Source organism: Salvelinus fontinalis, chromosome 11 (assembly GCF_029448725.1).
Source record: "Salvelinus fontinalis isolate EN_2023a chromosome 11, ASM2944872v1, whole genome shotgun sequence".
NCBI classification, from domain to species: Eukaryota; Metazoa; Chordata; class Actinopteri; order Salmoniformes; family Salmonidae; genus Salvelinus; species Salvelinus fontinalis.
This window is the reverse complement of record NC_074675.1, coordinates 22,822,313-22,882,312: the sequence shown is the minus strand read 5'-3', so window position 1 is coordinate 22,882,312 and position 60,000 is coordinate 22,822,313. Positions and strand designations below refer to the sequence as shown.

Below are 60,000 nucleotides of genomic sequence, written 5' to 3'. Positions count from 1 at the left end.
CCCTGATTGAGAATCATATATAGGTGGCTTGTTTTGTGTTGGGGTTTGTGGGTGGTTGTTTTCTGTGTCAGTGTTTGTGCCACACGGGACTGGGACTGGGACGGTTAGTTTGTTCTGTTATTTTGTATTTTGTTTTCATGTTATTAAATCATGGAAACTTACCACGCTGTACATTGGTCCTCCGATCCTTCTCGCCTCTCCTCGTCCGATGAGGAGGACGAAATAGACTGCCGTTACAACACCCTCCAGTTTCACCAGAAGTTGTCCTGCTGGCGGGACGCCTATCCTTAATTAATTTTAAATGTATGTTTATTCAAGTTACGCCGCTTTTTTTCTCCATCAACAAGCGTAACGATTTCGGATGTGCCGCGGTTTATTCCCAATGAGCTATCGGAGCGCGAGTTATTGCGGTTCAATTAAGATTGTCCCGTTGGATTGCAAACACCCGACTTTGAAACAGGTTATGTTGTTTTGGCGACAGGTGTTTATGTTTTTGGACTCACCGGAACAGACTTGAGGTATCGTTTAAAGTCAAGTATGACAACAGACTATATGGCTTATGCTAGTATGGATAGTCAACATTGTTTTGAGTGTGGGGATGTTGGCCATAAGCGACATGCCGAAAAGGAAGAAGGCGGGGCGGAGCTAGCATGTTGGAGTGAACGGCTGCGTGTGAGAGGCTCCTGCAACTTTTTTGCAAAATAATCTAACTTAACCTACTTTATGATACTTTTTACAACAAACGTTTCTTTCTAATACAACATCGTAACTTTCTGTGTAAAAATGCCGATGAATAAGCGACCAAAGGACAATAAATCCACATCGGAGGCCTACTCCACACCAAACAACGAGACAGACATGGCGGAAGGCACAGGCAACAACGTGACACTTAAAGAACTTACCCAGGCTTTGGGAGAACTACGTGTTGCTTTAGCTGAGGATCTTAAGGCTACTATTGCTGAACTGGACACCAAAATCGAGGGAACCATTCGAGCGGTCGCTTCGCAGGGCCAGAGTATTGTGGACCTTGAGAGGGCTTCTGAATTCAGCGCTGGTAGGATCGACGAGTTAGAGAAGCTGTGCTCGTCAGTACAGGGTACTGTGCAGAGGCTTTCTGTGAAAGTGGTCGACCTGGAGGGCCGTTCCAGACGTAATAACCTTCGCGTTGTTGGTCTGGCAGAGGGGGTAGAGGCGGGCTCTCGCCCCACCGACTTCTTCGCCAAGCTATTGAAGGATGCAATGGGATCGGACGTTTTGGCTTCGGACACCCAGCTGGACCGTGCACATCGCGCCCCTGTCCCAGTGCCTGGACCGGGTCAACGCCCTCGCCCAGTAATCATCTGTTGTCACAGTTTCAAGACCAAGGATCTTATCCTGCGCGAGGCCCGAATGAGGGGCAACCTGTTACATAAAGGGCACCCCTTCCGTGTCTATGATGATTATGCGCCCGATGTGGCAAAGGACCGTGGCGGCTACAGAGATGTCATGGCCAAACTCTACAAACTCCATCTTCGCCCAGCCTTGCTCTTCCCTGCAAGACTAAGAATTACCCCGCCCTCTGGTGAGAAGATGTGGCTCTCCTCGGTTTTGGACGCAGAGAAGTTTATCCGGGAACATACGCCAATCCCCCGTACAGGTTAGAGTGCCTTGTCATTGTGTGTTAGGGTCTGCTCATGGAATCGAATCCATACTAAACCATAACGGGTGAAACCGTATTGAACGGTCTCAACAAGGGCTACCGAACATGTAAGATGCTGTGGAGGGCGGTCTTGGCTCTCAATTAAAGTCACGTTCATTCTGGCTGTGTTCAGAGCGATGCCTATTTAGGATGCCTTCCAGGTTTGATCATTGACACTTTCGGATGAATATACTTATATTCCCCCCATTTTTTTTTGTTTCGTTATTTATTTTTTAATTCTTACATTTATTGTTATTACAATACCATTTATTTAAAGCTTGCAGGGGACTGGGGGTGATGGTGGGGAAGGGGCAGACACAGACACCTGGATAGCAAGTGGATGTTTTGTGCCGTTCTGCCTTTGATATAGCCGAGGGCCGCTCTCCCGATTAGATCCCTACCAGCCCTCTGCAGTGTCTAGGTAGGTGTGCGTACATATAATTATTATTTGTACTTTATAATTATTTTCTCTTAGCATGTTACTATTATGTATGTGTATATTTTAAATTAGTGTATGTATGGGTATGTATGTGTATATGCGCATATGTAGATATGTATGGGTGTGTGTGTGTGTATATTTTTAAATATATACCTTTATATGTATTTTTTGGGGATGTGTGTGTGTGTTTGTATGTATGTATGTGTGTGTGTGTATGTGTATGTATGTATATATATGTATATATATATATGTGTGTATATGTATGTATGTGTATATATGTATGTATATGTGTATATATATATATATATATATATGTATATGGGTAAGTATGTGTATGTGTGTGTATGTATACATGTATATAACCTTTTTATTTATTTATTTTCTGACTGGGGATACGTTTAATTTAGAAAAATTCTTGTTTCCGATCTAACCCACAATATGTAAATGTACGGCTGTCTAAGTTGGTTGCTGATGGTTCATGTTTAGACCGGCAGTGCTTAGCAAAATAATCTTGTGATGCTATATCTTGCTTATCTCAGGGATAGATAGACCCAAGATGACGCTTAAGTGCGCAATATGTTTAGGTTGCAACTTATTCTCTTTAGGTTTATTAGATGCTAATTGGACACTTTATTCGCGGGAGCCTCCTCAGTTCATATGTTAGTAGAAGTTCTAGGATAGTGAGAGGTGAACGTACAGTTGGGATTTTATTTTTGTTTCACCTCTTGTTCGAGGTCGCGCCGTGCTTTTTTGGCATCGGCCAGACAATGTGTTTATTATTTTTATTTTTATTTTATTTTCTCTCCTATTTGTGTATGCCTGTTAAAGGTGGGTTGGGCGGGGGGGTAAATAGTGGGGAAAGTAGGGGAACAGGGTGGGAAGTAAAGGGGCTTGCAGGGGGGGGAGGGGCTGGTTGGATACTGCTCGGGTGTAGCTGCTACATATGCTGATCGTGATGGTTTGGTGCGCTTTCTTACCTTTTTATTGAGTTACAAGTTATGCAGGCCACCATAGGAACTACAAATGAGAGGGGGGCGGGGCTCACATTCACTTCCTGGAATGTCAAGGGCTTAAACGAACCAATTAAGAGAGGCAAGGTCCTAGCCCACTTGAAAGCACTCTCGTCTGATATCATATTTTTGCAAGAAACCCATCTGAAAAATAATGCTCACAGCAGACTTAAATGTAGGTGGGTGGGGCAAGTGTATCACTCTAACTTCTCTGCCAAAACGAGAGGCACAGCGATTCTGGTACGGAAAGGAATTCCCTTTCTACATAAAACCACTATTGTGGATAAAGAGGGTCGTTATGTGATTGTAATAGGAGAGATCCACTCTACTTCTGTAACTCTACTAAATATCTATGGGCCAAACATTGATAACCCCTCTTTTTTCAAAAGAGTCCTTGCCCTGATTCCAGATATCTCCCATACTAACCTGATCATTGGAGGGGACCTTAACTGCGTGCTAGACCAATATTTGGACAGATCCTCTACCCGGCGAACCCCCACCTCCTATTCAAGTGAATTCTTGAATACCTACATAAAGAATTCTAACTTATTTGATATATGGAGGATCACTAACCCTACGGGCAGGGAATACTCCTTTCACTCTCATGTTCACAATGTTTATACTCGAATTGACTACTTTTTGGTTGATGCTAAACTACTCCCCTATACCTGTAATGTGAAGTATCATGATATTATAATCTCGGACCACAGTCCACTCACCTTCTCCCTGAGATTGGGTGACATGGTACCAAACGAGAGGGTCTGGAGGTTAAATCCTCAGCTCCTCACAGAACCAACATTCTGTGAACATCTTAAAGACCAAATAACATTTTTCTTTGATACCAACGACAACACAGAGACTTCCCCAGCATTACTGTGGGAAACACTTAAGGCTTATTTGAGAGGCTGTATCATCTCCTATCAGACTGCCAGGAGTAGGCAAAACAAGGGAAAATTGGTAGAACTGGAGGGACAAATTCACTTACTGGATAGGGAGAATGCTAGACATCCATCTATGGATAAACATAAAAAAATTACCTCTTTAAAATTTGAATATAATCAGACTCTCTCAGCTAAAATTGCTAAATCTTTTCTCTACGCCAAGCAAAAATATTTTGAGTTTGGTGACAAACCACACAAATTACTCGCCAGACAACTTCGAAAAATTGTGAGTGACCGAATGATTCACAAAGTTAAGTCTGCATCTGGGGAATTACTCTCTTCCCCCAAAGACATCAATGACAGATTCCGTCAGTTTTATGAGACTCTATATACATCTAAAGCCGATTCTAACCCCTTAATTATGCAAAACTTTTTGGATGACTGTAATCTTCCTGCCCTGAACCAGGAAGATTCTAACTTCCTGAATAAGGAAATATCTCTTGAAGAAATTCGAGAAACAATCAAAACTCTAAAGAGTGGCAAGACCCCGGGCCCAGATGGATACCCGGGTGAATTCTATAAAACGTTCAGCAACATGCTCTCTCCCTACCTGCACAAAATGTTGGTTCAGTCCAGAGAGGATGGAGCTCTCCCATCTACTTTGGATGAAGCATTCATTACAGTTATACATAAGAAGGGTAAAGATCCGGAAGAGGTAGGGTCGTACAGACCAATATCCCTCCTCAATACAGACCAAAAGATTTTAGCAAAAACCCTGGCTAACAGGCTTAGCCCTTTAATTGGCAAACTGGTCCATTCGGACCAGACCGGCTTTATCCCGAACAGAAACTCATTCTTCAATCTCAGGCGCCTCTTCAACATTATGTATTCTCAGAGGTTACCAAACATGGACCTTGCCGTTATATCTCTTGACGCCGAGAAGGCTTTTGACCAAGTTGAGTGGTCCTATCTATTCAAAGTCCTACAGAAATTTAATATTGGAGATGGGTTCATAAATTGGATCCAGCTTTTATATAGGAACCCCTGTGCGAGAATACTCACTAACCAATCATTGTCGCCCCGATTTAACCTCTACAGAGGGACAAGGCAGGGTTGTGCGCTGTCGCCTATGCTCTTCGCCCTAATCATTGAACCTCTCGCTCAGACGATTAGATCTGATGCAGCAATACACGGCTATAATACTAAAGATACTCTAAATAAGATTTCCCTATACGTAGATGACATTCTCCTCTATGTAACAGAACCCCAAGCTAGTATTCCAGCTATTCTTGATGTGATTAATTTGTTTGGTACCTTCTCGGGATACAGAATAAATTGGAACAAGAGTGAATTAATGCCCATACGGTTACAAAACACCTCCTGGCTAGAACATCTTCCACTTAAGTTATCTTCAGAAAAATTTACCTATCTAGGAATTGTAGTTACCAAACAATATTCCTTACTATTTAAAGAGAATTTCCCCTCGCTGATGCAAAAACTAAAAACAAACATACAATTTTGGAGAACTCTCCCAATTTCTCTGCTCGGAAGAATTAATGCCATTAAAATGGTCTTCCTCCCACAACTGCTCTACCTATACCAGAACATCCCAGTATTCATACCTAAATCCTTTCATAAACAACTGGACTCAATTATCAATCCTTTCATCTGGGATTATAAAACACACAGGATAGGTAAAAAACACCTCTGCAAATCCAAGATGGAAGGAGGATTGTCTCTCCCAAATTTTATATTTTATTATTGGGCCGCTAACCTCCGTGCGGTTACGTTTTTGCTGGATGACGCACGTCCGTCACCCACCTGGTTTAGTATGGAGCGTGAGGAGTGTCACCCCTTCTCTATTGGTGCTGTGATTTTGTCGCCTGTCAATCTGGAGAGGTCACTTTATCGTAACAATCCTATTATACATAGCACAGTCCGAATCTGGAAGCAAATTAAAACCCACTTTGAGCTTAGACCAATGTCATTCATGCTCCCTGTTGCCAGGAACCCCTCCTTTGCCCCCTCCAACCTTGATAACACCTTTGAGCAATGGGGAGAGTTGGGGATAAGTACCATAGGGGATTTATATATAGAAGGGACCTTTGCTTCCTTTGAGTTGCTGAGGGAAACTTATAATCTTCCCAGAAATTACTTTTTCAGATACCTACAAATCAGAGACTATGTTAGGAAACACCTCCCAACATTTGGGAACGCTAAGCCTTCCATGTTTGACGGATGCATAAAAACATCCCCCACCTCAGACAAACTGATATCTCGTTTATATGACTCTTTTCAATCGGTTAGCACACCCTCTACAGAGGCCATTAAGGCAAAATGGGAGGAAGAACTAGGGACTGACATTTCGATGGCAGACTGGGAAGATAGCTTGGAGTATATCCACACCTGCTCCATTAACTCCAGACATCGGCTCATACAATTCAAGGTATTACACAGATTACACTATTCCAAAACCAAACTGCATAGGATATTTCCTGATACATCCCCTTTGTGTGATAAATGTCAGGCTGCACAGGGTACACTTCTCCACTGCTTTGCCCTATGCTCTAGCTTGCATGGTTACTGGTGTGGAATTTTTAGGATCCTCTCTGAAGTTCTGGAGACTTCAATTGACCCAGACCCGCTTCTGATAATCCTGGGAGTGTCTGATTCCCTAATCGGACTAACCAACCCCCAAAAACAACTCATCTCTTACAGTCTCATTTCGGCAAAAAAACGAATCTTGTTGTTCTGGAAAAAGAGGGAAGCGCCCACTACCAAATTTTGGCTCAGCGAATTGGCAAACACTGTACACTTAGAAAGGATTAGATATATTCTGAACAATAAATTATTAACATTTGATCAGATCTGGCAGCCTTTCCTCTCTTACTTGGACCATTCGGCGCTGTGAATTTGTACTTTTTAACGCACTCTCCATTGTAATATTTTAATCCACCTCTGGGCAGCACGTGCTGGCACCGCCACCCGAGCAGCGGGGAGGGGTATAAGGGGAAGGGATAAAGGGGGGGAGGGATAAAGGGGGGGAATAAGGGGGGGGGTGACACCCACCCTCTTTCTTTCTACCTGTCCTTGTTTTGTATGTCTTGTTTTGTAATAATTGTTTTGTACCCAGAACTCTGGATCTTTTTATTTCTGTCTGCTCTTTTATGTTTAGTTAAAAATTGTATACCTGCCTTTCATACCTATACACCATTCCTGTGTGTGTTCAATAAAAAATATTTGAACGAGAAAAGGAAGGCGGCGGAGGAAGGGGCGCAGGTGGTCCTCGTAACGCCTGGGCCCACTGACGTAGGAAGAGGTGGGTCGACAGTGGTAGAGCGGCCACAAGCACCTGTTGCTGAGTAACAAGCTGTCTGTGTTGAGGGTACGGAGTTGCAGCTTGTACCAGAGGGAAATATAGCGTCTGATGTGCAGCAGAAAAATATTGTTGTAGGAGGTAAGAATGGATCTGGGGAGCCAATTCCCCAGACTGGAGAGGAGATGCCCGGTACGAGTGGGGAGTTTTGCAAGTGGGGAGTTTTGAGAGTGATGTGGCAGAGGGGAGTCAGGGGTCTGTGGCCTCAGTTGAGGAGGATCAGTAGAAGGATATGGACGTCTCTGTTGATATGGTATCATCTGGTGACGACTCAATTTACAATCTAGAGGAGGTAAACTGGTTCCTGGATCAGACTTTTGGGAAATGTGTCAAATTGGCAGATTTTTTTTAATGTTGATACGTTTGTGAGGTCAGCTGTGGGGTTATAGAAGACGGTGGGGTTAGATCAGTTGAGTGTGAAGAAGCGTTTCCGCTTGAGGACATTTTTTACTGCTGTCACGGCAGCAAAAGGTAGTGAGAAACGTGGTACGGTTAAGAGAAAATGAAAACAATATGATGATCATGCCTCATAGAGTATTTTCCCTCTGTCTGGGTTCTCTGTGATTTTAGACAAGTTTCCTTTCTCTTTTCTATATGGCAATCATTTGCAAGGATCCTCAATCAACGTAGACAAACTGAGCGTGATATATAATCGTATAGTACAGAACAAACTCACTTGGGTTATCATGGCTTTGAGGTGAGCCTTGCAGTTCGTTTTCAAAGTGAGTGACAGAAGCAAAACAGCCACCTTTTACCGAGATGTTCTCGGCATGAAGATTTTGTGTCACAAAGAGTTTGAAGAGGGATGTAAGCAACATGTAATGGCCCTTATGATGAAAACTGGAGCAAGACAATGGTCAGCTTTGGGCCAGAGGATGGTAACTTTGTGGCTGAACTGATCTACGATTATGGAGTGGGAGAATATTGCCTAGGCAACTACTTCCTGGGTCTGACTCTACAGTCTAGCCAGGCTGTCAGCAATGCTAAGTAGCTTTGTTGGACCCTCACTGAGGTTGGAAAGGCCCTCTATCTGGCTGAGGCACCAGGAGGTTATCGCTTCTACCTGGTGGACAAAGAACAGCATCCCAATGATCCTGTACAGAAGGTGTGTCTGACAGGGTCTGACATGCCGGAATCAATAAACTACTGGTCCTCCCTTCTGGGGATGAAGGAGAAAGAGAGACATGAAGAGAATACTACTGTGCTGACGGGATTCGCATACACTCAGTGTAAACTAGAGCTTCAGAACATTGTTGGGACAGTAGATCATGGGACAGCCTTTGGACGTATAGCATTCTCCTGATGACAAAAGGAAACCAAAAAGATGAATTAGCCTAGACCTCCCCTGGGAAGGTTACAGTAGAAGTGGTCATCTGGGCTGATCCTGATCTTACAAAGGAGTTGTTTAATCTAACTGCTTAACTATTTATCTGTACATGGAATTGTATTTGTTTTTTTTTTACAAATTTCTTTCTAATCTTTACAGGAAAATGCCACAGGCACTAACTGATGTGTGGAGACGGCTATCATCGGCTATGTTTTAAAAAACAAAAGTATTTAATGTAGGGATTATAAAATGTATGGCTCATCAGGCTCAGACTTGAATTTTCACGTCGATCAAAGCTCTTATCAAATCCAGGCATATGCTTTAGAATGACACATCCGGTTTGGTTGGGAAATACCGGGTTACCCAGGAGAAAAGTAATTATTCTTGGGATGGAACATTTGTAAAATACAGGGACAATATTCAACCCTAATATGTAGCTTATTCTTTAGATGTTTGGGGCTGCTGGTGAACCATGATGTGCAGGCATAATCAAAGTGACACTGGACTAGCACACTTGCCACAGTCTTTAGGGTGTCTTAAGCTATAGGTTTCGATCCATTGGTGACAGATTTTCATGCAAATATTCTAAAATCAGCATTTCAGGGTTTCCTTTAGGAAAATTTGGCGCCTGTCAACATAACTGAAGAAATTTACCGAACATCCATATGCATTCAGATCCGACTTGGCGCAGCCACCGGGCAAATAACCAAGGGATATTGGCCAAATGACAAAAGCTGAAGAACATACGCACATCCAGGTGCTGGAGTTGTAGGCAAACTCCTGGAAAACAGAAAGGAAAACGCAGCACACTGCTGTTCATACTCCCAGGTTATTTTATTTATAACGTTTCAACCCTTAGGTCTTCATCAGGCATCCATATCCCAGATGGGGATGGAAAGTCTTATACACAGGGAGAGTACTCAGTGACATCACTTCCTGAAACTGGAAGTTAAAAAAAAAATATATAACATAAGTTCACAATATTAACATTCATTGTATCAAAATATATGATCATACACAAGGAATTGTGAGGGCTGCCATCATGTCACAAGAATAAGACATTTATTGAAAGGAGCATCAAACTCATCACTGTGCACGTTCACCACTGTGAAGTTCATCGTAACTTATTTCATCTGTAGCCTAATAAACTGCGTGCTTTCCCATGATGTCAATGACATTTTTTATCCGCCATGTAGGCTACTTACCTGCATAAAAAGGGTAGATGGAAACCTGGTTAATGTCAAGCCATTTTGAGGATACTGGAATTCTATTTTGGATGAAGGTGTGCATGCCTACAGGAGACTTTTGTAGTAGCCTAATCAGACTAAAACATTGTGACTGGTTGTGTTTATGCCACATATAAAAGGTAATACGTTTTAAATGTTAAATAAAAAAATATTTAGGCTATATTGAAGCGTTAGGTTCTAGGTTCGCAAGGATTAGCCGCTTGGATTGGAGAGGAGGCCAAGTGCGTGTTAAGCATTCCTGAATAACTGGGCCTGCTGGAAGGGAGCTTATGTGGCCACAGTATTATAGAACTACTTGGAAGAATGATGATCTGAAACAGACAGTGCATTGGTGCAAAAATACAGGCAGACTGGCATGGTACTGTGGCTTTCTAGACCTTATAGGATCCAAATCGAATGAAACATTCAAATCACAGGGCTTTTGCACCGTTATTGAAATTACATTTTTAATTACTTGCTTCAGAAGCAAGCCAGTAGTGGTATGCAGGGTGGTATGCTACTATAGTCTAGGTAGGATAATTGTATCGTCCCTAAACAAGTTCAATGATGCATCTGGCTTGTCCACTGCCTATCACGTATTCCTATTTGTTCTTGTCGATTCATATTGAAAATTGATGCGGCTTTGAATACTTTTATATGTGGTATGATTGCTAGTTAGCCTATTGGAGATCTGAACAAACAATCCACCTACCACTATTGTCACTACGAATGGTGGATAGAGGGAAGGATAGACCGTTCGACTGGTAGACTACTGACCTGCAGTAAAAGTTAGCACAGGCTAAAGCGTAGCGCATAAGGGAAATACCAAAACACCTTGATATAGGGGAGGCGCATGCAAGCAGATGAGGAAATATGGCTAGGATGGAAGAAATTATATAGTAAAATCTACAAAAGAGCGATTGTTAACCAGAAGAAAAAACAATACCTTCCCCAAAGCAAAAAAGGTTTGACAACCCTCCTCTATCTTGGACCACTCCTCCCCCCAGTAAATTGCAATCTGTCCCCTAGTTAGCTGTACAATTGTCTAAACAAATTGCATGATCAATTTAGGAGTCTCATTCACGAGTTCAACTTGCAGTTGGTCTCTGCTACTGAGCTGTAAACAGGGTCTCTGCCCAGAGTGCTGTATCACATTTGTGGAAACCAAGCACCAAGAGCGAGAGCAGAGATGCTTTGCCACAGATACACAGGCTGCATTGCAAGATGGCACTTGAAGGATAAACTGAGTTGAATAATTTGGTACACTTTTTAGATTGAGCACATCAAAGCAAAATATATATTTTGTCATGACGATATAAATGGATGGATGTGTTCTAGTCAAGTATCTCCATACCAGCCTCCCGGGTGGCGCAGTGGTCTAGGGCACTGCATCGCAGTGCTAACTGTGCCACCAGAGTCTCTGGGTTCGCGCCCAGGCTCTGTCGCAGCCGGCCGCGACCGGGAGGTCCGTGGGGCTACGCACAATTGGGCTAGCGTCGTCCGGGTTAGGGTGGGTTTGGCCGGTAGGGATATCCTTGTCTCATCGCGCTCCAGCGACTCCTGTGGCGGGCCGGGCGCAGTGCGCGCTAACCAAGGGGGACAGGTACACAGTGTTTCCTCCGACACATTGGTGCGGCTGGCTTCCGGGTTGGAGGCGCGCTGTGTTAAGGAAGCAGTGCGGCTAGGTTGGGTTGTGCTTCGGAGGACGCATGGCTTTCGACCTTCGTCTCTCCCGAGCCCGTACGGGAGTTGTAGCGATGAGACAAGATAGTAATTACTAGCGATTGGATACCACGAAAAATTGGGGATAAAAAATTTTAAAAAATTTAAAAAAGTCTCTCCATACCATTTCTTGGCTGATTTGGCGATCTTGGGTGCAGGTAATTGACAGGAGTTTCATGATTTTTATTTCTGGGGGTAGATGCTCTCACCTGGATTGTGTTTCTCCTGCATTCTGTGGTGGGAGACATCTGCACAGAGGTAAAGCATGACTGAAGACAGGTTATTGTTGAATCAGTGAATATATAATTTTTATATTGGGACACAATTGGAGATAATACTACAGTGCATTCAGAAAGTATTCAGAACCCTTGACTTCTTCCACATTCTGTTATGTTACAGCCTTATTCTAAAATTGATCAAATTGTTTTTCCCTCATCAGTCTATACACACAAGCCCATAATGACAAAGCGAGAACAGTTTTTAAGAAATGTATAACAAAATTTCCTTTAATATCACTTACATAAGTTCAGACCCTTTACTCAGTACTTTGTTGAAGCACCTTTGGCAGTGATTACAGCCTCGAGTCTTCTTGGGTATGACGCTACAAGCTCGGCACACCTGTATTTGGGGAGTTTCTTCCATTATTCTCTGCAGATCCTCTCAAGCTCCGTCGGGTTGGATGGGAAGCATCACAGCACAGCTATTTTCAGGTCTCTCCAGAGATGTTCGATCAGGTTCAAGTCCGGGCTCCAGCTGGGCCACTCAAGGACATTCAGAGACTTGTCCCGAAGCCAATCTTGCGTTGTCTTGGCTGTGTGCTTAGGGTCGTTGTCCTGTTGGAAGGTGAACCTTCGCCCCAGTCTGAGGACCTGAGCGCTCTGGAGCAGGTTTTCATCAAGGATCTCTGTGTACTTTGCTCTGTTCATCTTTCCCTCAATCCTGACTAGTCTCCCAGTCCCTGTTGCTGAAAAACATCCCCACAGCATGATGCTGCCACCACCATGCTTCACCGTAGGGATAGAGTGAGGTTCCCACCAGATGTGAAGCTTGGCATTTAGGCCAAAGAGTTCAATCTTGGTTTCATTAGACAATCTTGTTTCTCATGTTCTGAGTTAAGGTGCAAACTCCAAGTGGGCTGTCATGTGCCTTTTACTGAGGAGTGGCTTCCGTCTGGCCATGGAGTGCTGCAGAGATGGTTGTCTTCTGTAAGGTCCTCCCATCTCCACAGAGGAACTCTAGAGCTCTGTCAGTGACCATTGGGTTCTTGGTCACCTCCCTGACCGACCAAGACCCCTTTCCCCAGATTGCTTAGTTTGGCCGGGTGGCCAGCTCTAGGAAGAGTCTTGGTGGTTCTAAACTTATTCCATTTAAGAATGATGAAGGCCACTGTGTTCTTGGGGACCTTCAATGCTGCAGAAATGTGGTACCCTTCCCCAGATCTGTGCCTCGACACAATCCCGTCTTGGAGTTCTATGGACAATTCCTTCGACCTCGTGGCTTGGTTTTTGCTCTGACATGCACTGTCATCTGTGGGACCTTATATAGACAGGTGTGTGCCTTTCCAAATCTTGTCCAATCAATTTAATTTACCACAGGTGGATTCCAATCAAGTTGCAGAAACATCTCAAGTATGATCAATGGAAACAGGATGCACCTTAGCTGAATTTCGAGTCGCATAGCAAAGGGTCTTAATACTTATGAGATATTTTTGTTTTTTATTTTGAATAAATTTGCAAAAAATGTCTAAACCCGTTTTCGCTTTGTCATTATGGGGTATTGTGTGTTGATAGCTGATTATTTTCGTTTAAGGCTGTAACGTAACTAAATGTGGAAAAGGTCAAGTGGTCTGAATACTTTCGAAGGCACTGTATATTAACCTAGCACACATACACACGTGTTTTACCTGTCCTAGGTGGTCCAAACACCAGGTAAGGAGCCGGACGGGAGGATCCATCTACGATGTTCTGGACTGCTGTGTACTGTTCTAGGTTCTGCTCTAGACCCCTGTGATAGAACCTAGGGAGAGGGGGATGGTAGAGAGAGAAAGGGAGACAAAGAGAGAGGAACGGGGGTTATGTATTGGGGATTTTGGATAAGGGTTAACATGTAAGGCTCAGTGGTCAAAGGTCAAAAAGGAAGTGTGGATCAGGCAGATGGGTGGTGTGCACTCATGTGAGAGGTTGTTTTTTTGGGTGGTTTGATAGTTTGGTCTCCAGAGGGGAACAGTACGTTCCCCAGGCTGTGTCTGTCAGCCAGCTCTGTTGCTCTCTGCTGAAGCCTAGTGGTCAGACTGTGAACTCCACATCAAACCTCAGACCATCCCCGAAGGAGGACAGCAACCTGGAGGGGGGAGGTAGGGGGGATAGAGGGAGAGGCTGAATTCCGATTCTCGACACTTCTCCCCAAAGTGTACTTGCCTGGCTACTCAGCAGTGGTAGTAAAAGTAAAGATACCGTAAAAATGAGTCACAGTACAGTCGTGGCCAAAAGTTTTGAGAATGACACAAATATTAATTTCCACAGTTTGCTGCTTCAGTGTCTTTATATATTTTTGTCAGATGTTACTATGGAATACTGAAGTATAATTACAAGCATTTCATTAGTGTCAAAGGCTTTTATTAACAATTACATGAAGTTGATGCAAAGAGTCAATATTTGCAGTGTTGACCCTTCTTTTTTCAAGATCTCTGCAATCCGCCCTGGCATGCTGTGCCCTGAAGCCTTCTTCACAACAATTGAACCGCTCTCCTTGAAGTTCTTGATGATCCGATAAATGGTTGATTTAGGTGCAATCTTACTAGCAGCAATATCCTTGCCTGTGAAGCCCTTGTTGTGCAAAGTAATGATGACAGCATGTGTGTCCTTGCAGGTAACCATGGTTAACAGAGGAAGAACAATGATTCCAAGCACCACCCTCCTTCTGAAGCTTCCAGTCTGTTATTCAAACTCAATCAGCATGACAAAGTGATCTCCAGCCTTGTCCTCGTCAACACTCACACCTGTGTTAACAAGAGAGTCACTGACATGATGTCAGCTGGTCCTTTTGTGGCAGGGCTGAAATGCAGTGGAAATGTTTTTTGGGGGATTCAGTTAATTTGCATGGCAAAGAGGGATTTTGCAATTAATTGCAATTCATCTGATCACTCTTCATAACATTCTGGAGTATATGCAAATTGCCATCATACAAACTGAGGCAGCAGACTTTGAAAATGTATATTTGTATCATTCTCAAAAGTTTTGGCCACGACTGTACATTACTGCACAAGATTTTGTATCAAGTTTGCCAGGAGTTTACCCAAATGTGCCAAATTGGTCAACCGATACATTTTCAAGTACATAACTATAGAGAACATACAAAAATGCTATGGTAATAAAAATGTAAGTTAACACACTTCCAGGAATGTCATACATGATGGATCATTAGCTTATACACAAACTTTCACACATCTAGATGGCAGGGCGGGGTGGGTGTGAAGCCAGAGACAGCTGCGGGGTCAAACTGTTTACCCCAGTTCCTACATTTGAACATAAAATTGGATTTTATCAAACAAACTATGCTACATTTTATCTCTGGGACCCTCAGGATTACAAATCCGAGCAAGATTACTGAATGTAAGTACATTATATACCTTCAGAGGTGAATGTATCAAACCAGTTGCCGTGATACATTTTTTGTTGTTTCACTCTCAAACAATAGCATGGTATTTTTTCACTGTAATAGCTACTGTTAATTGGACACTGCTGTTAGATTAACAAGAATTGAAGCTTTCTGCCCATATAAGACATGTCTATGTCCCATAAAGTTGGCTGTTGTATGCAACGTTATTCTAGTCACATTAGCGCACGTTAGCAACAACCGTCCCGGTTTAGGGACACCCATCCCGTAGAGGTTATTAACCCCTTCAGAGAGGAAAGAGGGTACAACACAGTCTGCCTCTTCACTTCCTACACACACACGCACACACACACACGGGTTAGAGCCTTCAGATACATACACTCTAACAGTTCCCATCAGGAAACACTCACTCTACCACACCACACAAACACAGGCGCACACAAACACACATCTCATAAGATTCTCAGTATAGACTTTAAGCCTTTCTATGTGGAAATGATTACCATGTGTATGTCTGTGTGTGTTCATCCATTCCTGTGTGTGTGTGTGTGTGTTATCTATAGGAAGTGGACTGGCTGGTATGTCTATGGATGTTCGTCTCCACTGAACATGTGTAGGATATGAGGGATTGTAAGGGAGAATGAAGATTCTACACACAGCGAGTCAAATACAAAGTCAGTTTAGTTAATCTCATATTACACAGTGTCCCTGTCCCTCTCGAAAAACCGAGGGAAATATGTCATACAGGTGTATTCAACTCTTAACCTATGAGGTCTAGAGCCTGCTGTTTTTCTGTTCTTCCTGATAATTCATTGCACCCACCTGGTGTCCCAGGTCTAAATCAGTCCCTGATTAGAGGGGAACAATGAAAAAATGCAGTGGAACTGGCTTCAAGGTCCAGAGTGTAGTTGATTGCTCTAATATATACAAAGCCCTACCATGCAAGGCAGGGGATGGCAGAAGTGTTGTACCTGCCTATATGTTTGGTGTCACTGTCAACGTTGCCAGCTTCAATCTCACCCAGTGGTGCAGGTGTGGTGGTGGCCATACGTGCACACCTAAAGTGCATTCGGAAAGTATTAAGGCCCTTTGATCTTTTCCACATTTTATTACAGCCTTATTCTGAAACTTGTTTTTTTCCCTCATCAATCTACACACAATACCCCATAATGACAAAGCAAAAACAGGTTTTAGGACATTTTTGCAAATGTATTAAAAATAAAATACTGACACATTAACATAAGTATTCAGACCCTTTGCTCAGTACTTTGTTGAAGCACCTTTGGCAGCGATTACAGCCTTGAGTCTTCTTGGGTATGACACTACAAGCTTGGCACACCTGTATTTGGGGAGTTTCTCACATTCTTCTCGGCAAATCCTCTCAAGCTCTGTCAGGTTGGATGGGGAGTGTCACTGCACAGCTGTTTTCATGTCTCTCCAGAGATGTAGGCATCAACATTGACAGTGGTGTAAAAATACGTTAAAGTACTTGTACTTTATATTTTTGAAACTAAACTACATTCCTAAAGAAAATAAAGTACTTTTTACTCCAAACATTTTACCTGAACCCCAAAAGTAGTCGTTAAATGTTCAATTTACACACTTATCAAGAGAACATCCCTGGTCATCCCTACTGCCGCTGATCTGGCGGACTCACTAAACAAACACACATGCTTAATTTTTTTATTATGTGCTCCTGGCAATCTGTAAATAAAAATAAAATAAAAAAATGCAATTTGGTTTGCCTACAATAAGGAATTTGAAATTATTTATAATTTTACTTTTGATACTTAAGTATATTAAAACCAAATACATTTAGACTTTTACTCAATAATATTTTACTGGGTTACTTTCACTTTTACTTGGGTCCTTTTCTATAAGGTATCTTTACGTTTACTCAAGTATGACAATTGGGTACTTTTTACACCACTGAAAATAGATACATCTTACAACCACTAGGCTAGTACTAGGAGCTTATCGAAAATGAAACAATGTGTGCATATTACTTCTCTCTACTTTAGAGCGCTGTCTATCAACCGGTAGGGTGGCACCACGTTTGTTCATGTTTAACCTCAAATCATGTTTGGCCGCTGTTTGTGGAAAGTTTTCTGAATAAGCCTTGGACTTTCTGAATGTCATTCTCCCACACACTCATTGAACTTGTGACGGTGTTTGGCAAGATTTTTGTCAGTTAGCCTACCTAGTAAAAAGCTTACCTGTGGCAGCGCGCATACTCTGTGCCTGGCCGGTTTCTGTTTGTGGAAGGAGGGATCCCTACAGTCAGCGTACTAGAACTCTTCGATACAAGGGAGCGAACTCATTTTGTGGAGAAGACCTATCGTTTAAAAGGTGGGTGCCGTTCAAAGTTGTACTTGTTTCCTAAAACAACTATAGTAGCCGATTGAGAATGTTTTCAGACCGATTAACTCATCTTTTGAAGATTGTGTACATACTCATGTCAGTGTCAGGCGGCCTATTTTCAGCTTTTGTCGCTTTATTTTCATTTGTTTCTCTCAACCTGCCTCTTCTGCACACCCTGAATGAAACCTAGTAAACCTATTCCTGTTTTAAAACAATTTTCACTTAAACATAATATCTATGGAGTCAAGACAATAGAATCCAGACTTGTGCAATTATTAAGTTCTTGAAACTAATGGGGAAGTCCCCTTTTTATCCCCACCTTGTCTCCACCAACATTGTGGTTACTCCACAATACTAACCTAAATGACAGAGTGAAAAGGAAGCTTGTACAAAATAAAAATGATCCAAAATGTGCATCCTGTTTGCAATAAAGCACTAAAGTAAAACTGCACAAACAAAATCGATGTCCTGAATATGTTTGGGGCAATGTTTGGGGCAAATACAACACATCACTGAGTACCACTCTTCATATTTTCAAGCATGGTGGTGGCTGGATTATGTTATGGGTATGCTTGTCATCGGCAAGGACTAGGGAGTTTTTTGGGGTGTTATAAAAAGACTAGGAATAGAGCTAATTACAGGCAAAATCCTAGAGGAAAACCTGCTTCAGTTTGCTCTCCAACAGACAGAGACAAATGCACAATAACCTAAAACACAAGGCCAAATATACACTGGAGTTGCTTATCAAGACAACATTGAATGTTCCTGAGAAACCTAGTTACAGTTTTGACTTAAATCGGCTTAAAAATCTATGGCAAGACTTGAAAATTACTGTCTAGCAATGATCAACAACAACTTGACAGAGCTTGAAGAATGAAAAGAATGTGTGCAAATATTGTACAATCCAGGTGTGCAAAGCTCTTAGAGACGTACCCAGAAAGACTCACAGCTGTAATCGCTGCCAAAGGTGATTCTAACATGTATTGACTCGGGGGTTGAATACTTATGTATTTGGATTTTTTCTTCATTTAAAAAAAAAATAATGTTTGAATTTTTCTTCCACTTTGACATTACAGTATTTTTTGTAGATCGTTGAGAAAGAAAAAGACAATTAAATCCACAACAAAATGTGGAAAAAGTAAAGGGGCGTGAATAATTTCTGAAGGCACGGTACAATGTAAAGTGCTTTAAGCACCAGCAAAAAGTGCATAGGGTCCTACCGGTATAAAGGCAATTCATTATGTATTGCTGAAGTGCTTATAGTTGAATCCCATTGAGCTTTGACTCTGCCACCTGTTATTCACTCATTCCTTGTGAATTAAGTCCAACTCAATTTTCACCTCACCACCTCTGCTCACTGGGTGGGAGCCTATAGCATGACATGTTTTTCATTCACAAAGTGTTGAATGAATAACTCAAAATAAATGTGTGGTTGTGTACTGCATCACAAGACATCTCAGTTCACCCAGCGAGAGGTGTCATGCACCCCAAAATCTAAGGGGGCACAAAGTATGCAAGGATGGTTGGGGTGTGCTCCAGAGGGGGCCTAGTCCCCCCTGTCTGCAAGCTGGAGAATTTATCATTTTCAAACACCTGAAACAGCATTTTCCTGCAATCTATAGAGCCATAATCATTATTCTTAATTCTGTACAAATATATATGTGTGTGTGTGTGTGTGTGTATATATATATATAAATATAAATGAATGAATGAATGAATCTGGGTAGAAGATTAAAAGGAATGTGAGTCTTATTTAATACATTTAGTTATTGCTTGCCTTTCTAAATTCTTAACAACCTTGCCAGCTGGCATGCCAGCTAAGCTAGATAGACAAGCTAGCTACTATAATTTGATTGATAGCCTGAAATAACTTATTGGAAGCTAGTTATGAGGTTGGAAAATTGGGAATATATCTGGACTGTTTAAAGCCAAAACTAAACAGGACAAATCTGAGGGGGCACGTGCCCCCTATGGGCATGACGCCTCTGCACCCAGCTGTTGTTCTTTGTAACATACTCCTTAAAGTTACATTGCCTTTTTCAACTTGTGTGTGTGTGTTGGTACAAGGGCTCAGAAGGACATGTGTGGGAGCCTCGGGAAGAGGACATATTCTATCCAGATACATTAGTTTGTCTCAGCGCCTCCAGAGGAAAATGCAAGCTGGCCTTGTATTTGCCTCTGATGTGCTGCTTGAGACAGAAGTTAGTCTTTGGCTGTAAAAGAGTTACCTGCATTCCTCTGTGTTCATATGATCCTCTGTGATCTCATACAATACACGTGTGTGACAGTGGACTCTGCATCTGTGCCCGGAGGGCCTAGGCTTGTTGTCATAGTATCAAATCCAACATTTTAGGATGACAAAAGCAAATTTGGTACTGTCGTGAAATGGCGTAAAGGATTAAGGAATAGTCTACAACTGTTACCTGATGTATGTTAATTCGCCAAACTCTATAATGTTGTTTTTTATTTCCTTGGAAGTGTTTTTGATATGTATCCTTCAGCCACAGAGCACTTTCATTTTTTTCTCAGCAGATCATTTCCTAAACAGGCCTGTTGTCACTATAAATAAAAACGAAGTTGTTTACTACTCTCTCCACCCTCGTACCTCTCTTTTCCCCACCCATCCTCTCTCTCCATTTTCCCCAGCCCTCTTACTGCAAATGGTAGGGAGTATCTTCTTTCAACCCTCCCCACCTTACCCCCATTGCCTCATCACCCATCTGAACCATTACTCTCGTATCACGCTTCAAGACACTCCCTCAGTGCCCACTCTCTCCCCTACCCCCATTGCCCCATCACCCATCTTAACCATTACTTTTCCCTTCACCTTTCCAGCCACTTCACTCACCCCCTCTGAAGCCCCTTTCTCCTCCCTGTGTGGTGCTCTGCTCCATGATGAGTGCGCAGCCTCGGAGGATCCGCCTAAAGCCCTGGCTGTTAGCCCAGGTGAACAGCGGGAGGTACCCCGGCCTGCAGTGGCTCAGCCCGGACCACCGGATCTTCCAGATCCCCTGGAGACACGCCACAAGACACCTGCCCACCTCTGAGGAAGAGAACACCATCTTCAAGGTGAGAGGGGGGTCCATGCTGAGAATGGCATGACAGATCTGAATACTTAAACGCTGAATGCCGTCATTTGGATATCAAACTGTAGTTAGATCAAAGTTTTGTCTTAGATCTACTTTTTCTTTGATCACTACTGGCAAGTCGAGGAACAGACATTTGTCAAAAGCTAAACCATTTTCAGAAGTGTTTAATCAAAACAGCACAGACATTATTCCCTGAACTTCAAGTAGCACATTTCAAAAAGTATTTCTAAGGAACTACGTTACTAAACACAGCAAAAAAAGAAATGTCCTCTCACTGTCAACTGCGTTTATTTATAGCAAACTTAACATGTGTAAATATTTGTAGGAACATAACAAGATTCAACAACTAAGACATAAACTGAACAAGTTCCACAGACATGTGACTAACAGAAATTGAATAATGTGTCCCTGAACAAAGGGGGGGTCAAAATCAAAAGTAACAGTCACTATCTGGTGTGGCCACCAGCTGCATTAAGTACTGCAGTGCATCTCCTCCTCATGGACTGCACCAGATTTGACAGTTCTTGCTGTGAGGTATTACCCTACTCTTCCACCAAGGCACCTGTAAGTTCCCAGACATTTCTGGTGGGATTGGCCCTAGCTCTCACTCTCCGATCCAACAGGCCCCAGATGTGCTCAATGGGATTGAGATCTGTGCTCTTTCCTGGCCATGGCAGAACACTGACATTCCTGTCTTGCAGGAAATCACGCACAGAACAAGCAGTATGGCTTGTGGCATTGTCATGCTGGATGAGCCTACAGGAAGGGTACCACATGAGGGAGGAGGATGTCTTCCCTGTAACGCACAGCGTTCAGATTCCCTGCAATGACAACAAGCTCAGTCCGATGATGCTGTGACACACCACCCCAGGCCATGACGGACCCTCCACCTCCAAATCAATCCCGCTCCAGAGTACAGACCTCGGTGTAACGCTCATTCCTTCGACGATAAACGCGAATCCGACCATCACCTCTGGTGAGACAAAACTGCGACTCGTCAGTGAAGAGCACCTTTTTGTCAGCCCTGTCTGGTCCAGCGATGGTGGGTTTGTGCCCATAGGCGACGTTGTTGCCAGTGATGTCTGGTGAGGACCTGCCTAACAACAGGTCTACAAGCCCTCAGTCCAGCCTTTCTCAGCCTATTGCGGACAATCTACGCACTGATGGAGGGATTGTGCGTTCCTTGTGTAACTCGGGCAGTTGTTGCCATCCTGTACCTGTCCCGCAGGTGTGATGTTCGGATGTACCGATCCTGTGCAGGTGTTGTTACACGTAGTCCTCGCAGTGGCAGACCATCAGCTGTCCGTCCTGTCTCCCTGTAGTGCTGTCTTATGCGTCTCACAGTATGGACATTGCAATTTATTGCCCTGGCCACATCTGCAGTCCTCATGCCTCCTTGCAGAATGCCTAAGGCACGTTTGTGCAGATGAGCAGGGACCCAGTGCATCTTTCTTTTGGTGTTTTCAGAGTCAGTAGAAAGGCCTCTTTAGTGTCCTAAGTTTTCATAACTGTGACCTTAATTGCCTACCGTCTGTAAGCTGTTAGTGTCTTAACGACCGTTCCACAGGTGCATGTTCATTAATTGTTTATAGTTCATTGAACAAGGATGGGAATCAGTGTTTAAACCTTTTACAATGAAGGTCTGTGAACTTATTTGGATTTTTACAAATGATTTTTGAAAGACAGGGTCCTGAAAAAGGGACGTTTCTTTTTGTTTGTCACCCACACACTTCCTTATCCCATTCAGCGGAAAATGCATCAACTGTTTTAGTGAACTGAAAGAGCCTTAGTTTCATTTCCACTGCTTCTCTAGTGTCAAACCTCTCTGGGTGTTACTGACCTCGTGTATAAGGATGTCCGCATGATATCCACTGCACCAACAGCAGTAATCGCCTACTCCCTGCCTCAGACATGCTTTTGGCTGGAGTCATTTCCTCATTAGCCATTACCCTGTTCTCCATTTACAGTGCATTTGGAAAGTATTCAGACCCCTTTTTGCACATTTTATTACGTTACAGCTTTATTCTAAAATGTATACAATAATTTTTTTCCTTATCCAATCTACACCAATACCCCATAATGACAAAGTAAAACATTTTTATACATTTTTGCAAATGTATAAAAAAAAATAAAAAAAACAGAAATACCTTATTTACATTAGTATTCAGACCCTTTGCTATGAGGCTCGAAATTGAGCTCCGGTGTATCCTAGGAAGTGTACCAAAAAAATTCTGCAGCACAAGAACACAGTGGCCATCATTCTTAAATGGAAGAAGTTTGGAACCCCCAAGACTCTTCCTAGAGCTGCCCGCCCGGCAAAACAGCAATCGGGGGAGAACGGCCTTAGAGGTGTGACCAAGAACCCGATGATCACTCTGACAGAGCTCCAGAGAGTTCCTTTGTAGAAATGGGCAGTGGTGGGCCGTCAGGGCCAGCAAGGCCTTCTCTGCTGGCCTAAACATCATCAGAATATAATTTTTTTAAAAATATATTTTCCCACAAATATGTATTAGATTATTCCCCAGAGTAAGATTTATACTCTTCATTTCATAGCTTTCCTCTTGGTTGCACTGCTTCCAGCCCCAGGTTGAGATTTGGAGGGCTGGTCTTTATGTTAGATCTTTTATCCAATCATATTCAGCCATCATGTGTTGCCAGGGGTCTAAAATCTGCCCTCAAGCCTTCAGAATCAACAGTGCGGGCGCTTGTAGCTTATAGTGAATGGAAATGAAAATTTTGTGTCAACCAATCAGCTTTAGAGTTGGCTATTGTACACCTGCTGGCTGGCTCCAGTGTTACACAGGAGCCAGCTAGCAGGCGTAGTGCGTGCACGTCTTTTGATTGGATTACTAATATTGAGAGGCAGGTCCTATGGGCAGGTCTATGCAGATCTAGGAAACTGAATTTGATAAACGAATTAATTTGCGTAGTACTAAGCTGTTTTTTCAACCCACAATGGCGGAAGGATGAGAAGATATCGATTTGGTCGAGGATATAATTATAACGCCATTCTCAAGACGAACTTTTCAAGAAAAGTTAGACATTGTAAGGAGAGGTCGCCCGACGCCGACACTACAAAGCCTGTCACAGGCGTGAAAGGGGTTCGTTCGCTCGCCACTTTCAAAGTTCCAACTACAAGCGCATTGGCTCCGAGAAGCACTGCAAACTGTACTGCTGGGAATGCCTATTATTTGCAAGTGATCGATTTGGTGTTTGGAGGCACACACTGGCTTTGCAAACTTGAGTTGTCTAACCAAGGCAGCAACGAGACACCAAAGTACGGCTGGGCACTTACAAGCAATGGTGCTTTTGAAAACTTTTGGGGACACCGGAGTGGATCTACAGCTCAACGAACAAGCGCGCAGGGCAACGCAGCTGCACAATGGAAAGGTGAAGGGAAATATTGAAAAGACTCATTGATTGTGTCATGTTTTTGGGTAAACACTGTTTGACGCAACGCCTGGTTATACTGCGTTTCTGTCTAAATGTATAGTGTCTAGAGCCATGGCATCATAATGATGGTAATAAGAGATGGATTAATTAGGGTGGGACTGCGTAGTACCTCACTGAAGGCCCAGGCCCCAGGTCCACGGCACGCCACTGGAAATGGGTGAACCTTCCAGAAGGACAACCTTCACTGCAGCACTCCACCAATCTGGCCTTTATGGTAGAGTGGCCAGACGGAAGCCACTCCTCAGTAAAAGGCACATGGTAGCCCACTTGGAGTTTGCCAAAAGACACCTAAAGGACTCAGACCATGAGAAACAAGATTATCTGGCCTGAATGCCAAGCGTCACATCAGGAGGAAACCTGGCACTATTCCTGTGGTGAAGCATTGTGGTGGCAGCATCATGCTGTGGGGATGTTTTTCAGCGGCAGGGACTGGGAGACTAGTCAGGATCGAGGGAAGGATGAACGGAGCAAAGTACAGAGAGATCCTTGATGAAAACCAGCACCTCAGACTGGGGTGAAGGTTCAACTTCCAACAGGACAACAACCCTAAGCACACAGCCAAGACAACGCAGGAGTGGCTTCGGGACAAGTCTCTGAATGTCCTTGAGTGGCCCATCCAGAGCCCGGACTTGAACCCGATCGAACATCTCTGGAGAGACATGAAAATGGCTGTGCAGCGACGCTACCCATCCAACCTGACAGAGCTTGAGAGGATCTGCAGAGAATAATGGGAGAAACTCCCCGAATACAGGTGTGCCAACCTTGTAGCGTCATACCCAAGGAGACTTGAGGCTGTAATCGCTGCCAAAGGTGCTTCAAAAAGGTATTGAGTGAAGGGTCTGAATACTTATGTAAATGTAATATTTCTGCTACAATTTCTAAACACCTGTTTTTGGGTTGTCATCATGGGGTATTGTGTGTAGATTGAAAATTAAAATGTAAACTCATTCTCCTCCTTGCCTACCCCTCTCGTCCCCCAGGCCTGGGCTCTGGAGACAGGGAAGTACCAGGAGGGTCTGGATGAGCCTGACCCTGCCAAGTGGAAGGCCAACCTGCGCTGTGCCCTCAACAAGAGCCGGGAGTTCAAACTGAAATACGACGGCACCAAGGAGACACCCGTCCAGCCCTACAAGATCTACGAGGTCTGTGACCAGCCCTGCAGCGGAGGTAGGAGTGTGTGTAAGCATGCAGGCTCATTGGCAGCTTTGTAACTTCTATCTGATTGTCTTTGAATTTAAATGAGTTCTTTTAGAATAACTTTGTTGAACTTGTCTAACCTCAGATATTAATGTTTTGGGAAATTAATGAGATTTTCTCCCCCATGTTGATGGCATATTCCTTTTGATTTGGTTTCAGACACAGTTGATGAAGATGAGGAGGAGGTAAGGTGTAGACAATTACTTTTCCATGATTTCAGAACAATGTGTTACCACATTTTTCAGGTTGTTCTGAGATATCTCAAAACAATCTGAGAACAATTCCCATATCAGTTTTTTTTACATAAACATTAAAACGTGTCTTTTTCAGATGCCGAATATTGTTGGTCTCTCCATTGGTAAGTGTATACTGTCAATACACCTTTGCTACTGAGCCATGGGTGAATTAGGCAGAAATCGCTTGAAAGGTTAACCGTTTGAAATGTGTCACTATTGAAATGATGCAATGTCTTAAGTGTGTGTTTGTCCTCCTGTCTCTCTCAGACCCCAGAATTAGTGACCCACACAGTTTTCAGGCATTCCCTACTGCGCATAGGATAGACATTCCCTTCAGCTCCCCTCTCAATGACATATATGGCACCCCCCACCACACCCCTATGTACTCCAATCCCAACGGGAGCATTACCATGGCAGCGCATCTCCCTCAGCCAACCATGGCTCCCCCGGAGTTTTCTGCCGACGTTCCATTGGTGGTGAAGTTGGAACATGGGGTCTTTGTGCACCCTGGACCCGTAGGACCCTCCAACAGCCTGGGGATGGGTGGAGGGAGCATGCAGCCTCCTGTGGTCACTGAGATGTCCCCCATGGTTCCTTCTGCTGCGTCTGTGGCTCTGGTTGCCCCTAACCCAGGTGCCGCCCCCATGGAGGCCATGTCAGGAGTCCAGAACCAGGAAGAAGGGCAGGCGGTGCCACCCTACAAATATGATCTGCTGAACAGCCTGCCATGTGAGTGGAATAGAACCTATAGGTCCATGCTGTGTTGAGAAGAATACTGCTTTATGTACAATGGCTTTACTTTGGCAGTCAGGCACTAATGCAATAGTTCCTTGCATGTTATCCAAAAAAATCATTCATTGTAATTCCCCTACCATAAAAACAGGGTGTCAACTTTATTTGGTATTGCAATACATTCACTCAGAACAGTTGCCTCCAATAGCCTATAATTCATCGAATGAGTCAATCGGGCATTAGTGTAGTAGTCTGGAATACGTGCCTGTCACACCCATCAAATGGAACACACTGCCAGCTGTCTGAAGGTGTGGGGGATGGTAAGACGGGTTCTGTAGTTAATTGGAATAGGCAAAATCGAGTTTTGCCCTTTTAATAGCTAAAGCGGTAATGTGTTATTCATTGATTCTCACCCCTTTTCAGTCTTATGATAACTTGGTATCAGAATACTATTTGGCATGATTAGAAAGAGCTTTATTCAATGATGACTTTTTGAAGTGCCCACAATTAATCTAACACTACATTATTTGACTCTGGTTTCAGTGACTGACCTAGACATGAAGTTCCTGTACCGGGGTCGCAAGATGGGCTCCCTGACGGTGAGTAACCACCAGGGCTGCCGGCTGTACTACGGCCACCTGGAGCCCACCCCGGAGCAGGTGGACCTGTTCGGCCCTGTCACCCTCAACCAAGTTCTCTTCCCTGGCTCGGCCGACATCCAGAACGAGAAGCAGCGGTTCTACACAGAGCACCTACTGGATGTGATGGACCGAGGCCTGATCCTTGAGATCTGGGAGCAGGATATATACGCTATCAGGTTGTGTCAGTGCAAGGTGTATTGGTCTGGGCCGGGCATTGACGAGCAGGGGCCACCCAACCCTATGGAGAGGGAGAGGAAATACAAAGTGTTCAGCCTCAATAACTTCCTGCACGGTGAGTCAGTCAATCCGTTTTATTGCTGGGTATTTTAGTCATCTAAGGCACAAGTTTCATAGTGTTTGAATCCCCATCTGATCCCTCAAAACATCCTATTTTTCGTTTGAGATTCAATAACAACAATGCTGGACACCATTGCCATGATTTTTCAGTTAACTTGAGTCACATGCCCATCCATTCTGTGAGTAAGCCTTATTGCTTGTACTGCTATTGTTGCACAGCCCAGGCATCCACATGGATTAGCTGTAGAACAGATATCGCATTACAGGAGATAATCTTTATTTCTCCCTCATGCACACACATACCAACAACAGGGCTCATCTTGTTCCAGAAGGGTGAAACTCCCACCCCACCACCGTTTGAGCTCTACTTCTGCTTCGGGGAGGACTGGCCAGACCAACGGAAACCCAAGGAGAAGAAGCTCATCGTTGTGCAGGTGAGCAGAACGAATTGACCCCATACCCTTGTTGATTATTGACAGATACAGTACATACATGAAATAACAGGACCCTCCATCCATTTCATGTCTAGGTGGTCCCAGTGGTGGCGCGGATCCTAACAGAGATGTTTTCTGGAGATATGTCCTGGTCCACAGACAGCATCCGGCTGCAGATCTCCAACCCAGACCTGAAGGACCAGACGGTGGAGCAGTTCAAGGAACTCCAGAGGCTTCTCCAGAGTCAGCATGGCCTGGGATCCTGAGTCAGGGGCATCTTGCTGGGTCTTAAACAGGGCCTGTCCTGGATCAAGGCCTCGACAACCTTATTCAACTGCCTTTAATGTTTTGTGTGTTGGGATATTAGCCTTCTTTCAACCCTGAGCCTCCCTCAATGGAATCTTCATCCAGCCTAGAGCCCTATATCTTGGGCAGAACTACTTCTACATCAAAATCCAGACTGCTGTATCCTCAATGTGTCTTAAATTATTTTTTTGAATTTCAATAAATACCATTGCAGTATTTTTATTTTTTTTAAATAGTTGTAGCAGATATTACTCCCTCAAGTGTCACTAATTTCTATCCATTTTCCTTTTGCAACACTAACTGGCTCTCTCAAGAATGGACATGGATGCTACGGAGCCAGAAATGTGACACACGCAAGCCAATGTTATTTTAAATGAATATGGTAATTTATTCCTTGACCAAAACAACTGTCAGAGGGTGTTTAAGTCAAGGCTTTGGGTGAAAGTATCCACTTGTACGGTCTCATCACCCTCAGATTCCATAGGCAATATGGACGTGAGGGTGAACCGGTCAGCAAATTACTCACCACCCTTCTATGGAGTTCTACACGCATTCACTGGAAATTTGATTAGTGTGAATGGGATCGAGGAAAAGTAGGGGCTTGTGTGGAAGTGTATCCGAGTTGCAGCTACAGAGTAAGCTACTTAAATGTCCAGACGAATGCATGTCGGCATCTAAGTAGAAAATGCGTGTATGTGTTGTCTGACAGACTAGTGGCTCTGCAACAAAGAACACCTTGACCAACTGGTTACTTTTAGGGGTCTGATATGAACAAACATCTAAACATGATACAGACAAGGGCACGTTTGTTCCTCACGGTCATTTTTATTGTTGTTCACAACATGGCTACAACGCCGACGGTGTCTACCTCCAAGAATGGACGATGCCAGAGGTGGAAGAACAAAAAAAAAATATATGTACTATTTGCCAGAGTCCCCCTCGACCTGTCACAACTCTCCTTCCCTGGTAATAGAGAACAGTAAAACTCCAGCCAACATGTTTAAAAAGGTCAAAGGTGACGCCAAATCTCCCAGCATTCCCTTCAACCATTTCCTAAATGCCTCCACAAAGCAGTGGTGACCATTTTGTGAAGGGCCTCGTGGGTTTGCTATTTTTTTTTCTATATGGCACCGACAGCAAGACCATGTTAAAGTTCTAAAGACACATCCATGAAAATAAATCATTTCTCAATTTAAAAACATACAAGTCTTTTTTTTGATGCATTATGATTAGCAACCAGGCACATCCTTTGTTTTTTTTCCCCCTTCCCTTGTTCTTTTTGAAGATGGATCCTGTAGAAATCCAACTGACGCAGAACTAATCCCATTTCTTTGAGTCGGTGAATTCTCCCTCCTCGGACATGCCGCCCTGCCCCGCCCCCTTTCAACCCTCCTGTTACTGTGGCGACAGTGAGGCAGGGGAGCGGAAGGGGGGGGGCGTCTCTTCTCACACAGCCAAAGTCGAAGGCGCATTTAGTTTACGGGTTCACCCTGTCACTCCAATCCTTGCGATGCGTCTCGATTGGCTTTCCACAGTGCCAAATCCCGCCCATCTGTCCAGTAGGAGATCCCTTTAGATTCTCGTCTGCTGCGGTCTTCAGCCTTTTTGCCGTCACCTCTGAATGTTCGCCAAAATATTTAACCTGAGGAAGAAAAACAATGAAATTACAGTAAGAAATCAATGGAGATGTTACTGACACTTGCCAACCTAAATTCGATCAGATATTTTTTTGGAACCATCTAAAAGACATGAGGTGAGATGAGTCTGCAGATCCCAGTGGGGGGGGGGGGGGGGGGGGGGGGGCTGTTTGGGTTTCTGTGTTGATGCCTAACCTGGTGTTCTGGCAGAGCTTTTTGGGCGTGGCTATCGGAACAATCTGGTGAACTCCCGGATAGCCCAGCACACCTGCTTACACTCCTCCGCACTGGAGAGATGGAGAAAGAGGGGGTGGCAGGAAGAGAGGGAGAGAGCGAGAAAAGGGCAAACGTTATTCATGTGGTGCATTTACATGGTAAAGGTTATTTCAAATGAAATAAGAAAATAAAGTAATTTATTAATTTATGCTCGCCATTTATTCAAGTTCACTTTAAATTAATCTGAACTGAAATGAACCCATGTCGAGCATGCGGTTTGTCTCACAAGACTCCTGTGAACTCAAGGTGCTCCCTGAGAAATACTATCTAGCGGTCGTCTGTCTGAAGCTCCCATTCCCTCAGAGAGACTATGTGAGGGAGGGTGGAGCGCTGGAAAACTGGGGCAGGGAAGGGATGCTTCTAGGCGAGCCTGAACATGTGGCAGGGAATCCATGAGGTTTCCCTACTCCGGTTTTCCAGCGTTCCACTGCTGCAGGAGCAGCTTGTTTGAGCATGCCCAGTGACACAAGCTCTTCCCATAAACAGCTAGGGAGTCGGCTACTACCCAGAGTTTCACCTGACATTACTCTTGAACCTATGAGGACAACACGTGGCTAGTTAGATCATTTCTGGGAGAAAAGAATGCACCAGATTACACTTGAGATGCATGGAAGGGGCGTGGTTGTGATCTGCTCACCTGGTGACCTGCTTGTGGAAGTCTGTGAGCTGTTTGTGTGTGACTGTCAACGCCCCGCCTGACGTCTCCTTAGGAAGCCCCTTCAGCGCGTTCTCCAGCCAGCGGCAGAACGTCTAGAAGACATATCCGCAACGTTAAACATCAAACACACATCAGGAGGTAATGCAATTGTAGTACTACAACACTTTCTCACAAGGGAAAGTGCCGTCATGCTCATGTCATTGGAAGTGTGTGTGAATATGAATTGTGGTCCCTGTTGAAAGATATTCTCTTAGCGCCATCTTGTGGTATGACAGTGAGCACCTGTCGAAGACAGTATGTGTACTTTCAACTGAATATGTATTGTAAAAGTACTGTCAGGAGTACTAGAGCTAAGAGCGTGTGTCAATATACGTGTGTGACTCACCGGCCTGTCGAACACCATGATCTCCCAGAGCACCTCAGCCACATCGGGGAGTGTGTAAGGTGGCAGACAGAAGCAGCATGTGTGCATGAGCTGGGTGACCAACTGCTGTCCGTGCTGCCCCATGGCCTGGCCTATTAGCTGCTTTCGCAGCTCAAAGTCATCCTCGTGCTGCAACGAAAAAATAAAAAAAAACATGACAATCTAACTGACAGATTGTTGTTATTCAGAGGAGACTTTTGGTTGATCGTCAGACAGTGAATCCCCATGTTTGAGGGGGTCAGTTTGAGCAAGGCGAGGTTTGCAAATCTTGATGACATAAGGAACAATTTGGGATACAAATGTATTTGTAGATCAGTGATTCTGCAACAGAGACAAACAAACATTGACTGTTGAAATAGATTGACTTTGTTGGGGCTGACTCACGTCGTTGCTGACGCCCGTGTGGATGAGGTCTCTGACGAACTTCATGACGCTGCAGTTAGCGTCCCGGTGGTCCAGTGTGGTGGCCGCGATAGCACACTGGATTATGTGGACGATGATGCCACTGCTGAGCAGGGTGACGGGACTACGCTGGACAAACCTGCAGAGAGAAGACACGAGAGAGAAGGGAAGAAAGAGGGAGAATCTTCTTTATAACCTGAAGCTGCTGTAAAACAACTATGCCTGTGTCAGGTCCCCAGCAATGGTTAGTTTTCATTCTTGCCACTCAGACAAAGCCCATTGAGTTGACATATAAAAGTGAACTTATTATTTCAAGGAAACAGAGCAACTGTTTGAACTGTGTTCCAGTTGATCATACCTGGTGGCGAGTCTGAAGAGGTCATCTACTGTGTCTGGGTGGTTACGGAGACCGTTGGGCTGCTCCAACAGCTGGAAGGTGGGCATACACAGAGCCTACGGGGAGCGAGAAGGGACAAAGTCAGTTCAAAACCAATAGAACAACCAGAGTTCCACTGCCACTCCAGTGAACTATGAGTACCTATGAAAGTGGTGTGTCCTACCTGTAGCATGTCTAGTAGACCTTGTCTGCAGCCTTCCTCCATGCCGTACTCATCCACAAGGATGCTGCCCAGATAAAGGAAGCAGGAGTGGGGATACACCTGATACACACTGACCATCTGAAACACAACACATTTAACATCTTTACACACTAACCATCTGGAACACCACATATTGAACATCTTTACACCTGGTACACAATGACCATCTGGAACACAACACATTTAACATCTTTACACACTAACCATCTGGAACACCACATATTGAACATCTTTACACCTAGTACACACTGACCATCTGGAACACCACACATTTAACATCTTTACACACTAACCATCTGGAACACCACACATTGAACATCTTTACACCTGGTACACACTGACCATCTGGAACACCACACATTTAACATCTTTACACCTGGTACACACACTGACAAGGGCCTGACATTATCTTTTGGGACTGAATTTTTACCTGTCCGAAAGCTCTAGTCTGAAAATTGGTGACTGAAAATTGTGTTGTATGATGCAAGGAACCACTTTACCAATAACATTCATTATTATCACTGGTATTGACAATGGAATGCTGCTGGTCTCTGATCCCATGTATTATATCTCCTGCCGTTGTGCCTTGAGCAAGTAAAATACTGCGCAGAGAGGCTACCGTATATAAAACCCATGGTCGGTCAACCCTCCATCTGGAGAACTACTGGGTGTACAGGCTTTTTAGCCAACCCTCAAACACCAGTCAGCTTATCAAGGTCCTGTTGAGCAATGTGGTGTGTTAGAGTAGGGCTGGAGCAAAATCCTGCACACCCAGTAGCTCTCCTGGACGAGGGCTGGCCACCCTGCAACATTACAACTAGGGATGCACGATATTAAAAATAAGAATCGGTGAACATATCGGAAGATATTAGCTAAAAATACTAACATTGGTATCAGCCCGATGTCTAGTTTAAAGCCGGTGTGCAAAACCGATGTCAAAGCTGACGTGCATACCTATATAATGTAGGTACATGATGTAATGACGCCACGTAAAATGTTGCGCTACACGTGCAACACTGCAATCCTAACCTAGCCCACAATGTCTGCTGTGTGGGTCGAACAGTCAACAAGTCAAGCAATCATTTGAAAGAGTAAGAAAATTTCAGAGACAACTAAAATGCTAAATCAATTAACGGCAAGATAATAGAATTCATTGCCCTTGACAATCAACCGTTCTCTGTCGTGGGTGATGGCTTTCGTCGAGTACCGGTACACGTTGCCACACCGGAGTTACACAGTAATAGTGTCACTGCTATTAGCTTCACGACATACTATGGAACGCCGTTTGGGTCTTTGCATGTCAAAAAAGATACACGTCAACACTATTTGACACGTAAAATAATACTTCTTGACCCGTAAAATAAGCTTTTAATTTGACACGTCAAATAACAGTTCTATTATAGAATGTTGCGTGTTCCGAATTTGCACGTGCAAGCCAAGCGCCACCACTATCAGTAGCACTGTCAAAGCTGTACAAAAAAAGGTCTGAAAACAGGCAAACACCGGCCACAAACAATGTGTTTACAATACCGCATTAGTAATAAAGAAGTATTTGTTCGACCGCAACTTCTGGGGTAGTTAGCTTTAGCTTGGTACCTAGCTAGCACCAAAACAACCAACCTGAAAACAATGACCAGTAGAAACTGCAGTCATTTTCATTATTCTTAGTAATGATTTAGGAATTCTTGTAAGTATTAGCTAGGTTGCCACTTTTTCACCTATTGAAATTGAACTTCAGTTCATGAAAATAAATAGCTAGCCAGCTACTTAACTTCTTAAAAGGGGGCGCCATTTCCACTTTGGGAAAAAAATAGTGCCCAAATTAAACGGCCTCGTACTCTGTTCTAGATCATATGATATGCATAGTATTATTACTATTGGATAGAAAACACTCTGAAGTTTCTAAAACTGTTTGAATTATATCTGTGAGTAAAACAGAACTCATTTGGCAGGCAAACTTCCAAACAGGAAGTGAAAATTCTGAAATGGGTCTCTGAAAGGCTTCGCCTACTCAATTGCCTTGTATTTATGGATATGTATGCACTTCATACGCCTTCCACTAGATGTCAACAGGCAGTAGAACGTTGAATGAGGTGTCTAGCCTGATGTGGGTGTCTAGCCTGAACATCCTAAAGATGGATTCTCAACTGAGTTTTACCAGTTTATTTGACTTATTATCACTTTGAATCTTTCGTTCCATGCGTCAAACTTTCATGGACACGTGAGCTCCACTATGCTAGCCAAAGTTGCTAATTCGACAAAAGAAATGGACATTCTAAAACAAAACAACGATTTATTGTGGAACAAGGATTCCTGGCACTGCATTCTGATGAAAGTTCAAAGGTAAGAGAATATTTATGATGTTATTTTGTATTTTTGTTGAATATGTTGACTCCAACATGGCGGAGAATTGCTGAGCGCTGTCTCAGATTATTGTATGCTGTGCTTTTTACTAAAGTATTTTTTTTTATCTAACAGCGGTTGCATTAAGAACCAGTGTATCTTTAATTATATGTCCAACATGTATTTTTCAGCAAAGTTTATGATGAGTTTCTCTGTTAGATTACGTGACTCTAAAATTTCTCCGGACAATTTGGAGCATTTTGGCGCCATGTTCACAATGTAAAACCAGGATTTGTAGCTATAAATATGCACATTTTCGAACAAAACATAAATGTATTGTATAACATGATGTTATAAGACTGTCATCTAATGAAGTTGTTCAAAGGTTAGTGATTATTTTTATCTCTATTTGTGGGTTTTGTGAAAGCCATCTTTGCTGTGAAAAAATGGCTGTGTTTTTTTGGATATGGTGGTGAGCTAACATAAATATATGTTGTGTTTTCGCTGTAAAACATTTTAAAAAAATCGGACATGTTGGCTGGATTCACAAGATTTTTATCTTTCATTTGCTGTATTGGACTTGTGATTTCATGAAATTATATGATATTCCATGTGGCGCTAGGCTAGTAAGGGGGGGGGGTTGGTAGAGGTTAACCCTGTTGCCCAAAGCTAACGTTATAAGCAGCCAGCTAGCTTCATCTGGCTAGTGAGGCTCGACCGGACCGGGTTGTGAAGCTATAGCCACAATAAGGATTAGGCACAAGAGTGGAATTTGCGGTTTGCCTTTTAATAAAAGTACCTATTTGAAAGTGATGCAGAAGGTTAAAATTGGTGGAATCCTGCCATATTTAGACTAGTTAATGCTAAACAAGGTTGGAATGTGAAGCAATGAAATGGGGTATCAGTCTACTGATATGGGGTATCAGTCTACAATACCCAAGATAGTTTTCCCCAACGTCCTCCTCAGAGTTATCAGACTCCAAAACATCCACACTATTATTTTTCCTCTGGAATAGTGTTCAATACACATAGGTTGACAGTAAATGTGGCTCAATTCACAGTAGTTTCAGAGTCCCACAATAAGAGCTACGACGCTAATGTTCTCTCGGTGTCAATTAGTAGACTGATACCTATGGATTGTGGATCAATTACATGGGGTAAGGCTGTACAGTGAAATAAGTATGCCCCCAAAGCAATTCTAAAGTCTAATACATCCAGTGTGATTTCAGATGTCAAATTAACAAATTGTATTTTGTTGATTTTATATAACATTCCTACCTCGTTTAGCATGATCTATTCAATAATGGCATAATTATACTATTCATTTTCATCACTGTCAAACTTTCATTTTGAAAGCTAACTGCAAAGTCCACTATTGTGGCTAGCTTCACAAAGATGGGTCCAACCCACATTAATCAAATAATAACGGTCTTATAAATTAGGGTTATTTTAGATTACAACTAGCTAGATAGTTAACTAACTATCGCTACTGAAACATATCATTTTGCTATGTTTTTGGGGAAGAACATTGTTTGCCTCCATCAGCTAGCTAGCACTGTAGGTAAGTTACGTATCGATAAATCGCTGTGACATATAAAATACAAGTGGGAGAGTAATCAATGTGTAATAACTACGTTAAAAAAAAATGAACGTGTTAAATGTGATGCAGTCATATTCAGGTCCTGACTGGTCAAAATCGTGTTATTTGGCGTGTATCTTTTATGACACGCAAAAATCGAAAATGGCGTTCCATAAAAATCCTGGTTGAAAATGAAACGACTGAACGAAACAGCACAGCAAGTAAGTGAGAAATAGGTGTTGATTATGTTTTACTGGTAATGGAGACATATGTAAATGCCAACAAAATAACTTTTTTGGTCAGTGTGGTGTGCGAGTGACCTTTATTTAACCAGGCAAGTCAGTTAGAACAAATTCTTATTTACAATGACGGCCAAACCTAGACAATGCTGGGCCAATTATGTGCCGCCCTATGGGACTCCCAATTACAGCCGGATGTGATACAGCCTGGATTCGAACCAGTGACTGTAGTGTCGCCTCTTGCACTGAGATGCAGTGCCTTAGACCGCTGTGTCCAAGTGTGTGTGTGCAAACTATTTAACTGTACTAGAATGCATAAAAGGCCCCTAAAATTTAAAAATATCTATCTTTTGGGCAAGGAAAATATCGTAATCAGACAAAAATGTCATTTTGGTGTATCACTAATTACAACCAAATACTTATGTCTTTATAAAATAATTCACTCATTTAATGAACCAGGGATTAAAATGATTACGGTGGGCGAGGTAGCCTACTAAAAAGTTTATTTGTAAGGTAAAAATATTCAGTGTTCAGGGGAGATCTTTACAGCAAATGAGTTACTTGTCAATTGAGCTATTCTAAGAATATTTGTTAACTTTGTCAGAATTACATGGCCAGTATTGAATAGAGGAGAATCCTAGCCAATTGAGTGCTGTAGAGATGGTTTTACAACCGGAGTATGAAGTATCGGTTTCATCAACTGCGCACCCATATCAAAATGTGTGCTGGCCATTTGCGGTAATACATGAGTACCGGTGGAAAGTTATTTTAGTATGTCGGACATTTGATGCATACTAACAGTTAACTAGCGAGATTGAAATTCAAAGCAGTGTAGTTTGGCTGGTTATCTAGTTAGTCTTTTGCATATCATTATTTTACCTGCCGTGCAAATGTACCTCAGTCTCGCTCTCCCTCCCTCCGGAAACTGGCACACAGCTGATGCACACCATGACTTTCCCAGGATTCTTATTGTTGACCAAAAATGTGGGAAATAGCTTACTAGCAATTATCATCAAAAAATGTGCAAACGCAGATCCCTTTGACCTCAAAAACACAACTCGCGAATGCATGATTGAAAGACCACTTTGCCTGTGTGACAGAAATTACATATTTACCTGATTTGTTTGATATTAATAGTTAACGATGATATACTTAACTATAGTAAGACATTTGTTCTTTTAAATGTTGTGTTTCTGTAAAGGGATGCTTTCCACTAACTTCCTGCAGTTAATATGGGCGTATGGTCAGGGAAATGGGTTTTGCTAGAGATTGCTTGAGCTGACAATGACTTGGTGATAAAAACCTAAAGCCGGCATTCCATATACAAGATGTGGTGTGTGTAACCCAGATAGAGATAGCCTGGAAGAGTTTATATCAATCACTCATTGTCTTATCTTCCGGGCATCTGGGAAACTAAGACGGGTTGGGGGTTAAAACAACACCCCCCGTGCAGATGACCACAGGATAAATCCAAAGTGGCTAATGGTGCCCCCAACATTTTTTTGGGAGGGGTGGAACCAGCCATGACTAAGCATCTTTAGTGTCAGCTATATAAAAACTCTGCATTGTCTGTAAAGTTTAGGATGCTTGGCCCAACAGTCAAGAGTGTTGGGTTGACTAGTCTCATTATTGTAATAATTCAACGAAATTAAATAAAGATGATTGTTTAAAGAAAGTCTCTCAGTATGAATTTCCACGACACCTGTCAGTGCAGGCCTACAATAATTATACTGTACTCCGATGCGCTCTGCAGAGATTGGAGGGCAGTGAGCAAAACATCGCATCCAGAGGACACTGATCCAATTATGATCGAAGTAACCTAAATATATATCTTTCAAAAATGACTTGCCCAGGCAAGCAAACAAGCGTTAATGTTATGTTCTGCTGACCATCTGAAACAAACAGTTAAAGTCCTATACTAGGGTCCAAAAAATTCCAGTAACTTTTCAGATTCCCAGAAATCTAGATTCAAGCGGGAATAATCAGGAAGCAAGGGAATCTGTCAATCCAGGAGTTTTGAAAAGTTACCGTAATTTTGCAACCCTATACTGTACATTCAGCCTCACTTTGCCCTCAGTCAACAGCAGCCCTGGGCTCAACAAGCACCCGGTGGCGATGGACATTGTATACACAAATAACAGACACGCCAACAAAGAGTAACCCATCTGTATATGGGGCTTATTGTGACCCAAACAGGAACACGCACCTGTGTGACGAGTGGCTGTAGTAGAGAGGCAGAGCCCTTGCCCACGCAGCGCACAGCGAACCGCAGGCAGCGACAGCAGCGTTCCACAATGCGGTTATCAGCCTGGTGTGTGTTTAGAGTCTGTGACAGGACCGGCCAGATCTACAGAGAACCAAGGAAACATCAAATATAGGTTTAGCGTGAGAAACTGTGGGAATGACTGTACGCAATCATGGCCTCAAATTGAAATTACAATCTGAAAAGGAGAAAAGCACCAGGGTAGTTGAGCACCAGAATAGTCACATTAAAACAACTCAGTCCAATTCATGTGTTGAACAACGCAGGTTGTATGTAATGGTAGCTTCGTCACAATAAAAAAATTTAAGGTGAAAAAAATGTAGAGGGGGAAAAAAAAAAAAAAGTTGCTTTACCTCCTGGATGACTTTCTGACATGGGTGTGTCTGTCCATTCTCTACGATGGGGTTTGTGTGTCTGGGAAAAAAATATATATATAAAAAAAACATTAAGCCAAACATTTCTGCTTAAAATATTAATCAGCCCAAATCATATCAATATAGCTACATTAGACAGTTCGTGATCTGTGCAACCAGGATATGTATATATAGCATAATGTGTTATAAATGAGTTGAGTGTACCGGAAGATGACTGCTAGTCTGTCCAGCCAGACAGTGGGGTCAGCGGCTTTCCCATTGCTGGGGTCCTGAGAGAGAAGCTGAAGATAGGAGACAAATAAGCAAACCTGTTGGTATCACAAATACCCAATTCACAAAACTGTTACACTATTGTAGTGGGTTACACACTTCTAAGGTACCTCATACACACAGCCTACAACCAAACAAAATGGCAGAATAACACACCTTTTTGAGGGCCATGACCTGCACAGCACACAGGTCACTCAAACACTCAGCAATCTTCTCCAGGGGCAGACGAGCCAGGACCAGGGCTGTACCTGCATTGCAAAAAAAACAGCGTTACCACGGTGACAGAGCAACACCACTCTGTTTAACACAAATCAAACTCATTAGGCAATCAAATAAAAAACAAGTTGCTGAAAGAAATGGACGAGCAAGTGAGACAGAAATTAATAAAACACATAGAAAGTGAGAGATATAGGAATAGAATAGAGAAAGAGTGGAGCAGAGAAAGACCGACAGACCAAAGTAGTGGAAAGGGTGGCATAGTATAAATGCCTGGACTATATTCATTTTGGAGTCTCTTATACAATGGGTTAAAGTTATGTATAATAGTAAATAATGGCCACTTTTCAGAAAGTATTAAAATTGTCAAAAGGAGTTAAAACACTGTTGTCCACTATTGCCATATCTATTTATGGCCATTGAAATGTTAGCTATTAAAATCAGATCCAACAATAATATCAAGGGGCTAGAAATCCAGGGCTTAAAAACAAAAGGTGTCATTGTACACTGACGATGCATGTTGTTATCTTTTAAATCTGCAATTTGGATCCCTGCACTGCCTTGGAAGATATACATTTCTCAAACCTCTGGATAACAGAATTATGATAAATTCACCATATTTCGCATTAAAAAAAAACACAACTTCTACATTACTGTGTAGTTTACCAATAAAACGGTCTGACGGTGAAGTGGAAATACTCATAGCCCAAAAGGAAAAAATTCTCACTACAATACTAGTAATAGAAAGTTAGCCAAATTAGATAAGATCTTGCTACCACGGAAAATGACGACCTGTCTATTTGTGGAAAGAAAAAAATGGGGGGGGGAAAAAATTGCCCAGATTAATTATTTAGTCATATACCAGTTTACTTATGGCCCTGCCTACACTTAACTTTTTAACAATGTTTTATTCTACTTTATATAATGAATATGAATTCGGAGGGCAGAAATGACTAAATATTAAAGCATTCGACCTCTCACTAAATGCTTCAATCATACAAAAACTATACTTATATCCAAACAGGTTCTCTAGCAGATTAGTAAGAATGGCTCACCTAGTATTCAAGAATGGCCCTTTTCTCTTCATTCAGATTTCAACCTCTCACTTTTGTTTATTTTTAACACAAGACATAGAAAACTGTTGGCAATTTCAGTTTAATCCACCAGAAGAGACAGAACAAATATCATTAAACTCCAATACACTAATTGATTAAAAAAGTGTTTTTGGAGAGAAAAAATGCAACTGTATAATCTTTGTAAATGATATAAATATGACTGGTGGAGTTGTCACACTGGCAGGTAACAAAAACATATGGAAAAGTTTGCTCTAACCAAAATCACAACCAAAGGATTGCAGCATTACTGCACAAACAGAGGAGTCAAGTGGAAGGGGGAGAAGGTAAGGAACTTGTCTGTTGTCCCTACATGAAGACCAAAATAATTTACAGCTGCGCCATACAGGTTGACAAAATAGTCAAGAGATTTGCGATGCACCGATTCCCTGGCACATGGGTTTATGAACTGATATAGACAAAACACCAGATTAAAAACTTAGAATTTAAATTATACAAAATTATTGCGATAGATAGATATACATACATACACACACAGTACCAGTCAAAAGTTTACACCTACTCATTCCAGGGTTATTTTTACTATTTTCTACACAGTGTAGAATAATAGTGAAGACATCAAAACTATGAAATTACATATGGACTCATGTTGTAAACAAGAAAGTGTTAAACCAAAATGTATTTTATATTTGAGAATCTTCAAAGTAGCCAACCTTTGCCTTGATGACAGCTTTGCACACTTGAAATTCTCTCAACCAGCTTCATGAGGTAGTCATCCGGAAATGCATTTCAACTTCTTAAAAGTGAAAGTGGAATTTCTTTCCTTCTTAATGCGTTTGAGCCAATCAGTTGTGTTGTGACAAGGTAGGGTAGGTATACAGAAGATAGCCCTATTAGGTAAAAGACCGAGTCCATATTATGGTAAGAGCAGCTCAAATTAGCAAAGATAAACAATCCATCATTACTTTAAGACATGAAGATCAGCCAATCCAGAACATTATGAACTTTTAAATGTTTCTTCAAGTGCAGTTGCAAAAACCATCAAGCACTATGATGAAACTTGCTCTCGTGAGGACCACCACAGGAAAGGAAGACCCAGAGTTACCTCTACTGCAGAAGATAAGTTCATTAGAGTTACCAGCATCAGAAATTGCAGCCTATATAAATGCTTGAGTTCAGAAAATAAAAAAAGTTCAGAGAAGACTGCATGAATCAGGCCTTCAAATTGCTGCAAAGAAACAACTAACAAAGGACACCAAAAATAATAGACTTGCTTGGGCCAAAATACACAAGCAACAGACAATAGACCGGTGGAAAACTGTCCTTTGGTCTGATGAGACCAGATGATCTCTGCATGTGTAGTTCCCACCGTAAAGCATGGAAGAGGTGTGATGGTGCTTTGCTGGTGACACTGTCAGTGATTTATTTAAGAATTCAAGGCACACAACTAGCATGGCTACCAAAGCATTTTGCAGCGATAAGCCATCCCATCTGGTTTGCACTTAGTGGGACTATCATTCGTCTTTCCACAGGACAATGACCCAATACACACAGCCGGGAGGTAAGGGCTATTTGACCAAGAAGGAGAGTGATGGAGTGCTGCATCAGATGACCTGGCCTCCACAATCACCCAACCTCAACCCAATTGAGATGGTTTGGGATGAGTTGGACTGCAGAGTGAAAGAAAAGCAGCCAACAAGTGCTCAGCATGTGTGGGAACTCCTTCAAGACTGTTGGAAATGCCTTCCAGGTGAAGCTGGTTGAGAGAATGCCAAGAGTGTGCACAACTGCCCAGGCAAAGGGTGGCTACTTTGAAGAAACTCAAATATAAAATATATTTTTATGTGTTTAACACTTTTGGTTACTACATGATTCCATGTGTTATTTCATAGTTTTGATATTTTCACTATCATTCTACAATGTAGAAAAAAGTACAAATAAAGAAAAATGCGTGAATAAATAGTTGTGTCCAAACTTTGACTGGTACTCGGTGTGTAAAAACAAAAAATAACACACGAGATACAACCATCCCTGCTCTGCAGACTTTACTGTGAAGAAACAGAATCATTAGATCACTTGTTTTGGTACTGTACATATGTACTGTAGCTTGTTTTTAGTCGCAGGTTCAGGAATGGCTGAAATTCCAACATTTACCTGGAGCCAACTCAACAAATTTTATAAGTCATAGTCAAATCAATCAATAATACTCTTAGCAAAGGTTTTTAACTTTAATTTACAATCTGTAGAAACTACGAAACTATATATGGCAGCTAGAAATCAAAACTGGATGGTCTTCAGAGATAGATGGGAGGGATTGAGAGTAGTTGAAGGATGGGACTAAAATAAACAAAAGATAAGTCATGTAAAGTATTTTGTGTCTGTAAAATGTATATAGTATTTATGAGCTGGAAGTAGAAGCATAAGTATTTTTGTCCATAAGTCTACTCCAATTAGGGGAGGGGTGGTAGGGTTAGGGGGAAAATAATATACATCTACAAAATAAAAAAAGTGGAATTGAAAATGCAGACAACTACACTGATAGAAGCAACAATCTGCAATATTAAAACTGCTCTACCCCATAAAAAGTGTCAAAAATAAGGGTGGCATAATGTTACCTTTGAGGAGGCCCACGGCGGCTTCGGTGGTCAGGGCAAAGGAGTCGAGGGCACGGGCGATGTCCAGCAGGCCCTGGAAGTGCTGGGCCATGTGGTCCCGGCACACAGAGCAGATGTTATGGATCGCCTTGGCCGCCACGGAAGCCAGGGTCTTCTCCCTCAGGCCCTTCATCAGGTAGTTCAGCACGGGGTCTGTGACAGAGCGGGGCTAAGGTCATACACACATCCAGAGTATACAACCAAGAGAGGCACAGGCAGAGGTGTAACAAAACAGAGTGGCACAGGCATTTGACACAGGAAGGAACAAGGAACGGAGAACAAAGAAAAATGACGTGCTCAAAACTAGCGTTATACACACAGATGAAGATGAACCTCCAAATTGATTAACTCAATCACTCAGGTCCCGAGCTAAGCACTTGACCGTAACGTGACCACTGAACCTACCTAGGAACCGCGGGTTGCGGTCAACGACCTCGCTCATCTCCCCCACCAGTTCAATGCTGGTGAAGCGCACGGCGATATGGACAGTCTCTGGCAGCAGCACCACCTGCTCTAACACCTCTGTCAGGGTGGGGTTGTTCTCACTGACAGGGAGAAAGCATTAACACGTTACACACAGGATTTATACATTACGCACAAATTAAAGATTGAAACGTTACACAAACACCCTGGGGGGGGGATATACAAATCTACAGTAGTTGTACACATTCTACACAGTGGGGAAGGGATTTAGTCATTCATTCTATTAATGAGTAATAATGTGCAGAGGACACTCACGGGTCTACACTCTTGGCGATGGCGGCCATGATGAAGAGAACAGCCTCGGTCACCTCCCAGGGAGGGTTCCCCTCTTTTAGAGTGGAGTACAACTGAGAGAGGGAGAAAGAGAAAAACAGGAGAGGGCCGTCGGTATATTTTGTCATCTTAATGACATCATTTGAACTTGCAATTTACGAAGGTAGCTACCTGGGAGAAACATTCCATGGAGCCGACCAGGAAAATGACATCCTTCACAAGATCAGACACCCTCATCCTGAACTCCCCAAAGTCATCTGTATCTTCTGGGATGCCCTCCTGTGGATCAACACAAAAGTGGAGACCGTGAGTGAATGATACTATACTACCAAAGCTAAATGATGTACTGAACTACTTTGTAATACGTGCACCTGGTTTAGGGATTCTACAATCAGATACGACATAAGCAGAGTATTGGGGAGTATGCTTGGTATCACTGGAATTGGTTAAGGACTCCTTGTCATGTGTTGGGTGGTCCTTACGTGGTCGGAGTCTAGTTGGCAATGGCGGGCCAGGCCGTGCAACAGTCTCTGGATATAGGGTCTGAAGATGCCGTGGAGGGCAGGGTCGTTGGTCTTATACAGGTTCTCTCCCAGACGATACCAGAAGTTAAAGGAGATCTCCACGACCTGAGATTCACCAGAAGAGAACACACACACTTGAAATCCACCCAAAACAACAGTGTGTGTGTGTGTGTGTGTGTGTGTGTGGGCATATCTTGTGTTGTGTACCTCATATTGGGGATGTCCTGCACAGATGAGCAGTAGCTCAAGCGTTCGGAGGTCTCCCATGCCCTGGCCTGGACTCTTGACTGTGGTCTCCAGAAACGTCTCACACAACTCAGTGAAGATCCTACAGTAATTCAACACTCTGACAGAACAAGGGAGAAGGAGAGAGAGTTAAGGAAGGAGAGAGTTGTGGATAAAAGTTATCGTTCTTTTCTTCCACACAGAGGACAGTGGAGAAGAGTCAGACGAGTTCAACATCAAGAGCAACGGAAAGGAAGGATAGGTCTGGGGCAGGAAGGAGTGTGGTGATTGGATAGGTGATCTTGGTGTATGTATGCAAAGGGGAGTAGTGTGTTCATACTTGTCGAGGTCCTCCCGTGCCACGGCCATATGGTAGGCCGTCTCCAGCGTGAGGACGCCCTGGAAAAGCTGCAGGGCCAGGGGCATGTGTGTGTCCACGTTCTCGATGGCGTACAGCGATGAACACACGCAGTCGGACGCAGCCTCGTGCAGGTTAGTGGACGTCTCGTCTCTTTGCTGCCAAACAGACAGAAAATAACAGTATGTCAAAGAGAGATGTTCCGTGGCTGAAACCCATGCATTATGCACACAAGCGATTAGCATTCTAAACCGGCATAAATTATTGCCCTGCCACCCCATGGTTGTTGCACAAATAAGGGTTTGGAACAAATGCTGCTCTAATATTTCCAGAGACTTTGAGAGTGTTTGTCACTAGCACAGTTTATTTGTGCTTCCAAAATGCGATGAGAGAGAGAGACAAACAAAGAGCGAGAGAGACAACGAGAGCGAGAGAAAGAGACATACCAGCACTTGGAAAAGGACCATGAGGAGCTGGTTGTTGGCCATAAAGTTGCTGTCCAGGACTCCCAGGTTGAACCAGCTTCCCAGACAGCGGAACACCTTGATCAGCATCTTCTCATTGCTGCCAGACTTCTCCACACATGTCATCTGGAGACAACACGCATGCGCTAACAACACTGATCCTTATCAAAACCACAACGCTGTGTCTGAAGCCAAACGCACGAGGAAGTTCACCCAACAAAACAGGAGTCACGACAGGTGTTATTGACTCAAGGCAAATTGTTGATTGTATGTTGAGGTAATCCCCAACACAAACAGTATAGTTCTGTCTCTTTTCTGTTGGTTTTGGGAGGACAACGCCTACATTCTTACGCTTATTCCTCAAAAACATCTACAGTCAAACTTAAACATTCTGCAGAGAAAAATATACTACAAAGTGAGTGGTTCAGTTCGTCCCTCTAAGGTAGTGGTAGTTGCTGAATAGCTTTGTGATAATGAGGCTGTACATCACAGGGTTTTATAATGCGAGGATGAACCCATGGGAGGTCTGCTTAACCAGTAAGGGGGAGTGGTGACATGTGCTCTAGTTTAGACCAGCTGAAATCAGGTGGGTAAAATAGGCTAGTATGTGAGTGTTGGCGAGAGAAAGATGAATGGATAGTGTGCGTGTCGGCCAGAGAGAGAACTCTCACCAGTAGGGTGACCACAGTACTGGAGTAATAGGCCAGGTCCTCGATGATCTCTGTCCTGCGATTGGCTCCGATGCGTAGGGAGCGGCTGTGGACCTCCTCGGGGAGCACTGTAAGGATCTCTATCAGAAACGTCATGGAGCTGACATCATTGCTATACCTGAGAGAGAGAGAGAGAGACAGAGACAGAGAGACAGAGGCAAGGAGAGTGGAGGAGAGACGGCAGCAGTCAGTAATGACAAAATTAACATGAAGGAGATGTATTTGAATCTTAATTAATGTCACCTCAAAAATACCAACTGACCAACTATTTACAATGGCTTTCGACTTTATAGAACCACCTACAACAGTCTAATATCCTGTCACTCTTGCATTCTGTTGCCCACAGGTGTGATCTGAGATGAGTGGTTGAGCGTCAATGGGAGGGGTATTACTTTTCAATGAGGGTGTGGACACAGCCCTTCCAGGAGGCCATCTGTAGGGCAAGGTCTGCAATGGCCAGAGCAAGCTGAGAGAGGAAGGAGAGAAATTAGACAAGAAACCAGGAAGAACTGGTAAGGATTAGAGTATCTTAATGCCAGGTAATACTGTACTTGTTAAATTGTACCAGAGCTACACCCCTGTAGTGGTACATTGGTAAATGCTAGAGTTCTATTGCTACTGTGCCATGTGCATTGCTAAGCCTTTGGGTCATTTCGACAGTCAGTGGGACATTCCTTGAGAGCATAAAGGCTAAGACAGAAATCCAAGTCATCCGAGAGTTTTAGTTGTCACTGACAGAGGGTGATACCGGAGGGACAATAATTGGATGGAAGGAGCGTTACCGTAGATTACATCAATGTGCGAGGAGGCCATTACCTGAGTGACGATGATGGGGGAGAGGTCTTTGAGGCTCTGTATGTGTGAGAGCAGGGAGTCTCGGAGGGCGATGTGGGTCTCTGGGGGGAGCTCAAAGAACGACGTCTGGATCTTCATCTTCATGGTCTGGGCGGCAAAGTAACAAGACTCCACGTCCTGTTTCAGCTGGAGGAGCTGGTCTGCCATCTCCCACGCGTACATCTGCGGGGGAGGGGATACGTGGAGAACAGTTAGCAACACCTTTAACTTTATTCAGACAGGAAGATTACGGAAACAAGGAAGTCAGAAACAGGGATACTGGTGCGGAAACGCCCTGAATGAGAGATGTGCCCCCCTAAATGCAGCAAAAGTAACGTTCTAAAAGCATGCTAATTTAACCATTTTCCTATATGTTAAAATGAATGTAACTGCTACAGTGGGAAATATGAAAATCAAAGCCCATTCCAAATGAAGCAAATAAACCCACCTCCGTGTCATGGTTTAAACCATTTTTCCCATGTGGCTGCACTTGTCATCCCGGGACAGTGCCGTATTTCAGGCCCTTTTCAAGTGTCACGACATTTCTTTCTACAAAAAAGGACCTTTTGTCAGCGAGACGCATCAATTAATTCAGGCTACAAGAATGTAGACCTAATGACAATCACCGAATGTCATTACACTGTTTGGTGTTTAACAAATGTCTCTTTCCATATATATCAAATGGGTGCACAGTGCACGGTTTTAGATTTATTTAGAGTGGACAAACATGCACTTTTTATGTGATTTGTTTGACAATCAGATTAAATCATGACTGGTTGTGTTCATGCCACATTAAAGGGTAATACATTTTTGGCATTAAAACGGCATTTCTTAACTATTAGGCCCCTAAAATAGTCAGACATGTTAAGCCGATTGTCAAAAAAAAATAATCGCTACAAAAAGTAGGCTGCCTGTCCATGTTCGTCCACTCCATTAGCCTAGGCTATAACCCCCTAAACAGACTGGATCCACACTGAAAATACACAAACATTAGTTTGATAAAGACCTACTAATCCATTTAGAAAATTCAAAAGAAAAGTTAGAATAAACTAAATCGAACATCCGTATATCAAAAGGACAGATTTTGGTCTGTAACCCTGAATTTTTTTTATTTCAACGAGGCAAATAGAGCCCAGTTTCAAATGATCACTGAGGATAACTGTTGCAGACTTGAGATGCGCATCACTTTGCACTGGCAACTTCTTATTTTATTCTGTTATATTACATCATGGGGGTATTTTTACTATAAAAATATGGGGCCTTGACTGTGATAAGGGCTCGGGGAAAAAGGAGTCTTGTCTGCTAAATTAACAAAGCAAGGCTATGCAATTGCACAGCCCATCGGCTTCTACAAGTAAGCGCCACTGCTGAGGTAACTGCCTTTTTGAAGATTGTGTTCCACAATATAATCAGTTGCTATTAAGGTTTCAATAACTTCACTTGCTTTTAAATTCAGATTTGTTATCTGTAATGGTTAAGATAAATTAGGCATTGTTGGCATAATCCTACAGAAAAATCTTAACTTTAAAAAGATATTTTTCCCCATTTGAGAACTCAGGAAAAAAATAAGGTGAGAACTCAGTCCAAAAAAAATAAATACATCCCAGTAAATGGATTACTATGCTAACTTTCTCAGGTCTGGGTTCAAATCTACTCAAATTATTTCAAAAACACACTATTGGGAGTAGGCCCATTTTTTTTTTTATGCAGTAGGCCAAAACTGATATCCTTCCTATGTAACACCATCAGGTGTCTGTAGCTAACTGCCTTCATAGAGGGCTTGTTGCCTTAACCAACAGTTGGTCAGCTGCTAGATATTCTGGAGTTTGGTATACGGACCGTAAAGTAAAACCTGGTAAAAATGTGTATGAGAATTTATATTGCAAAATGAAACAGCCAAGCCAAGCCCCTTCCCCATGTGTCCATCAGTGTCCAGTATGTCCTGGCAGCCTGGGTGAAAAAGCTGCTGACAGCACAGAGCACACACAGAGTGCTCATCACTCAGATGGCTCCTACTCTCCCAAATTAGACTGTTCAGATCCCCAAGTGCCAGCAAACTCAGGAAGTTGCTTGTGTCACAGTCTAAAGTGTTTTAAAACGTGTTATGTGACTTTTTTTCTTTTCTTAGGGAAACAAAACATGGCTTTGTGAGGCCTTTCTGTGGGAACTGCATGATAGTGGGGAAAAATAGCTGTTTTGAATCCAGTTACCCTGAGGCTGTGTCTCTCAATGCAACCTGCAGGAAGGTCATCTATTATAGAAGTTACCACAATAATAAGTTAAAGTTGGTAGGAATACGTAGCGGCAACATGTAGGTGGGCCGTATTTCAAATCATTGATTGTCCGATGACAGACAATGATTACATTTCCTGCAGTAGTTAAGGCAGTAACCAATGAATATGCGGAAACCAGACCGACGCAGCACCAATGGAGGAAAAAACAAAACAAATGCGGAAATAAGACGGCTAACGTTAACCAACAGCAAACAACTTTAAGTGGCACACCATTTACCCAACATAATCAACACAAATGGAAGTTGTTAGTGTAGCTAGCCAAGTTAACGTTTGCTGACTAACTCAAAGCAAAAGCCTCCCTGGCAATGTCGTTAGCCCGCTAGCTAACATTATCTAACGAGGCAATACGCCCCTCTACTAAGCAATTTAGCCATATGTGGCTAAAACGGCAAATTTGCTAGCAAGTAATGGACGCTAACATGGTGGCCACCCTCGCCTCGCGCTCTTCCTGTGCTATGACTGGCTAACGTAACTGTCATTAGCGCGAGCTACTAATTATGTCAAGATAACCCTAGCCAACTACAGAAGCTAACTAAACAACTAGCTAGCAATAACTGGATGTTAACTAGTTACTGTATCTACTGTGTGGCTAACTAGCTAGCATTTTCAAACACCATGGATTGTTTAAGGACTAACGTTACACGCGAAAGAAAGCTATCTTATGTTTGCCTTCATTATCTTCGTTGCACATAGGAATCCCCATAGATCTATCCCCGTTTCCATTTGACAGTTACTAGCAGGCTAGTAGTAGAATAAGCAACTGTGCTGCTAATGCTAAGTAGTTAGTTAGCCATCTACCAAACTAGCTTAACTAAGCTAACTAGATAATGCTATGCAGTTTGTTGCTAGCTAGCGTATGAATATATGCTCATTCATTCGTTGTTGGGTTAGCATATACAAATACATGTTTTTATATCACCATGGTATTTCGCATTCTGATGCAATGTTTTGTTTTCGGCCTCACACGACCTGCCTAGCCATGTCTTGTTATAGGCCCATTCCAAGTCCCCCCCATCTCTCGAGTTTACTTACCGATCTCTGTAGTTCCCCCAGCCACACCGAAGCTCGCTCTTTACCGGCGGGGTCCGGATCATGATAAAGAGCCTGCACAGCTTGATACACAAGTGCGACTGTCGGTTTCTCCATAGCGCTGTGCTAACGTTCCGGGTTACAGTTTAGGGTAAATGTGAAGGCGCTACAAGTTCCACAGTTTATGTTTAGACAGGGAAATATTTATTCGTTCCTTGTGCTCGCTGTTCCGACCGCCATCTCAATCGAACACAGGTTCCCCGTGTGTGTCGCCGATAAACGCCCCCGTCTAGAAATACAGATACAGGAACTAAAAGCTGTACTTCACATATTCGAGAGACACAATGGGCGGGTCTCTTTTACTGTTATTGTATAAACAAGAAACACCATATCAATTGAATTGAATTAATGGTTACAATGTATAACTAAGTTGCTAGGCGGTATGTAATATTTTTTTGTAAGAGAACACCAAAATACACTGAAAGACCGTTAGATGTCAGCAAAGTGCATGATTTACAACAGTTGTTCTCAAACTGGGGTACTAGTACCAAAGATGCCTATTAATCTGTGCTAGAAGTATCCCTGAGGGTACCTACCTGGCCTATCCACAGGGGGTATTTGGGAATATGCATAATAACATTTGCTTAACTATCAGATGAACATGAGGGGGTACTTCAGTTCAGACTGAGCGAAATGTGATTATAGTAACCAAAAAAGGTTCAAAACCACTTACAACAATCAAACCAGATAGTGTGTCATTACAGGTTTGCGTCCTCAAAGCAGTTGTCAATAGTTTCCCTGCAGGAGAGTAACCTGATGCAAAGGAGACATTGGACCCCCAATTTTTCCTGGTCAGGTCACATGGTTAGAAAAACTCCTGGCACTATTGGCATGTTTCATGGGTGTAAGTAAGTAAGTACAAGTACACGTATGTGGACAGCTGCATGTCGAACATCTCATTCCAAAATCATGGGCATTAATATGGAGATGGCCCTCAGCCTCAACTCTTCTGGGAAGGCTTTCCACTAGATGTTGGAAAATTGCTGCGGGGACTTGCTTCCATTCAGCCACAAGAGCATTAGTGAGGTCGAGCACGGATGTTGGGTGATTAGGCCTGGCTCGCACTCAGCGTTCCAATTCATCCTGAAGGTGTTCGATGAGGTTGAGGTCAGGGCTCTGTGCAGGCCAGTTAAGTTCTCGACAAACCATTTCTGTATGGACCTTGCTTTGTGCACGAGGTAATTGTCATGCTGAAACAGGAAATGGCTTTCCCCAAACTGTTGTCACAAAGTTGGAAGTACAGAATTATCTAAAATGTCATAGAATGCTATAGTGTTAAGATTTCCCTTCACTGGAAATAAGGAGCCTGGTGTGAACCATGAAAAACAGCCCCAGACCATTATTCCTCCTGCACCAAACTTTACAGTTGGCACTATGCTTCGGGCAGGTAGTGTTCTCCTGGCATCAGCCAAACCCAGATCGTCCGTTGGACCGCCAGATGGTGAAGCGTGATTCATCACTCCAGAGAATGCGTTTCAACTGCTCCAGATGCTTGGCATTACGCATGGTGATCTACCACTTTGCGGCTGAGCCGTTGTTGCTCCTAGACGTTTCCACTTCACAATAACAGCACTTACAGTTGACCGGGGCAGCTCTAGCAGGGCAGAAATTTGACGAACTGTCTTGTTGGAAAGGTGGCGTCCTATGACGGTGCCACATTGAAAGTCAATGAGCTCGTCAGTAAGGCCATTCTACTGACAATGTTTGTCTATGGAGATTGCATAGCTGTGTGCTCGATTTTATACACCTGTCAGCAACGGGTGTGGCTGAAATAGCTGAATCCTCTCATTTGAATTGGTGTCCACATACTTTTGTATATATAGAGTATCTCAAGTTTGATAATTGTTGCTTGCTTTATAAGGAGTGTTGTTTTACATTTACTATGGATGTTTAGAAGCCTGTGTGTGAAAGATTTGATTAAACATCACTATATTTTAAGAGCAACTCTTAGGTGCACTTGACTTAGCTTGCCTGGCGCATCAAGAGGGTGTGGTTTACCCCTTTAGGATCATTATGATGTTACTCCACCCTCAAAAGATTACATTTATTTCATAAATCCCTTTTTAAATCAGCAGTTGTCAAAAAAGGGCTTTACAGATATCCAGGCTAAAACCCAAAAGAGCAAGCAATGCCGAGGCAGAAGCACAGTGGCTCAGAAAAACTCCCTAGAAAGCAGGAACCTATAAAGAAACCTAGAGAGGAACCAGACTCCGAGGGGTGGCCAGTCCTCTTCTGGCTGTACCAGGTAGATCCCACTGGTGTCACCAACCCCCACAACTGCTAATCTAAGGGTTTTCAAATGGATGCTTTTCTATTGGCCATGATCTCACAAGAGCAGAGTGGACCGAAGTACAAGGTTCGTTCTATTCAGTTTATTTTGTGGATCACTTTTTAGAGAATACTTTTGTCACAAAATGCAAAAGTCAAGAGTGTAATTTTAAGCAATTTTACAGCTGTTCCAATTCCTTTTAGGCTGCTATTACATTCTTCTCTTGGCAAAATGGAAAGGAAAAGTAAAAGGGAAGAAAATACATGCAATATACTCAGTTATAGAGAGCCATTGGTGTTAGCATCCTCTGTTTGAAGGCAGCAGCAGACCACCGTCAAACCCAGGTCGTATCATACCCATACGTCTAACCCATACAGCTTGGTTATGATACAACCCTGAGTCTGGGGATGATATTTATCTTGCACCCGTTCTTTCACTCGCTCTCCATCTTTTCTTCACCATGTATCTTGAAGGACTGCAGTGGTCCTTCATCTTCACCTAGTTTGAGGAAAAGATCTTCAAAATAAGGGTCATCACAATGCATGCATTTCGGTTTGCTGTGCAGTAGAAACACAGTTTTGCTGTCATTAGTGTCAAATTATATCAAATTATTTTTAATGCTAAAAGTTATATACATTTGACCAAATATCCAATCTCAGTCAAATAAGCATTGTCGACTGAGATTTCTCCTTAAAGCTAAAATCTTAAACTGATCAATATACCTCAAATTAAACAACCGACCCAAATGCTAAGCTGAAATATAGACTGTTAAACAAGCCTACTCACCCATACAAAAATACTGGAAATGAAAAAAGCATACCTTTATTGCTGATGGTAAATTGGGAGAAGCTCTGGTTTTCAAGCAAAAACTAGATCAAAACCCTACTGCCTTAAATTTAACTAGAGTAGCACTGATCTGAAAAGACATGAGAGACAGACAGAGGAGGACAGAGGAGAAGGATGGAAGAGGAAACGAGAGAGGTTCCAAGGAAAAGAGGATAGGCTGACTGTGTGCAGGTGTATAAAAAGGAGGATGGGGGGCACGGTGAGGAGGAGTAGGGACATTTACCAATAAACCCACCCCTGATCCTTCCTCAAATTAGTAATTTGACCCCACAATCTGTGGCTAAAGGGATAATCTTGTAGTTTGATCCTTATCCCATGTTACATCCCTGCAGTTTGTAGAGATTGGAACGATTGGCCAGGTACATCTCAGGTAAATCTTGTTTCCGGATTAAGGCTCATCCCTGTATTGTGGCATTTTAAGACACCAATGTCAAGCGATCTAGTATACATGGCAGGCAACAGGCTGGATGGCAGAAAGGTTTCACATGTGATGAAGCTCAGGGAAAGAGCCGTTGACAACAAAACTAAGCATCTTATGTAGCTAACATTAGCTGTACCTGTTAGCCATGACCATGTATGAGTTTAAAAAATAACTCCAATTACTATAGCATACAGTTTATTAAGAAAATCAATAAGATGGGGAAAACTTTTCCATGTTTACATAGTGGGGTGGTGTCATGAGAGTATGTTTTCCTATTGGTGTGTCTGCATGAGTTATTGGTAAAAAAACAGTAACTGAAAAAAGTAGCTGAGACACTTTGCAGATCCAATGTCAGCGGCTGCCATCCCTGACAATTGACAATATATGCAACAGTATCGTGAAGAGGAAAAATAGACAAGACATTCTGAAAATCCATGTCCTGCACAGAGAATAATTCTTTGTTAGTGAGGTATGTTGATCAGAATTCACCTGATTTCAACTCTCAGAAACGTAGACACCCTTTCCAGGGCGAGAGGGAGGGAGGAATGGACGAAGGGGTGGGGTGTATTGGGGGCTGATTGTGCTCTAATTGGCTTGCTGCCCGGATAGTCGTAAGCTTTCTGTTTTCACCCAATCAAGGTTATCTATAACTCTAAACCGTAATCTCTGTCCCACGTCAAAGGTCATCATTGAAATAGTGTAATCCAAGAAGCAGTTTAAAGGTCAAATGCCTTGCTCAAGGGCCAGAGTTTTTGGTACGAATTGGGGATTCAAACTGGCAACCCTCAAGTTGCTGGCCCACCTCTCTAACCTACCTGCCCTTCATTATATGGCACTCATTTTTTGTTCCATTCAAGCTACATCTTGATACCAGTAGGTTAATAATTTAAACCTGAATGTGCACTGTTAAAAATAAGTGCTTTGTAATACCCCAAAAAGTGGCAACTGAGCTGCCACCAACTTGAAGGAGACAAAACATCTGCATTGCTTGCTGTTTGGGGTTTTAGGTTGGGTTTCTGGACAGCACTGTGACATCGGCTGATGTAAAAAGGGCTTTATAAATACATTTGATTTGATTGAAAACTTTAACTTTGCTGGATTATTGAAACACATCATCCTAAGGTGTTTTGAAACATTACATGGTGTATTGTAACATCACTTAATCAAGAGTAGTGCAACACCTTGCGAGGGACTGAGAGCCCTACCGAAAAAAGTTGAAAGCATAATTTTTGTGTTTTGAGTCCTGTTCAGTGCAGAATTAGATACCTTCTCTTTTGGTGTCATTTCCTCTCTCTAAAGCTTCTAAACACTATTATGGTGTTTCAATCCTGTCTAGTGCAGAATTAGATCACTTCATCTGGAGAATTTTAATGGTTAACATTGTTTCATGCATTTAATCGTTTGCCATTTTGGCTGGCATTGTCATGCACAGTGTTCAAATCACTATCAGTAACTGGAGGTTGAACTACATGAATTGAGAATTCTGCACTTGCCTTTTCCTTGAACAATTATGAGTTTGGGAATGGGTGCTGTGCTCAATGAACGTCAATTTGTCTGACTGTTTTGATATCCGTTCATCAGGATCCATTACACCTCATGGCACAATAAGCTTAATAGTAATGTAAAAATGTACTTTTCTTTCTTCAAACATGTATACAACATTGTGTGAAATAATTATGAAGTCTAAAAATGTTGAATTTGTCACGTTCCTGACCTATTTCTGTTAGTTTGTTGTATGTGTTAGTTGGTCAGGACGTGAGTTTGGGTGGGCATTCTATGTTTTCTGTTTCTATGTTGGTTTAAGGGTTGCCTGGTATGGCTCTTAATTAGAGGCAGGTGTTTGGCGTTTTCCTCTAATTGAGAGTCATATTTAGGTAGGTTGTTTCACAGTGTTCGTTGTGGGTGGTTGTCTCATGTGTCAGTCGCACCATACGGGACTGGTCGGTTTATTTGTACATCGTTCTTTTGTGTAGTCTATTTTCCCTGTTCGTGCGTTCTTCGTGTTTTATGTAAGTTCGTATTTGTTCAGGTCTGTCTATACATTTCGGTTTTGTTATTTTGTAGTTTATTCAAGTATAGGTCGTTTTCTGTCTTCATTGTTTTGTCGTGTCTTTATTAAATTATGTATTCACAACCCGCTGCGCCTTGGTTCAATCACTACTCCTCCTTTTCGGTTGAAGAGGAGGAGGACTATCGTAACAGAATTACCCACAATCAGAGTCAAGCGGGAAGATAGAAAATGCAAGCTGATTAAGACAATTTCCGAGTTCAATCACTAAATGTTGTCTCGCTTTGGTTATCCTCATGAAAGATACTTACATTTTGAGCAACACATTAAGTAGTGTTTAATCTTACATTTTTTGGTTAAATTAAATTAACAAATCATTTAAACTTGCATAATTAAAATATATATATATTTTGGGGGTATTTTCACACTTTATTGAAATGACAGAGGGGATAAAGATAGGTGTTGGAGCGGGGGAATTTACGACAGTCTTCGGTGGGGAGAGGGGTGTTTTCGTGTGTTACCGCGAGACCACAGGCTCTGCATGACTTGCATTCATTTTTATTAAGTATACTTTTTTTGTTTGTCAATTTCAATAACCCCAGAATAATTTCTTATAGTCTGGCTGTGTTGTTGAGTGGGTAAAATTCAAACAAAATGTATCATTTTACTGCCCCTCCTGTTTCTAATCTGTCTAAAGCATTGAAAAAATAACAAAAACATATTCTTCATAGTCCCTTATCATCAATCAATATATAATCTATAAACCATGTCCATTTCTAAACCATTTATTGTATGAGAAACACCGTTTTTGTGTTTTGAAGCTGCCTTTTACATGCACTGAATGTCCAAAATAGTTTTTTTTGCAACACTCTTAAAAACACCAATATTCAGGTTGAATAACCACTTTAGGTGTTTCAGAGTACTTAATTTCTGTTTGAAACACACTCTGTGAACTACAACACTTACATTGGGTTAACATTCAAACACCCTCTAAACACCAGATCTCAGTTTATGTGCACTACTTTTCATGGTTTCACTAAACAATCATGGTGTTTTGAGACATTCTATTTTTACATTGTGACTTGTATCTTTCACAGTGCTCAGTGAGCTAGAGCTTCCCTGTAGAAAGGTAGACAACAATAGCAAGGCTCTCTATGTTTGCTTAGAATCTGTAATTAATTAATTCATTGGTTGATGGATTAGCACTTAACAGTAATGAATTGTTAAAGTGGAGTTTCCAAACATTGTTGATGTGATTGCCACTGCCCAGTCAGCTTGTTCTTTTTACCCCTGTTCACACCACATCCCCTTCCCCCTCCCCTTAGGTTACGTTCTTGGAAGGTTAATGTCTATCAAAGATTAGTCCCTCAGAGATTAATGGGAATTGGACAAGGCGGTTACCACATAAGAACAGCCTACACAGCTTAGCTTGAATCAGTGATATACATTACAAACTCCAGAAGTATGGCAATGCTTTCTATCTTAAACACTGTCCGCACCAACAAAAACAACGTGTCTCTGCTATGAGTTCAATTCTTCTTCTAAATTGTATTCTTTCTCACTGGCTCTTTAAGATGGATTACTGCGCCCAACAAAGTAAGGTCTCTTCTTACGGGTCATGGTGGCAGCTTAATCCTAAAGTTTATTCTTCCATCTACAAGATCACGAAGATCCGCAGGAGAAGCTTGTTCCAGACATAATTTAAAAAGGTTTATAAGTGGTTTGTGGTCATATAAAAGGGAGCCTTTCAACATCACAGTGCACATCTAAGGAACGGACGGGTAGGGGTACTGAGTCAGAGAGGAGCCAAGATGGGAAAGAACTTCCATCTGTACGAGAACATTTCAAAGGTCAGCCCATTTTAGGGGCCACAGTATCACCTGGCCACAATATGGGCTTTCTACCTCCAGGCTGCTTTCATGGGCTTTGTGTTCTTTGCTGGAACACCCCTAAACTTTATAATTCTCGTGGTGACAGCGAAGTACAAGAAACTGAGACAACCGCTGAACTACATCCTGGTCAACGTCTCGTTAGCAGGTTTCATCTTTGTGACGTTCTCTGTGAGTCAAGTGTTTGTTTCTAGTGCGAGAGGATACAACTTCCTGGGTTACACCTTGTGTGCAATGGAAGCTTGCATGGGTTCAATAGCAGGTAAACATCATAACAAAAATCAACAACTTTAGCGATTCATTTTACTCTTCTGATTATTTTACATGCAAACTAGTTATTGTGTTCGATATCTCCTAACCTGTTGATAGCTTCTTCTCTCTTACTCAGGGTTGGTGTCAGCTTGGTCCCTGACTGTCCTTGCCTTTGAGAGATATGTGGTCATCTGCAAACCCTTCGGCACCTTCAAATTTGACAACAACCAGGCTCTGGCGGCTGTCGCCTTCACCTGGGTCATGGGGATCGGATGTGCAACCCCACCATTCTTCGGCTGGAGCAGGTATTCGTCCCCAGCCTCTCACAAACACTTTGATCTTGTCTGGATTAATAAATACTCTTTGTATTTGGCTACTATTAGGCTATTTGGTTCATATTGCACACAGGGGATGGGGAAAATGGTAAATATCCTAAAATGAGTTCAAATTATATGTTTTGCCGTACGTGTAAGGTTCTGAGCAGAAATTCATGTCACGAATTGGCTTCAATGTTTGCATCGCTCGCTGCTTTTCAAGTTAGATAAGTCACTTGGGTTTGTTTTACATGTATATCCCTGCGGGTCTGGGCTGCTCCTGTGGACCTGACTGGTATACAAACAATGAGGAGTACCACTGTGCCAGCTACACCAAATTCCTTATTGTTACCCGTTTCCTCATGCCCATGTCCATCATATTTTTCTCCTACTCCCAGCTACTAGGAGCACTACGGGCTGTGAGTACAATGCTTTCTGGTTTAAAAAACAACAAAACAAAGTACAGTATAGTACATTTTTGGAACCCAGATGTGACCAGCTTGTCCTGTCTGTGTGTGTGTGTGTGTGTGTGTGTGTGTGTGTGTGTGTGTGTGTGTGTGTGTGTGTGTGTGTGTGTGTGTGTGTGTGTGTAGGTGGCAGCTGCACAGGCTGAGTCAGCTTCCACCCAGAAGGCAGAAAAGGAAGTATCCAGGATGGTGAGTTCCTTCATTCTGTGTTACGGCCCCTACGCCTTGGCAGGCTTGTACTTCGCCTAGACAACAAGCGAGGACAAAGACTACCGCCTGGTCACCATCCCTGCTTTCTTCTCTAAAAGCTCCTGTGTATACAACCCTCTCATTTATGCCTTCATGAACAAACAGGTGATTCTATAAGCCCCAAATACATAGAAATACACTGACATAGTGGCACACATACAGTCATTGACATAGTCAGAAATGAAGCACATGAAATAAAACGTGAGTCTGAACAAGACACACAACCATATCATGTTCATTCTCTGTCATATAAATCTACGTCTCCCTCCTCAGTTCAATGCCTGCATCATGGAGACCGTGTTTGGAAAGCAGATTGAGGAGACTTCAGTTTCAGCCTCCAAGACTGAGGTCTCCACAGCCTAATCTGTGACTCAGGTCTCAGTCCATCAGGAGCCCATCTCCAACAGCCAACAGTTGGGGTGGATTCAATAAACCATCTAAGGTTCCCTAACACTTGATTGAAATTGTGAGTTCAGGGGAAATAGGGTTTATTGAATCTACTCCTTTATGAAACACTCATGTAGAATTATTTTAAGATAAGGTAAATAAAGATTTATATTGTAATACGATGCACTTTTCAAAACAGTGGTGGACAGTTTTATTTCAACCACGCTCTCCATTTCCTGGATATCTTAACGAAAATCATTAACACAAACAACCAGACATACAAAAGAAGTGCACTGCGGCTCAAACTTGAACAAATAAGTTTACTCAATTTGTTTTTTTATTGAGAAATGGGCTGTGGAATCCAAAGTACAGCATTTAATCCAAAATATGAATGTCCATACATTCTATGTATAAACTCAGAAAATAAACACTTGCCAAGTATGTAAATACTTCAATATAATCTTAATTTAGAGCAAGCGGAATTCAGTAACAACGCTGCAATGCACCAACCTTTCAGTTCAGCATGCCCCATAGGAAGGAAGTACAACCGCTTTTATTTCTAACCAATAGAACAACAGATGCATTCTCACATGTGTGCTGGTTCTCAATAGTCTAAA

The 60,000-nt window shown here is 42.6% G+C and overlaps 3 protein-coding genes and 2 pseudogenes across 5 annotated transcripts in view; 3 read left to right on the top strand and 2 right to left on the bottom strand.

Moving 5' to 3' along the window:
• The first annotated feature begins 8,070 nt into the window (after positions 1-8,070).
• On the top strand, positions 8,071-8,687 carry LOC129866075 (glyoxalase domain-containing protein 4-like; annotated as a pseudogene).
• An 8,565-nt stretch (positions 8,688-17,252) lies between these two features.
• Positions 17,253-28,236, top strand: LOC129865306 (interferon regulatory factor 5-like). The gene is made up of 9 exons (XM_055937980.1): positions 17,253-17,623; positions 20,471-20,704; positions 25,158-25,344; positions 25,534-25,559; positions 25,705-25,732; positions 25,878-26,339; positions 26,886-27,275; positions 27,593-27,714; positions 27,810-28,236. Exons 2-9 carry the CDS (start codon positions 20,528-20,530, stop codon positions 27,978-27,980), a joined length of 1,563 nt encoding a protein of 520 aa, XP_055793955.1. The 5' UTR covers positions 17,253-17,623; positions 20,471-20,527; the 3' UTR covers positions 27,981-28,236.
• A 585-nt stretch (positions 28,237-28,821) lies between these two features.
• Positions 28,822-50,515, bottom strand: LOC129865305 (transportin-3-like). Of its 2 annotated transcripts, none has more exons than XM_055937978.1 (23): positions 50,225-50,515; positions 46,881-47,081; positions 46,457-46,530; positions 46,026-46,182; positions 45,337-45,480; positions 44,873-45,048; positions 44,515-44,653; positions 44,266-44,412; positions 43,955-44,062; positions 43,766-43,857; positions 43,433-43,572; positions 42,989-43,180; positions 39,241-39,332; positions 39,019-39,095; positions 38,794-38,854; positions 38,384-38,524; positions 31,978-32,094; positions 31,776-31,870; positions 31,400-31,556; positions 30,977-31,144; positions 30,571-30,683; positions 29,853-29,944; positions 28,822-29,662 (listed from the first exon to the last, which is right to left on the bottom strand). In XM_055937978.1, the coding sequence occupies exons 1-22, from the start codon at positions 50,336-50,338 to the stop codon at positions 29,884-29,886; spliced, it is 2,766 nt and encodes a 921-aa protein (XP_055793953.1). In that variant the 5' UTR covers positions 50,339-50,515; the 3' UTR covers positions 28,822-29,662; positions 29,853-29,883. The 2 variants fall into 2 exon arrangements, with proteins under 2 accessions (XP_055793953.1, XP_055793954.1); XM_055937979.1 differs by lacking the exon at positions 50,225-50,515 and adding an exon at positions 47,347-47,937.
• Positions 50,516-57,636: 7,121 nt separating this feature from the next.
• LOC129865304 (putative violet-sensitive opsin) lies at positions 57,637-59,359 on the top strand (annotated as a pseudogene).
• A 339-nt stretch (positions 59,360-59,698) lies between these two features.
• LOC129865303 (calumenin-A-like) overlaps positions 59,699-60,000 on the bottom strand; it is a 9,128-nt gene continuing 8,826 nt past the window's right edge. For both annotated transcript variants that reach the window (XM_055937975.1, XM_055937976.1), the window contains exon 7: positions 59,699-60,000. This exon is cut by the window's right edge and continues 926 nt beyond it. The gene's annotated coding sequence lies outside the window, so the exon portion shown is untranslated.

Bases quoted from the DNA above. Each gene is read 5' to 3' on its own strand.
- LOC129865306 (XM_055937980.1), top strand. From the start codon at position 20,528: ATGATGAGTGCGCAGCCTCGGAGGATCCGCCTAAAGCCCTGGCTGTTA. The intron at 27,276-27,592 runs GTGAGTCAGTCA...TACCAACAACAG, and splicing joins CCTCAATAACTTCCTGCACG to GGCTCATCTTGTTCCAGAAG. The intron at 27,715-27,809 runs GTGAGCAGAACG...TTTCATGTCTAG, and splicing joins AGAAGCTCATCGTTGTGCAG to GTGGTCCCAGTGGTGGCGCG.
- LOC129865305 (XM_055937978.1), bottom strand. From the start codon at position 50,338: ATGGAGAAACCGACAGTCGCACTTGTGTATCAAGCTGTGCAGGCTCTT. The intron at 38,855-39,018 runs GTACACTCAACT...TTTTTTTCCCAG, and splicing joins AGACTAGCAGTCATCTTCCG to ACACACAAACCCCATCGTAG. The intron at 30,684-30,976 runs GTGAGTCACACA...TATGTCTTCTAG, and splicing joins TCATGGTGTTCGACAGGCCG to ACGTTCTGCCGCTGGCTGGA.